The sequence below is a fragment of the Tiliqua scincoides genome, chromosome 2 (genome assembly GCF_035046505.1).
Source record: "Tiliqua scincoides isolate rTilSci1 chromosome 2, rTilSci1.hap2, whole genome shotgun sequence".
NCBI classification, from domain to species: domain Eukaryota; kingdom Metazoa; phylum Chordata; class Lepidosauria; order Squamata; family Scincidae; genus Tiliqua; species Tiliqua scincoides.
The window spans coordinates 119468690-119529637 of NC_089822.1; the positions used below are offsets into that span (position 1 = coordinate 119468690).

Consider the following 60948-nt stretch of genomic DNA (forward strand, 5'->3'; position numbering starts at 1 on the left):
CTGGATCTCTGGTTCCCTGCAACATCCCCTCTGATAGGGGAACTATCACACTACCCTTCTAATTAACCCCTGCTAATTGGGTAAGAGGCACTTTTTCAAGTGGGTGCTCCTTTTTTTAGCAGGGGGAGAGTAACTGGCCCACTTCACCCCAGCACTGTCTTAGTGGCTGTCTGCTGGTATTTATTTGCATCTTTTTAGATTGTGAGCCCTTTTGGGACAGGGAGCCATTTAGTTATTTGATTTTTCTCTGTAAACCGCTTTGTGAACTTTTGGTTGAAAAACGGTATATAAATACTGTTAAAAATACCCTCTGGAAACATTTAGTGGTTGCAGATCAGCGTTTTCAGCCAGCTAGATTTCTGAGCAAGTTGGTTTCCTTGCCAAAAACATCTCACAGGTGGTTGCTGCAGCGGCTGTTGTTGCAGTGGTCAGTGCTTTCTCTTGCACCTCTTGCAATGCGAGCCGAGTTGCGCGTCTGTGTTTGTGCATGCGTATTTTGTGAACAGGCACTTCTGCAGGGCCTGATTGTGCAGGTCACAACCCAGGCAGTTATGGAGCATTTCTCCCAGGTTTTGGAAACTGCAGTGATGTGCCAGGCCCTGAACTTTGGCAGTACAATATACAACAGAACACTCTCAGTTAGTCTCTGGTTACGTTTACAGAAAGAATTACACTGTACTATTTGACAGGGTTAAGGGAAAACAGTCAAAACACCCTCATCATGTGTGTTAGCAAGTTGTGCCACTGCTTAAAGAGCCCTGGCTAAATCCAAAGTACAGTATCTGCTTCACAGACAATGCGTAATGCAGTGCATTTCTTCTGTGGATTTCCTTTGCTCCCAAGTAAAACTACAGCCGGCTACATAGCTTTTTCACTTGAGGAGGAATGCAGGGTTAAATTCTTCAGCACGCCCACAGAAGCTCTTATCCCACACACCGTGTAAACCAACGTGAAGTGATCCATGGAGATTGCCTGGGGTGCTAGCTCAATTCACCCTCAGTCTAATAGAACTATGCTGTCTTTCTAGTCCACAGGGAGGTGCTCTGTGTCTCTCAGAAGGATTGCATCCTCATTGTCAGTATTAAATATCATGGAAGGTGCAAAACCAACTGGCAGATATATTAAAGAGAAGGCTGCAGAGAACCCTCTGCGGGCAGCCTTGAGTTCAACTGAAAACTGAAACTAGATTGCCAATACCTGAACTCAAACACCTCCTGCTATGGAAAGGCAGGAGGGCCAATACACTCCAGTGGCTCTGGCATGCCAGTGATCTTGTTGAAACATTTTCTTACAATGGACTCTAGCAGGGGTGGTGTTAGAGACTGGCCAGGTTGGGCACTGGCTGCAAGCCCATGATCATCAGAGGGTCCCTCTGGCTAGGCTGACTCCCTGAATCTGCAGGACTAGCTACAAGGCCCGACACAGCCTAAAGAGGTGAGGGGGTTCAATGGGACCCACTGCAGGACTGCCCTAGGGCCCCCAGTAACCTGGCTCAGACATTGGCCTCCCAATGTGTGCCTGGGCTTTTATTATACTTCCTGTAACACAGGACAATGCAACCACTGCTTCCACAGGGGTAAGAGATATTGTAATTACTATTTATGCAGTGTTCAGGAAATGGAGCAAGTTATACAACAGCCCAGAGCTATTATCACAGATGACACAGACCATAAGAGCTAGCAGCTTCACGGAGCTAGGCATGTGAGATTGTGACCTGCTCTGGCACGCAGAGAACTGGGCTAGCTCTGGAAACCTGGGTTCACTTTCAGTCTCGGAGTGTGAAATGCAGATGAAGTTGTGAGTGAGCACATTATGCGAGGCTGCAGAATACATTCAACTTCTGTAAGGCATGGAAGTTTAGTCAATAGCCTCAACTTACCATTTCCATGCTTTTTGGTGCACAAATGAATCTGTAAGAACCTTAGGGTTGTCTCAATTAAACCGAAGGTTTTTTGACACTAGAATCATGGCTATAACTCAAGTGAGGATACTCCAGACCAGGGGTGCCCAAACCCCGGCCCGGGGGCCACGTGCGGCCCTCAAGGCCTCTCAATGCGGCCCTCAGGGAGCCCCCAGTCTCCAATGAGCCTCTGGCCCTCTGGAGATTTGTTGAAGCCCACACTGGCCCAACGCAACTTCTCTCAGTGTGAGGGCGACTGTTTGACCTCTCGTGTGAGCTGTGGGATGAGAGCTCTCTCCACTGCTTGCTCTTTCACAACTGTGATGCAGCAGCGGCAGCTAAGGAAAGGTCAGCCTTGCTTTTTGCAAGGCCTCTTATAGGCATTGAGCTATTGCAAGACCTTGATTCATTTATATAAGTTCATCTTCAATATATTCATTTATGTAAACTTATGTAAATTTATTCAAATTTTAAATGTAGATTAATTATTTATTTCCCCGGCCCCCGACACAGTGTCAGAGAGATGATGTGGCCCTCCTGCCAAAAACTTTGGACACCCCTGCTCCAGACTAGAAGGAATCTGGGTTTCATGGCCAAGATTGGACGGTGGAACGAAGGAGCTGAGGGAGTAGGGGTGGAAAGTAAGGAGGTGTGCACGTGCCTGCATGTGTTTTTCTATTCCCCAAATCTATTACAGTTTCTGCTCCTTACGCCTATAAATTAGGAAGTAAAATTTAACAATAAAAGGAAAAGTTTCCCCATTTCTTTTCCTGTTTAAATCTTCAGGCAAGCTACAGCACTTAGGGCCCAATCCTATCCAATTTTCCAGTGCTGGTGTACCCGTGCCAATGGGGCATGCACTGCATCCTATGGTGGGGGGGAGGCAGTCACAGAGGCCTCCTCAAGGTATGGGAACATTTGTTCCCTTACCTCAGGGCTGCATTACAGCTACACTGGTGCTGGAAGGTTGGATAGGATTGGGCCCTTAGTTACCAACTCTTAAAATGACAACTTCTAGTACCTGAAGGTGCTGGTTTTGACCTTTAAAGCCCTATACTGCTCTGGGCCAGGGTATCTTAGAGATCGCCTACTCCCATACAATCCGGCTCGTCCTCTTAGGTAATCAGAGAAGGCCTTTTTACAGGTGCCGCCGCCTAGGGAGGTACGTGGGGCGGCTGCAAGAAATAGGGCCTTCTCAGTAGTGGCACCAACGCTATGGAACTCCCTTCCCCTTGACTTAAGAATGGCTCCCTCTCTTGAGACCTTTCGGCGAGGCCTGAAGACCCTTCTGTTTAAACAAGCCTTCTGAGTTCTCGGCTTTTTTAACATCTTTTAAACATCTTTTAATATTTTTTACAGGCCTGATTCTTTTATGATTTGCTGCTGCTCTATGCTCTTTTTACCTATTTTTTATCTGACTGCTGTTTTTATGATATGTTAATATGTTTTTATTTGTTTTAAATTGTTTTTTAATCTGTTGTAAGCCACCTTGAGTCCCTTCGGGGAGAAAGGCGGGGTAAAAATAAAGTTATTATTATTATTATTATTATTATTATTGAAGGGGGCCTGGAGAAAGGGGGCCTTGGGGTGGAGACTGGAGCAAGGTAAATGGTAGAGCCAAGGGATGGAGCCACACAGTTTGTAGTGGGTCCAAACACATAACCTAGTATGAAGTTTGTCAGTTCACCCAATATATACTGCTTTTTAAAAAATGGTAGGGTGGGGGAAGGGGTCTTATTTCTTGCATTTCTAGCAATGCTGCATGCCATGTTACTTTTTTCTGCAGTTGGAAATGCAATTTTTTCCATTGTGTGACTAGCAAAATGTCTCATTGTGACAAGTCACGAGTGTGTGTACGAGGGGAGGCCAGTTTAACCATGTGGCAGAATCAAGGGGCAAACACTTTCTGCACTGCTCTACTTGTGATTGCAGATGAAGAATCTCATGATTGGTTAATCTCCTGTGGTGGTTGTGGGGGGGGGGTGATCCTTTCAGGGATGAAATAGCAGGTCAGGAGGAAAGGGTTCATACAGAAATGGAGTTGGCACAGTTCTGTGTGTCTTCTACATGTCTACTCAGAAGAAAGTCCCATTGTACTCAATGGGCCTTACTCCCAGGAAAATGTGTATAGGATTGCACTATGAAGCTGGTAGCATGGGGTGGAAGGAGGGCGGGATGAGGGGGCGATTCTGGTGGCAATGGTGTGTACTGGATCCTATTCCCTCTTTTTCAAACCTCCTGCCCCTTTCTTTCGCCTTGGGTTTGCACCAACTAAAGACCTGCCCCATAGTGCAATCCTATGCATATCAATTGAAAAGTAAATCTCACTAACTTAAACAGGGTTTACTGGCAAGCAAATATACATAGGATTGCAGCCTCACTGTCAGGAATTGTAAGGCATGTTTTGGCCTTGCTTTATTTTTCCCCACTGGACTCAATGACAAGTATTGCTTTACACAAGAGAAAAGCGTCCCCTTTACACTTGGTGGCTCTAAAGGTTAAACTCTAATCATTTGTTCTAGTAATATATATTTTCAGGCATTCAAATAATTAATATGAGATTGTTAGTGTTCACATTTGATTGCCATCAACATTCACTGTAACATACACTGCTTCATCGGTGGGATGTTTGTGTGTTGTTTTTTTACTTTTTGCTGTTTTGCAGTCTCTAGTTTAATTTGCTGCTGACATTGTTTTTGGGAGTTCTAACTTTTTTATTTTATGGTATTATCTTAAGTTTGATGTTGAGTTTCATTGCCTTGGGAGCCCTTCTGAATAAAATGGCAACATAAACAAGAGTATAACATTACAAACAAATTGCTGTGACCGAGTGATCATAAAGCACTCATTTTACTCTGACCCAGAATCTTAATGATTGCATCAAGATGCCAAAGCTAATTGTCTCAGAATGTATCTCTGAGGCTTTATGTGTTAGGATGACAGCTCCAAAAATATGTGACCCTGGTCCATGCTTGCAACCTCTGTGAATGATTTCAAACCCACTATGTACCAGCTGGCTGATCAATCAAGCACATTTGCAGGGTTTGCTTAATGACATGGTCACTTAATTACATCTTAATCAGGCCAGTCTTACATCTTAATTACATCTTAATCAGGCCACTTTGCCAGTTGGGGTTCTCTGCCAGCACACCATACCGCCCCAAGGAGATAGTTTCCCCACTCTATACAAGGCAGTATTAGCCTGTCCATAAACTGAATTTATGGCCATAAATCTAGTATACGCACATTGCTGTAGGGTCAGAGTGAAATTGCTGCAACTGGGATGGACTGGAGATTTCCCTGATTCTTGGAATCAGAGATCTTGAGGTGCTCAGAGCTTATTTTGAAAAGCATCTGGAATTAGTAAGACTGATCAACTATTAGGTCATACTGCTCAGAAGGGAGAGCAATCCCTAATCTACTCCCTCATGGTAACTGCAAGGACCAAGCTGGGCATGACAGCAAGCAACCCATGATTCACCTCCCACATTTTGCTGCCCCCCATCCCAACCTCTGATCAAGATTGGACTGCAGCCCTGGAAAAAGGGTATTTGTAACTTTTTTTTGCCTGTGCTGGTTTCCTGAACTGAATTGCCCCTGCAGGGCAAGACGTGTACCGGTAAGTATAGAGTAAGCATTGTTAGGGAAACAGAATGTCCTTCCTCCACTGAGCCTTCCCTCTAGGGTAACTTCATCCAGGATGTGACCAGTTCCAGCACATGATAAGTAGCAACCAATGCAAGGGACTGGATGAGTTGGGTTAGAAGGATTCATCATTTCAACTGTCTGGCAGGGCATGGAAAAGCCATGCTGGCCTAGACAGCTTGGGATCAGCAATCTCAGGAATTGGTGATCACGCAACCAAGGCTGAGTTCTTCAAGGTTATTGATTACATGCATTTTGCTAGCAATTGTGATAGAAAAGCTTGTACATTGCCAGAACCCCTGGATTAGTATGCAAACTCTAATAATGAAGCTATTCCCGGAGATGTATTGTTCTAATATGATGCACATAATGTCATTGAGCAAAGCAGACTCTGTTAAAATCCAGGATTGCTTCAGATCACCTGATGATTGATGCCAATTCCTAAACACCTCAGGTCAATTCTGATCAGTTGGCAACCCTATTCTAGAGCATGAGTGTGTCTGCAATGCATCTCCGGTGCCATGCATCTCTTGGGGCCTGAGGTGGTGTGTAAAATGCTGCTAGTCCTCATGGAGTGTCACACCAGCTACCGCTGCCACTTCCTATATTTGAAAAGGAAGCAGAGAATGGGGTGGAAGAAAACATGTGAAGGAGAGCAATGGCCCAAACTGTCAGAGACATTCTACCCCACCACTCTTGTCTACTCTCCTGCTTCATTATCCTCATCCTCTTGAATCCAGGAAGTATGATGACAGTGTCTTCTGCCAATCTGCTGCCTGAGGCAACTGTCTCACTTGGCCTTAAGGATGGGCCAGCCCCATGCATCTCTGCAGGTCAGGTTTTTGTGGAACAAGGCAGTCCTTTAGGTTAATCTGGCCCCAAACCATTTAGGAATTTTAAAAGGTTCAAATGCTACACTACAAACGTAAGCAAGCCAGGTGCAACCCTTGTTTATGGCTTTGGTTCTGAACCAGAATGCCCTGGAAATTAAGAACATAAGAACAGCCCCACTGGATCAGGCCATAGGCCCATCTAGTCCAGCTTCCTGTATCTCACAAAGGCCCCACCAAATGCCCCAGGGAGCACACCAGATAACAAGAGACCTGCATCCTGGTGCCCTCCCGTGCATTGGCATTCTGACATACCCCATTTCTAAAAGCAGGAGGTTGCACATACACATCATAGCTTGTAACCCATAATGGATTTTTCCTCCGGAAACTTGTCCAATCCCCTTTTAAAGGCATCCAGGCCAGAGGCCATCACCACATCCTGTGGCAAGGAGTTCCACAGACTGACCACATGCTGAGTAAGGAAATATTTTCTTTTGTCTGTCCTAACCCTCCCAACACTCAATTTTAGTGGATGTCCCCTGGTTCTAGTGTTATGTGAGAGTGTAAAGAGCATCTCTCTATCCACTTTATCCTTCCCATTATTGTCCCACAAAAGTCTGCTGAGCATCCTCAATACTCTCACCAGGTATGGTAGTCAAACCAGATTCAATACAGAATGACCACAAAACAAGAAGCTGCATTTAAATGGTGCACTTAGGATGTTCAGAGAACTTTGCTTACATTGCCTCAGTAAAAGCTTACAACAACCCTGTTTAAGTCAATATTATTACCGTATTGCACATTCATATTGTGGAGATAGAAAGAGAGAGGCTTGCTAAAGGCCACCCAGGAAGTTTATGGCAGAAGTAAGATTTGAACCAGTGACTTTGCAGTGTAAAGGTACACTAGGACATGCACCTTTATCAGAGCTGTACAAAATGACAGAGAGAAAATACAACTTCTCTTCTATGCTTGCTGTAATCAGGCCATAGCCAAAAACGGTGTGGTTGGGGAACCTTAGGAGACATCATTGTACAAAAGTAAAAATGTAGATAGCCAAAGGGCACAATCCTAACCAACTTTCCAGCATTGACATAAGGGCAATGCAACTCCAAAGTAAGGGAACAAACATTGCCTTATCTTGAGGAGGCCTGCATGACTGCCCTCCAACTGCAGAATGGAGCACATGCCCTACTGGCACAGCTATACCAGAGCTGGAAAGTTGGTTAGGATTGTGCCCTACATATGTTTAAAAGGTATTTAATTGTGTTACTTTTTAGTGAACAACGGTGTAGAATATTGCTGGCATGCTTTTCCTTGTACCTCCAGAAGTAAATTGACTAGTGACTTGCTTTTTAAAATGAAAGCCAGGAGAAATAGAAGGGAGTTAGAATACCTCCGTAGGCTCTGGAACTACCCATCCTAGACTAGAGTTTAGCCCTGCAGAAATTTCCGTCAGTTTAGCCCACACTAGCCACTTTGTAATATCTAGGAGGTGCATTGTGAACAAGAACATACAAAAACATTGTGATTTATAAGAGATGGATAGCAACCACAATAATCTAACCCCCTTTTTATTTTTGCAGAGTCAAGAGTGCTGACTGAGAAGCAATGGTGGCAGGGCCTGGGGGGAGGGGAAGGGAATCTTCTCCTAGAGTGGGCAAAATAGCAGGAGTGCAGTTGGAAGAAAGTAAGAAAGAGCAGGCCCAGAACAGGGCATCACTCCAGGGAACACCAGTGCCTTGACCAGAGCCTGACACATGGACAAACAGGAGCCTAAGCAGAATTCAAACAGCATTCTTGCTTTGCCAGTTCCACAAAAGCAATTGGCAGGTAAGACTTTTCCCCTGGCTGAGTTCCTGTGCTTTTATTCATCCATGAGAGGCAGATACCGTACTCAACAAGTACAGCTTTTCCTGGAATGGAAATGCATTAATAGGAAAGGTTACACTTCTGCTTTTCTGCCTGTCAAGCAGCTGGTCAAAGCATAGGCTCACTGACAAGACAAAGAAAGTAACTTTGTTGCCCCCTCTGTCACTCTGGACAATTCCACAGTGAGAGGAATTGAGACAGACAGGAAAAGATAAGCAAGGCCTCAAGGAAGAAGACTGAAATCTGCTATTATTAATTTGAGCCATCCTCTCCTCTCCCAGGACTCACCTGGAATTCCTCTGCCAACTGCCCCTTCTCCTGTCCTGCCTTGGACTCCACCTGGGCTAGGAAGCCCTTCAGGTTCTCTGCACACCGGTTCATCCCTCCCTCGCTCAAGGGGGACCTGTGTGAGCTGAAACTGAAGAGTGTGAAATTCTAAGAGGAAGTTCAGGTCCCTGCACCACGCCTCCCCGCTGTGGCTAGTGGGATGGGCCCAGACCTGTCTGGCACTTTGCCCTCTCTTGGGAAAGGGAGTGCGGTGTTTCAGCACTCAGCGATCAAGGTGTGAACTCCAGGCACAGCCCAAGCACCATCAGCAGAAGCCTTCAGTGCTCTCTCTCTCTCTGACTGAAGCTGATTATCCTGCCTGCAGATTTCTGCAGCATTGCCTGGGGCCCTGATTCAGAATATGACTGTGGTGGAGCTCATGCACAAGCATGATCCTGTGCATGTTTCTTGAGAAGGAACTCCTTTTTGGTTCAAAGGGACTTACTCATGAGGAAGCACATAGTGGATTCCAGCAGGGCCAGTTCCAAACACGTTGCTTCCCCAAGAAGCTATGCTTTGTTGAGTCATCTAACAGGCACAAAGCAGGATCCCATGCATGCTGCAGAAGCTGCTAAAATGCACAAAGAGCATCCATTCACTGTTGTCCCCTTCCACCAATCTTTGAAAAGGCCTCTGGAGCAACCTTCTCAAATTTCAAGCTGCTTCACTGGTGTCATTAGAACACTGTTACCCCACCTGGCTACTTAAGACTGCTTGTCAGCCCTAGATGCCAATTATTGAGCAAATCCTGGGGGCACTGCTGAAGCTCTTTCCTCTTATTTTTTTGGAGGCTGTTGTAATTATATTTCTAACAGAAACCTTATTTGCCTTTTTCTGAATGCTGTAGGTCTACTCTGTGGGAAAGATCTTACACTTTGACTGTTACCCTTCATTTTGATCTGCCAAATGATACATGAAGGGAAATATTTTCTCTGATTCAACCACCTGTATGGGGAATTTATGTACCCAGAGAGACTATCTTGGAGTTGGGAAGTATGATCTGTTCTTCTTACTACCAAATCATGGGCCAGTGACTGTATGTGGAAACTCCCTTTAATCGAAAATGTAAATGAAAGAAATAACTGAAATCAAGAAATGAAACAAAGCACTGTAAATGAAAGAATTGCCTTTTAAAAAAAGGCATGAAATGCAGGATTATGGCAGTCCAAACTTCTGGCTATTTCTAAAATGAAAGGTGCTGAGGCTCTGTTCCAAGGCTTACACACTTTTCCCTGGAAGCCTTTATTTCTCCAGACTCAGATATGTGAAAACAACTTCTGATGAATTGAATGAAAGCACTCTGCATATGCTTTGAGGCACCCTCTTCTCTGTTGCTACCTAACATATTCAACTGCCTGGCTCTCCATGTACTTAGAAAATGAATGCATGTGGACACCATAGGAATCCAAGAAGGGGGAAAAAGCAGCCTATGAGAGAGTTTCTGCCAGTGTTAGAGACCTCCTGTCCTTATAGGAAAATACTGGATGGTTGAAAGATTCTTGCCTCCCTCAGCCCCCCTCCCTGAACAGGCTGTGAACTAAGGTTATGCATGTGCAGCTCTCCACATCCCGGTGCAAATAGCATACACAGGGATGACCCCCTCAACTGGTTGGTGCTCAGATCACAAGGCTAAAGAGAAGCAAGGGATCTGTTCCTTGCTTCCCTTCAACCTGAACTAAGAGGAATGAACTGGGCTTGGAGGAAGTGTGGCCTGTGAGGCAGACTGCTATGCCCAGTCCCCCCCCCCCCTAAAGATCTTTACAGGGGCAGGTGGCTGAAAGGCTTTACCTTCATCATTGGAAAGAGAAACATGCCTCCTCCAATTCTGATTTTCCTCTCCAAAGATCTTTTCTGTGTCAAGTGCAATCATTATCTCACACTGAAACAAGACTGAGAATCTATTTTCTGCAGCACTCACAATAATCTCTTGGATGTATATGTGTGGCAGAAAGTTGGGACTGTATATTTATATGCGCAGTGACTATGGATGTGGGATTATCTATCATCTATCTGATAGTTAAGTGTGGTTCAAACAATTTGATGTGGTTAGAATTTTTGTAGTTATATACAATTAATCAATTTTTGCCCGGCCCACAGGTGCACACGTTTGATCCCTGTTACGTTTTTGCAATGTTGGGCAGAAATGGCTTAATGCAACTTTGACTATATTTGTTCATACATACCATTATAAAAAAAAAGTTTGGGAATTGAGGATACAGTCAGTGCAACAGCCTCCACTATCTTGCCTCCTCTGGGGAAAATTCCTTCCCGGTTTAGATAGAACAATATCAGATCTGAGTGTGTGTGGAGCGGGAAATACATTATCATCTTCGATAGAAAATGTGATTGGGCTCAGTTTCATTCTACACCACATATCCTGTTGTTTCTAGTTGTAACCATCACTAGTATTTCTGTGTAAATGAGTGGACTTCAAAAATATATATGAGGAAAACATTTTGACCTCAATGGGTTACAATGCAGGTACCAGAATAGATATCCTTATTTGGTACAGACACCAAAACAGATATCCTGTTTTTGTGCAGCAGTCAGATACAGTATAAGAGGTCAAAGGTCAACCAACTCCGGCCCTGGCTGGGGGCCAGGCTGCCCTTTCTAATTCTTGAAACCCATATACCCACTTGGAGTAGTGGCACAAAGGAGAAGTCTCCTCCTCTCCTGCCCAGTTTCTGGGTAACAGTTTCTGAGTAGAATTCTCCTTAGCACTACTGTTCGTGCTCGCCACTGCCCTTCAATCACCTAGAGTCTCCACAGCATACTGGCAATGCGGGAGTAGGGAATGCAGCAGTGATCTATTCTTTTTCATGGTGAGCATCATTTTAACATGATGTCCAGGTGTCCTACCCCACTGCAACAAAGGACCACTGTGACTGCTGACACTTCTCTTCATTGCCTGATGAGCCATGTGGGGGGAATTTACTGGGCAACAGGAGGGGACAGCAGCAGCTGCAGGGGACTGAGTTTTCCTTCACATTACAGCTACAGTGGTGGCATGAAGGAGTAGTCTATGCCATCTAATGCCTAGTTTCTGAGCAGACAAGAGGATGCTGGCGAGCATGTGTATGTGTGGAAAAAGGGGGCCCAACAGAGCTCATGCCTTAAGGCCCCTCGCCCACTTGACACCAAGACTGACAATAGTGCATAAGAAGAATTATTGGGAAGCTCATACATTTTTTCATCTGAGGACTTTTGGGTCAAAAGTTGGAAGTCAGCCATGCAGACCACACCATCCATGCTGGTCCCACAACCACCAAAACATAGGATCAGACCAACAGTTCATGTAGTTCATTTGCCTGCTTCTGGCAGTGGCCTGCCAGATGTCTCCAGGAGGCCCACAGATAGGCCAAGAAGGTTGTTTGATCCTAAGTGGCAGGAGTTACTAGGACCCTGTGGGTGGTGGCCCCTTGTGGTGAGGGACCAGGACTGCAGATTGAAATATTAGCCTGGCAATAAAGAATTCTCCCAGCGCAGACCAAACATACAAAACCCACACGGAAATAACATTTCCCACAGAGCAGCACATGTTTGGATGCAAAACTCATGTGAGTTTCCTTATCTGTGGGTTTTTTTCCTATAGAATAAACTAAGAATCTTTTTTCATTTCTTAATTTGTGGTTTTGGAATCTTCCACGTGGCTTTTGAACATACGCTTGGAAACTCATATGGTTGTACAGTATATGTCAGTTTTGAGTCCTCAGAAAAGGTGAGATAGCATCCTACCTAGACTGTCTCTTAGGGGCAGTGGTGTTCCTGGAGGGGCCAGGGGGGCAAATGCCCTGGGGCACCATGTCCATGAGGTTTGTGGGGCAGCACCACTGCCCATATCTCCCACCCCCCACTGCTGCCACCCTCTGGAGCCTTTCTGGGGGCCAGGAAGGCCTTGTATGGCATCCTCTGGTCCTCCAAAAGCCTTCTGAGGCCTCTGGAGGGCTATTAAACGTTACTTCAATTTTTTTCTTGGAAAACTGGAAGTAAACCCTCCAGAGGCTTCAGAAGGCTTTCGAGGCTCTGGACTGACTGGTAAGGAGGGGAACAGCAGTCACCTGGGGGTGGGAGCGGGATTCTGAGGTCCTGGCTCCAGGCTGCACATGGGCAAGGATTACAAGTGCTTGGGGGTGCCATTCTTTGCCAGAGCTTATCATCCTTGTTTTCTCAGAAGAGCAAATCTTCAGGAGGGAAACCCTTTTTAATGAGAAGCACTGCAAGGATACGTGCAGACACAGGAAGACAACCAAAGAATAGACCGCGCTGGAGAAGTGACTAGAGCAATTTTTTCCACAGATGATCCCCTTATCTAGACTGAATATATGGTTCCAAATCCTACCTGGGTTGACAGTCATGGGTGTGATCTCCCACAGATGTACAGCATGTTTGGGCTGGGCCTAAGGCTCTGATCTAGTCACACTCACCAAGGCTTGTCATTGGCATCTTCCAAGATGCTATAAGGAACCTCCATGTTTACTAACTTAGGGCCCAATCCTGTCCAACTTTCCAGCTCCAGGGCAAATGCAGCTCCAAGGTAAGGGAACAAATGTTCCCATACCTTGAGGAGGCCTCTGTGACTGTTTCCCCACCACAGGATGCAGTGTATGCCCTATTGGCACGGCTGCACCAGCACTGGAAAATTGGATAGGGTTGGGCCCTTACTGTGCTACTGAATAAAAATGGTTCTCACTGTAACTTGTGGCAGTGAATTCCATGATACTGAAGCTTTGTATGAAAAAGTACTTTCTTTCTGTTTTGCATGCATTGCCAATCAGTTTCATTGGGTGTTCCCCATTTCGAGTGTTGTTAGAAAAAGTAAGCAATAGAACTTGCAGTAATCCAATGAATGTATATTCAAGCTTATCAACATTAAGTGCTGTACGCATAATTAACTTTTTGGAATTCACTGTCAGACATGTGGACAGGGAGAGAGACCATTGCCAGGCACACATTATTAACTATAGGTACTGTCAGTGGATGGTATGAATCCATTTAACTTTTGAAATTAGCTACATGCAAACATACCTACTACATATTTTTGGATCTGCTTTTATAAGATTTATTTTTGTTACCTGTTCCCCTAGTTATAAATATATCTACCCCACATGTCTGTAATGAATGAAGGTTCAATCATACAGTTTTGAAACTGCTGAGACAATGAGCACCATCAAGGGGTACACCTGAAAGCCAATAATATACTATGTATGTCATCTTTATAGGGCTAAGAGTTGCTGATTTAACTTATAATTTGAAATCCAAGGTACCTCTATATGAATGGGAGACCATCTGAGAACCAGGCATAAGCTACTATGAGCTTTTTGGAGGAGGAGTGGGGTACAAAATGAAATAGAGGCTTATTTTATACATTTATTAATTGCTTTTCAGCTGAATAAAGTCTCAATGTGATTTACAAAGGAGGGGGGAATACTGTACATGTATTCCTCAAATTAGCAGTTGTTAAAATTATTCTTCTTCAATAGCCTCAGAGGGAATGGCTAGCAGTTAAATAGTGAGAGAGCCCCCGTTCTTCCGAGTTCCTCTGGAGGAAAAATGCAGTTAGCTATTCATCTTGAATGTGAATCACATATTGAAATTGGCATGCCCAGGTTGAATTTTGCAGAGATAGTATATGAGAAATACTGAACGCAGCTATTTGAATATGTCTGGCCTTCTGTGTTAGGATTTGAGAGTGCTGGATTAAGGGCCGAATCCTATCCAATTTTCCAGTGCTGGTGCATCCATGCCAATGAGGTATGCACTGCAACCTGTGTTGGGGAGGCAGTCACACAGGCCTTCTCATGATATGGGAACATTTCTTTCCTTACCTTGGGGATGCGTTGTGGTTGCACCGGTGCTGGAAAGTTGGATAGGATTGGGCCCTAATATTGCTTTGGGACCAGTACCACTTGCCTGTGTGTTTGCTTGCTTCTGCACCCCTGTAATGCCTGTCCAACTTGTACAACTGTCTGCCTCTAGAAATAACTCTTCCCCAATCTGAGGATTGTTAAAAGTGTGTGAAGGGAAAACTCCCACACTCCTCCATTCATATAGGTGCCTTTGCTTGTCCTGAGCCCAGAACAATGAATTCAGCTTAGGATCATGGTAGGTAATGCATGTGGAGTCCATATCATTCATAAAAGAAACAGCAGTACAGTTGACAGAATTCAGCATCAGAATTCGTGAAGTCTGCAAACTCAGCATAAAGAATAAATTTTAGCAGTACAATCCATAAGTGCATAATGTTGGCATCCTTCAGTCTCAGAAGACTATGGTATCGCGCTCTGAATAGTGGTTCTGGAACAGTGTCCTCTCCAGTGTGCGAAGCCTGGGTAAAGTAGATATGGAGGTTAGACTGCTACCCATGCAGCAAATCCCCCCTCTCCATGTTGCTGAAATGGTCCAATGGAAAAGGGGCCAATATGGTTGGTTCCAGCGGCATCGCAGGAGTTGCCAGAACGTGACTGTGTTCAGCCATGAACTGCCTCAGGGACTCCGGCTCCGGATTTTGCCTCAAGGTTGACTCCTGAAGCCTTTTCTATAACTGGATGTAGCCACAAAGCAATGGAGGTTTGGGATCAGAGTTTTCCTTCTCTCAGATGAGCTGCCTTCCCAGGCTAACGAGTCCAATGTACCCGGTGGGTGTTTAGTCGCCTCTTACGACAAGTACAGCCAAACTGAGGGCCTATTCTTAGCCCCCAGCCCCCAGGGAAGAGACTTGCATGTGAATTGGATTAAAGTGAGAGAGAGTGAGAGAGAGAGTGCACATAGTCAGTGAGAGAGAGTGTGCACATAGTCAGCCTCACTCTCTCTTCCCAGATTCCATCTTGCTCCAATGGCAGGACAAAAGTCAAGACGGTTGGAGATGGGCTGGGCGCAGTGGTTGACCAGGGCGTCTTTCATGTCTTGCCATGCTCTTAGTGTACCACGTCGCTTGCAGAAACCACCTTCACGACCATTGGTCCTATTCTAGTAGGTCTCATCCGCTCAATCCGCTGGAGTCTGTCTTCACATGCTCGGGATAGACAAGTCCCAATCTCGCTGAAAGTCAATGGCTACCCTCAACCTGGTTTGGCCAGCCTGTCAAAGCTGTTGCCCAGGGTGTGGCCACTGCGCATGCTACAGCTACTGGGAGCCACGGGTGAGAGCTGAGTGACAGGTGGGGACCAAAGGTGGACGAGCTGCCCTAAAAGGTCACGACATGCCCCTACACCAGAGGAACTACCCCTCCCTGAACACCCCATACACCCCAATAAGAGGACATAAAGGCATAAAGGTGCATAAAGGCAGGACTATCCCACCTTTCCCAGTTAACACGTTTCGGCTGTCCAATCCAAAATTGCTTTAGTGGCATTAAAGCTGCACATTGACAAGTTCAATAGCACAAGCCCCTAAAGTGCACAAACTTAGCAAAGTTAATAGGATTCAGCAGCTCAGGAGATAACATTCAATAATGCCATTTACTGTATAAGGCTGAGCTGCAGCTGCATTGGCCATGAAAAACTTAACACAGTTAACAGGGATCAGCAGTGCAGTTAATAAGGCTCAACCACTAAAGGGAAAACATCACAGTCGGCAGCACATTGACTGCAAATCAGTAATAGGTCAGCAACACCGACCACAAGATGTATATATAGCACAGCGACATAACAGCTTGTGTAGCATAGTAGCTAATAGACTGAGGGTGCCATCCTAACCAACTTTCCAGCACTGGCATAGCAGTGCCAGTGGAGCGTGTGCTGCATCTTGCAGTTGGGGGGCAGTCATGGAGGCCTCCTCAAGGTAAGGCAATGTTTGTCCCTTTCTTCGGAGTTGCATTGCCCTGATGTCAGTGCTGGAAAGTTGGTTAGGATTGCAGCCTAAGGGCATGTTCCCATTCCTTAAGAAAGCCTCAGTGACTGCCTCTCCACCATAGGATGCAGTAAACATCCCACTGGTACATCTGCACCAGCACTGGAAAAATGGATAAGATTGGGTCCTAAACGGCCAAATGAGATGGCCCAGGTTAAATCTCTCCTCTGCTATGAATTCAGCTGCTCCCTTTCAGCCTCAGCTGCAATATGGAGATGATACTACTTGCTCAACTGAGAGTTTTGTTGCAAGGACCACAACAAGATAATACTTGTGAAGTGCTTCGCACTCTTAGAAAGAGCAACGCAAGTGCTAAGTTCGATTAAGGGTGCAATCCAGAGGTGCCCTTGGGCTGGCACAAGTCTCTTGCGCTCTCCCAGGTGGGTCACAAACGTGCCATAAGGCACATTTGCACCTCCTTCGGAGTTGGCAAGGCCAGCGCGCAGAGGAATGGCAGCCTATGGAGGCTGACACATGCCTCTGTGGCGTTGGAGGCACTGAACCTTGCATCGGCCCAGCTGGGCTGATGCAAGGCTCTGGGGTGGGCAGAAAGGAGGCGGGAGGGAGGCATTCCAGGGCAGGGGGAGGATGGGTGGTGGGCAGGTGGGTAGTGGGAGGTGGGGCTGAGACCCAGGGCTGGAACCCGACCACCCGGCTGCGACCTGGCCACCTCAGGAGGTGGCACAAGTCCAAGGAGACCCATAGGGGCCAGGGTGCATTACCCAGCGGTAATGGGAGAAGTTTCCCCTTACCTCTGGCTGAGCCACTTTGGGCCCCTAGCCCATGCTGGATACAGCGCAAGACTTTTGACTTGCCTGTTCCAGCGCAGGATAGGATTGCACCCTAAGCGATTCAACAGTGACCCAGGGCCCAATTCTATCCAACTTTGGGCACAATCCTAACCCCTTATGTCAGTGCTTTCCAGCACTGTCCAGCACTGACATAAGAGCAATGCAGCTCTGAGGTAAGGGAACAAACATTCTCTTACTTTGAGGAAGCCTCCATGAGTGACACCCAACTTCAGGGTGCAGCACACGTCCCATTGGCACTGCTATGCTAGTGCTGGAAAGTACTGACATAAGGGGTTAGGACTGCACCCTTTCTAGTTCCAATGCAGCCCCAAGGTCAGGGAACAAACATTCCCTAACCTTGAGGAGTTCTCCATAACTGACCCCACCACTACATGATGCAGTGCACACCCCATTGGCATGGCTGCCTTGGCACTGGAAAGTTGGATAGGATTGGGGCCCCAACTACAACACCTAGCTACTGCTAGGTGCAGGAAACAGTCCAGTTTCAGGAGTAGTGGCTATCAAGATTTGACCCACTTGAAAAGGATTGAGCAGCCCAATTGTGAAAGAGAAACAGCAGCCCAAATACTTCGATTCAGCAACATGCTGATAGGGTTCCACAGGACTCCCCAGTAAGAGGCAGAAAGATAGTAGATAGGATTCAGAAGCATGGCTGCGAATATCCTACAGACTGGCTGTGAAAGTGAAACAGTGTAGTCAACAGTTAAAAACAAAAAACAAAAACACCAAAACAAAAAAGAGACAATAAATTCAGCAGTGCCTGCAAGGTTCAAATGCACTCACTGAAATGCTCACAGGGTGTTTTTATATAGTTCATGAATGTCATTATGTAGTTTTGTCACTAGGTGGCACTGAATTTAGTGATAACAATGATGGTGTCAGGAGTATCATAGAATGTTAGAGTTGGGAGTGGCCTTGGAGGCCATCTAGTCCAACTGCCTGCATAGTGCGGGGGAACTGCTGCAGCATCCCTGACAGGTTGCCATTCAGCCTCTGCTTGAAAACCTCCAATAAGGGACAACCCGCAACTGCATGAAGCAGACTGTTCCTGCACCTGACAGCTCTTACAGTTAGAAAATTCTTCCTCATGCCTAGCCTAAATCTACTTGCCTGCAGTTTCAACGCATTTGTTCTGGTCCAGCCCTCAGCAACCACAGAGAAGTTCTCCACCTTCTTCTGCAAGACAGCCCTTCAGATATTGGAGAGAGCGGTCATATCTTCCCTTAGTCTTCTCCAGGCTAAACATACCAAGCTCTTTTAACCATTCCTCATAGGTAGAGATGGTTATTTTTGTTCAAAACACCTAAGAAGACAAAACACCGCATTGTGTTTGAAATATCTTAATAATAACACAAAACACTGCATTTTGGAGTTTTAAGATATTTTCTAGAAATTAAAATACAGTAGATTATTTTTTCAGTTAGAAATAATACTGTGGCTGCATCTGCTGACATTATATCACCTATATCACCCACCGAATACACTTTTAAAGTGTTTAACATTAATAAAAATGAGAACTTGGGATGAGAAATTGGAATAAAAACACATAACACATAACCCCTGCTAATTGGGTAAGAGGCACTTTTTCAAGTGGGTGCTCCTTTTTTTAGCAGGGGGAGAGTAACTGGCCCACCTCACCCCAGCACTGTCTGTTCTAGTGGCTGTCTGCTGGTATTCCTTGGCATCTTTTTAGATTGTGAGCCCTTTTGGGACAGGGAGCCACTTAGTTATTTGATTTTTCTCTGTAAACCGCTTTGTGAATGTTCAGTTGAAAAGTGGTATATAAATACTGTTAATTAAAGTTAATTAAATAACACCGTTTTTTGCCCTTTTCATTTTTTCAAATCACAAAATCTGCAAAAAATAAAACCATTTAACACCCCTGCTCAAGGGACTTGGGGTCCAATCCTATCCAATTTTCCAGTGCTGGTGCAGTTGTGGGCAATTTGGCAATTGTTGTGGGCAATGGGGCAATTTGGCCTGGGGAGGGTGTCAGTGTACATATGTCGGAATTCTACCTTGGGTATGCAGAATCTTTCCTTTTATCACTGGCCCTGTTTTCCTTCCAAGTTGATCAACAAAGGGCTATGAAGTTTGCAAGTTGAGGGAAAGACAGATAATGATTGTACTGTATATATTCATGTTAAAAAGAATCAGATACAAATGTTTTATGAGTGGTATATTCTTATAAACTCTTTGCTGGAAGTTTGGGAGAAATTCAGATTCAAAACAGCATCTGATACATTGCTCATTGCTTCTATAATCAATTTAGCAATCAAAAGTTTTATTTAGATTGACATGGCTATATCACTGTAAAAGAGACTATTTATTTATTTCACTGTCTGGCCCCCAAAACATATAACAACAGATTTGTAAAAACTATTACGTAGTGGATTGATGCAGTACTTCTCAACGTTTGTCCTCTGCCATACCATTTCACATAGTCCATCTATTCAAAGTTCCACTGGAAGTAAGTGGCAATGACATCACTGCTAGTTACTTCTTGGTTGGGAAGCCAGATGTGACACAACAAACATCAGTAAGAGGCTCCGTGTGGATGGGGAGGCTTTGGAGCTTTTGCTGCTGAACATTGCATCATGTTCCTGGTCTCGCTTCTGGGGGCAGGTGTCCCTCAAGAACCCCAGACACCACCTCAAGTACCAGTGGTGGTACCCGTACCACTGGTTAAGAAACACTAATGTAGTGGATTGAAATAATGTCATGGGTAGGATAAACAAAATAAAGTGTTGTGTTTATGTACACTATATTTTCATACACGTTTTTAATGTATTGTTTCTATTATAATAATTTTTTATAAGCATCATTCCAGACTACACATCTATGTGCAGTTGTTTCCCTATTGAGTCCAAGGCTGGTTCAAATGCTTGTTAAGGGAATTCCCCCTCCCCCACAACTTCCCATTCTGCCCCATGTGTGTCTGGGCTTGCAGGGTGCTGCAGGCTACTACAGCAGATTTGGATCATCAGATGTCACAGTACGAACTGCCTTCCGCTTGTAATCAGGAGGGTGGCTTTGATGACTATCAAATTCCAGAGAGTGACGCAAAATCATAACTCGCAGGCACATGCCTAAAAACATCACTTGGCATTGCGAGTCCTGCATTTCGGTAAAGATGAGAGCATTTCTTAGCTGCCATAGAACAAGGACGTATCACTGAATAAAGCAGCCATTGTCGTTCATCCACATAACCAAACTGTATGACGATCCTATTCACACCCAGACTGAGTGGATGACGTCACTGTCAGCTGTTAATAAATGACGTCATGCAGATACCTAGGCATCACGCCTATTGGTTCCCAGAAGTAATTTCTTCTCCCTGATTGGTAGAAACTAGACAGACCCTCTTGAGATTGGCTGAACATTCGGAGCGATCAAGTCTTCCTCCTCCCCCCCGCCATTCTATGATGGAATGATTGATGCAGTCAGATAAAACTGTCTCCGCCCTTTCGCCTTCCTTTTGCGCGTTCTCATTGGCCAAGCCCCCTGTCGCTCTTCCCGGCTTCTCAGGGCTAACTCTCTTTTTTTTTTTCTAATTGACGCTACTATCAGTAGGGAGTCCCTATTGGACTTCGGCTTCATGCTCGAACGGCGCGGGTCGTGATTGGCGTTCGCGGCTGCGAGGCCACACCTCCTCCACGCCGCTCGGTCTGTGATTGGCAGATGGGGCTGCCTATTTTCCTGCTTCACCCACCGGGTCAGGAAGTGTGGCTGGTGGAGTCTTGGAGGGTTTTGTGTTACGACCGTGGGGAGCTGCTGAGCGGATGGTGAGAGGGAAGCCTGTGACCGGGGGATAGGAGACTCCCTCCCGTGAGGGGGTACCCCCTGTGACGTCATTCTGTCTGTCTCTGGGTGGGGTCTCCCTCCCGCCCTCCCTTCCAGGTGGGATGGCCCCAGGTGTTTTGCCTTCCTTGCATTGGCAATACCCGGAGCGAGCAGGCGCTGCCTTGCGGGATCAGGCCACGATCCACCTGGTCCAACACTCTGCTTCTGGCAGCATCAAGTCAGATGCCTCTGGGGAGCTCCCAAGCAGCTGGGTGAGAGGGTGCTGGCCTTTCCCTTGTCTGTCAGTGTCCATGTGCTGTACTGTCTCTGTATGGGGCGGTTCCATTGAGCTGTCACGGCTTGTGGCTGCTGATGCACCTATCTATGGCACATCTGTCCCATGCTTTTAAAAGCTTTCTAAGGCTACAATCCTACCTGCATTTTCCTGGGAATAAGCCCCATTGACTTTAATGGGACTTGCCTCTGCGTAGATATGCCTAGGACTGGGCTCAAAGCCTGTGGCCACTGATGCACTTTTTTGGTATTGAATCCTGTAAATTGGTTAGTTTAGATGTTGAAGTTTCTGCTGGCAGTGAACAAAATTACTGTACCAAGTTGCATGGGAGTGACTACAAAATCATAGTTGTCATATCTTGTATGGGATGCTGGATGGCTGGATTTGGCCACTGATGGATTTGGCCACTGGTTATAGGTCTTTTCAGAGGCACCAACAGCAATGGGAATTATGCACTGTATGAAGGAATGCTTACTTTGTTCTGTCCAGGCTTTCTGCCAGTTAGCCTCATTGGGACATTCCACGTTCTAGTATTGTGAAAGATGGAGCTGATTAATGGGGATAGGTCCCCTCTGGGAATGGGAAGGGAGAGTTGGATCACTGCCAGCACTCTGCAGAGTTTCACCCTCTCTGACAGATCTTACAGCTGATGTGATAAGAGGTGCTTCCAGGTTCTGAAACTGGATGAGCTGCTCTGAGATTTTTGGACTGGGCACCTGGAATTCTCTGTGTGGAGACGCAGCTGCTGTTCTGTGCTTTGTGATGTCTGGGGTGGCTTGGCATTTGTTTAATATTCAGCTCTGGTATGCAGATCTGTGGGTCTTGCTTTATAACAAAGAATTTTTTAATAATTTGGTAACAGATGTATTTTATTTGCTGCATTTGTATCCTGCCTTCCTTAACTCATGGAATTTGAAGTGATGTACACTGGGATTTCCATCCAATAGCTAACCAGACCTACTGTGCTTGTAGGTGGCTGAATCTCTTGTCAGATCATGCTCTGGGACCAATGCCCTGAAATGTAGCATGATCACATGGAAATAAACTCCTTTATCTTTAACTGTTGTATATAAGAGAGAATTTTGATAGATGCAACTTTTCTGCTGTTGCATGACGAGCTACACCTGCCAAAGTTCCATTTTGGACCCAGTTATAAAAAAGGTAAAGGCGTCCTATCCATTGGGCTGTGAATTTGCTCCACACCCAATTCCTTCCCTTCTCGTTCTCATCAAAGAAAATTTAACAAACAACTGAAATGGAAAATGCTGGTGGTGCTACACGTGTGACCCCCACCCCCACTTAAGTCACAGTGCAGTCCACTCGGCATTTCTCCTGAAGTCCAATAATCTAAGTGACAGTCTGTTTCTATAATCCTATTTGGTAGAAGGGTGTGTGTGCTGCTGCTGCTGCTGTCTGTGCTGTGTGTGTGTTTTCTTGCTGTCTTCTTTGTGGTATCCCTGCTTTGGCATGTGACTGAGATTACACCCTGGAGGGCAGGCAAGTCTGACAGACTGACTGTTGCAGATTGTAAAGGCTTTTCCCTGGAGAACTAGGAGCTGGCCGGGCCCCTTTTCCTGGTTTGTATCTTCTAAATGGCAGGATTCCTGCTTATCATTGGGTGTATGTGGGTGGTTGGGTGGTTAGGGTGGAGTCAGTAGTGTAAGTTGTCTAATTTGAGAGCAGGGGTTGGGCCTGGTGAGTAAGCGGCATTGCACCTGCATCCTGTTCTTTTACTTGGGGAGTTTTCTCATGTTTGTCTCTTGGCTGTGCAGATACTATCCGAGATGTAGAGATGGAAACGGAAGACCCTGGCTTACACCCAAAGGATGGGATGGATCCCCCTGAGCAGGAGTCTGGGCTAGATTCTGCAGAGATGGGTGAGTGGCATGAAGCATCTGTCTTCCATTCTTGTTCGCTTCTTCTACATAAGGCATTTTTGGGTGTCTTTCTGTGTCAGCATTTCTTATCAGCTGCATGTAGTTTTGCTTGGTAACAGTCAGTCTTTTTCATTTTGTGGTCCTTGTCTAGATAAAGCAAGAAAGGCGTCTCATGAGATTGTAAGCAAGTACTGTAAATGTAGCATCTCCAATGTATATGGTGCTGTAAAGCATGACATAAACAGAAAAGGGTAGGTTCCTGCTCCAAGTTGCTTAAAATCTAAGCTTACAGAGGGCAAAGCTGGCAAAGGGAGAGGCGAAGTCAGCAAGGGATGGCAATGATGATAGTTCTTAGCACTTGTTTCACACTCACTAAGTGTGCAAAGCACTTCTCAACAATTCTGTAAGCTGAACAATATCTCCATATTGCAGCTGGGGAGTTGAGACAGTTTGGGAGGGGCTTACCTAAGGTCGCCTATAAGCTCTGACTGAGCCACTATGGCCCAAATCCTAACCAACTTTCCAGCACTGGCATAGCTGTGCCAATGGGAAATGTGTTGCATCCTGTAGTTGGGTGGCACTCACGGAGGCTTCCTCAGAGTAAGGGAAAGTTTATTCCCTTACATCAGAGCTGCATTGCCCTTATGTCGGTGCTGGAAAGTGGGTTAGGATTGCGCCCTATGTCACACTGTCACGTACGTGAAGAAGTGCAGTTCAGTGTGCTTAGGTTTTGCTTTTGGTGGAGGTAGAAATTAGGTCCTCATACCATAGTTTCACACTAAGCATGCAGTCCCATATATCCAAACTTGGAAGTAAGCCCTGTTAAGCTTGTTGGAACTGAGTAAACATCTATAGGATGAGGCTACAAAGATGAGTTTTCAGGAGGAATGTGAAGAAATAAGTAAGTGGCACCATGTATTTGTCCTGGGAGTGAGTTCTAGGCATAAGGGGCAGAAAGGGAGAATGGCAACAATTGTGCCTTTTTAAGAGAGCAGGAGACTTTAGGAAGTTGTCAGCAGGGCACACTGAACCTTGCTGCAAAAAAATCTGTGGGGAATTGTTGTAAGGCTTTAGTTGACAAGAACTGATGTAGATTAGCTAGGAATTGTGAATGCTTTTACTCTTGACTTATTGCACGATATCTTTCCAGGTGGAGATGAACCCAGTTCTGCCTTGGATGAGCAGAGGGAGCAACCTGTACTCCCAAATAATGGACCCTTGAGCGTGGTAGAGAGCAGACTGGATGTGCAGGAGGAGTCGAGTGAAACTCGGGAGGAACTGAGTGACAAAGACCTGTCAGATTCAGCCTCCACTGACAATACCTTGGAAGACTCCAGTGAATTTAGCAGGCCTATGGTGATGGGCAGTGGGCCAGCAGGGGAGGAGGAAGCAGCACAGTCTCGCCCTGTTACACACCGGGATGAAGATGTGACAACTGAGAGTTGGCGGGCACACAGAAAACATGTCTTTGTCTTAAGTGAAGCTGGCAAACCCATTTACTCGCGCTATGGCAATGAGGAAGCTCTCAGTTCTACTATGGGGGTCATGATGGCCCTGGTGTCATTCATCCAGAGTGGGGATAACACCATCCGTTCCATCTATTCTGGTATGGCACAAAGTGGGGAAATGGGGGTCAATAGATATGGCTGTACCTATCTCAAAGAAGTATCCTGATAGTTTTTATAGGTCACCTTGCAACTGGGCTGGTCCTCAAGATTATGACTGGTACCTGTCTTATCAAGGAGACAGTTGCGTTTCCACTGATTGGGCACAGTCTAGGGCTAGACTGTAAATGTGTTTGGAGCAGCAGAGGAAGATCAGGTTGTTCATGATGACTCTGTCTTCTGTTCTGTGGGCTATACCCGGGGTTTTGTGTTGCAATTTTATGCAAATACAGAAAAGCACAAATGGGGTGCAGAATTTGAGACACTCAACTTTTTCTTCTTGCTTCTGTTTTAAATAGCACTTTTTCTAGCAATCATAGTTGGGAAGATATGCTTGAAAGCATATTGGCAACATTTGGTGACATTTTAGAAGTCAAACTGCTGCTGAAAAAATTATAGTGGTCACGAATGATGCTGAGGTTCTGTTTTCTAACTCCTCACCTGCCCCCTTGACTTGCAGGAGCAAAATAAAATTATGCATAATTAAAATTCCAGATAAAATATGTAAAATGAGAAGATGCACACTTAACAATCTTAATAAAGTATGCAGTAATAAGAGTGAGTACTATTAAAATATGCAAGTACAGCAAGATAAAACAACATCTGTTCTTTCTTGGGCATCTTAGTGAGGTGGTGTGTGACTGTTCTAGTTTTTAAAAAAGCACACAACACTTAGGTCTAGAAATTCAAATTCTAAATTCTGCCCCAAGAAAAGCCCATTTCTACAGTCTGTAAGAACTTATGCAAAGTGATCCAGTGTTGCATATCTTCTTATGTTTGGCATATTGTCTCTATCAGTCTTGCATAACTACTTCCACTAGCCCTGGGGCAAAACAATATGCAGAGCATTAAAACCCAGCATTAAAACTCAGCTGTGATCATAAGGACTAAACAGTTGCTTGTAAAAATGGAAAACTGAGATTTTCAGGAAACTAAGCTCTCTGCTTGTACAGCACAGATTTTTTTATGCTTCCATGGAACCAGACTACAGTATATACACAGCCTCGCCTTTTAGTAAGAACCAAACTACATTTTACATTAAGGGTGCAAGTTTCATTTAGACAAGGCACATTTGCACCTCCTTGGGAGTCAGCTGGGCCGGCACAGGGATGTGCACCAGCCTGCAGAGGCTGTATCCAGCCTCCATGCCGACTTGGGGAGGGAGGGTTACGTCGGCCGAGTTCGGCCGACGCAGGGGTATGGGGGGGGTGGGGAGAAGGTGGGAGGGAGGTGTTCTGGTGTTGGCAGTGGGTGGTCCCAGGGGCAGGCAGGTGGGGAATGGGAGGTGGGGCTAGGACCCAGCTGTTATGCAGGATCCCAACCCCATTCCCCGAGCAGCGCGGAGTGGCTGCAAGCTGCTGTGGTGGCTTACCTGGGGGTAAGGGAAAGAGTTTCCCCTTGCTTCTGGCTGAGCCACTTCTGGCCCCAATCTTGCTCTGGATACAGTGTAGGTCTCCTGGCCTGCCTGTTCCAGCGCAAGATAGGATTGCACTGTAAATATGTTGTTGTGTTGTTACTTGCTTTAATTTACATGGGTTCAAGAGCCATGCAGGAGTACAGTTTGGATCAGGGTTACAGCTGGGAGCGAGAGTATTTTATCATTTACCTTAGTGTTTTCTCTTCTGTAGTTAAGTTGCTGCTGCTTAGAGGTAATTTGCAGTGGGGGGAAATGGTATTGGGGTAAAAATACTCTAAACCCCCCCCCAGCAGTCCTGATCTTGACTGCAGCCCATGTGGCTCCTATACATAAATAATCTTAAGTTTGTAACTACGCAATGAAACATTTAGTGTAATATGTAGGGTGGCCATTGTAGGGCACAAAATGAGGCCTGGTTTTTCATCCTGGTTCAGTCATATTTGACTGGGGAGCTGAATCTGTCACAGATCCTGATGGCTCTTCTCCCTGTTTTTTCATCGCAGATGATCGCAAACTGGTTTTTGTGCAGCAGGGCCCACTTGTGCTGGTGTCTGTTTCACGCACCCTGCAGTCGGAGCAGCAGCTGAGCCAGGAGCTTTTGTATGTCTACTACCAGATCATCAGCATGCTCACTCAAGCCAGCATCACCCGTATCTTTGAGAAAAAGAAGAACTATGATCTCCGGCGCCTGCTCACTGGCTCAGAGAAGATTCTTGACCGACTGCTGAACCTGGTGGAGTCAGACCCTTGTTTTTTGCTTGGTGCTGTCCGCTGTCTGCCTCTGCCATCTTCCCTGCGCGATTCACTGAGTACTTTGCTCCAGAAGTCAATCACACCTAATCTGGTATTTTCCATTCTAGTGGCTCGTAGTCAGCTGGTCACTACAGTACAAGAGAAAACAGTTATTGATGATTGCCGGCTAGAACCCACTGACTTGCACTTGTTGCTCAACCTCATTGGGGCAACCTCTGCCTTCCAAACTGGGGAGATCTGGACACCTATTTGCTTGCCTCGCTTCAACCCTGACTGTTACTTTTATGCTTACATTTCCTACTTGGATGCAGAATGTACTGTCTGCCTCATCCTTCTCTCTGTTGACAAGGAGTCTTTCTATTCTGTCTCGGACTGCAAGAAGCGCATTGAGGAGGGCATGAGGACTCAAAACTACCTGCAGGCACTCTCAAGCGGCTTGAGGAGCCCATCCTACAGTGTGGGGATGGTGGGGGTGCCAGATCTTCGGCACTTTATGTACAAGCCCCTGGATATACCTGATAACTACCGGCAGCTCCCTCAGTTCACCAGGTAATTGGAGAATCAAGTGCGTTGGAATTTGCTCTGAACAAAGTGGGAATAAGGAGAACTTGGAATAAGAATTTATTGTGATGCTGGGAGTAGGATGGAGGCACTATGGGAGGTGAAGTCCTCTGTGACTAGGTGCTAATGCTGTGGAATCCCCATTGTGTAGCATATTGGCCTGTTGCTATATAGTAGGCTAACATCTGTGAACTTCTAGAAAATGTGGTTGGGCTTGTTCATGCCCTACATTTCTGTATGTGTGGAATGTTTCATGGTGTTTGACCTGGAAAGGAAACTTGAGAATCTTGTATTGGTTGGTGTGAAAAAGATTGCTAGTCTTATTGATATGGGGGATGATTTCTTCCCCAAAGCATTCATGCAATGTTTCTCTTCAGGACAGAGCTTCTTTCCAAGAGCTCAGTGTTGTGTGCAAAGTTTTCCTGTCACACTCATCCTGTGAGGTTGGTTAGGCTGAGAGGCAGAGACTGTTCTCTCAGTGTGCTTCATGAGGGGGTGGTATTTGAGCCTTGGTCTCCCTAGTTCAACACTGCCCTTTCTACACTTCCTGTCAGATGCCGGTACTGTCCTTCATGCACTCATATCTCTCTTGCATTCAACATGATGAACTTTGACAGGAAATCTTGTCTGTCATGTCATGCCGTAGAATGCAGCAGAATGCCTTGTCACATCCGGGTTGCACCCCAGAATATGCCACAAGGTATTCTGGGGGCAGGGCATGATGTGGCCAATGAAGTGGGTCGCACTTCCAACTTCAGGGTCATGCCAGCCTTGTTACCCACCAAAAACCAGGTAGTGGCTCACTTTTAGGTTGTGATCCACAGTTTGAGAACCACTGCTGTAATAGTTGGCTGCACTGAACCAGGTTTAGACTAGATGACCTCATAATTCCCTTCCAACATCCTGCAACTGAACCAATTCATGCAAAATAATCAAATGGTTAATGATTTGCATAACTGTATTTGAATGTGGAGTTGGCTTTTTTTGGAACTGAATCTGTATGAGTTTTTGTTTTATTTAGTGATTATAAATGATCCTGAAACTTGTTTTTTGCTTGGGAAATAACTAAACTGAGTAGCACATTTGCATACCCCCCACTGTCTCGCCCTGAAATTTCACTTGATATAATATGTGCCTGTCGACCATTCTAATATTTCATTGTGTGTTTGTAATGCTTGCATGATGTAGGTGTACTCATCAAAGCCAGGATGGACTACAGCTGTTCAAATGTGCATTTGGTGGCAAATCTGGGTTTTGTGTCACAAAATGCCAGAACAGTGAAGTACGTACCAAAAGACCATTTTTTTAAAACAAAAAAAAATGTGTTGAGGCAGCTAGACCTAGGAACACCCAGACCTCTAGGCAGCTGGCATACCTTTCCCCCCACCTCCCATCCAGAGGTTGTGGGAAGAGCTAAGCTTGCCTTATTGAATTACAGCTTTAAATAGAGCATGTCATGTGTTCTTATAACAAGAATTTGTGTGGAAGCAGGAGCCGTTCATGTGACTATGAGGCCATCGGGGATTGAGCATCATGAGATTTCAGCTAGCTAGCTTGCAATGTCCTGCAGCAGTACAGGGAAATCTGGAAATGAATGTCAAGGAATGGACACTGACCTTGATGCTGATGCACCTTTGAACCAGCCATATGTCCTTAAAGGTGTTTCCTGTGTTAATTTTACCTTTTGCTGCTTGTTAGTGATACATGTCAGTGCAGCTGTGTGGTTGCTTTAGAAATAGCCCAACTTGCAATTCTCTGAAGACTTGCCAAAGGCTGATGGCCTACTTTCTTGGCCATTTTGGTACACTGCGAGAGGGGGTGATGGCAATAGGTCAAAAGCCAGAATTATGTTGGCCTAAGTTAGATGCATTCTTTAATCTACACACAGGATCAGCTTTTTCAACCCTACTGTTTGCTGTAGTGTGTTGATTTGACTGATGATGGGCTAGAAACTGCCTCATAGTGGCATTCCTAGCACCTTTTCCACAAGCATCCCATGTTCAGGCTCAGGATTTATTAACATGAGCATTGGACATCTTCTGAGCTCATTGTAAGATTACCTTGTATAGGCTGACTTGTAATGGCTTCATCTGGGGTTATATTCTTATCCTCTCCCATCCTTTCTAGCGAATTTCTGTGGCAATGGCTGAAATATACAAATTCATTTGATTCTTAGCTCTGCCCTTGATCTGTAGGTTCTGTAGTCTGGTCCATAGTAAAGAGTTGTATAGCTCCCTGTGTAGACTTCCCTGATATGTCATTCTTCACCCCCACAGCCCAGAACTAGAGGGGCCATATTGCAGTGAGAATGAACGTCATCGGCTCTTTGACCTGTATCACTACCTTCACAGTCGGATCCACAGTACCTCACGCCCTCTGCGTCTCATCTACCATGTAGCTGAAAAGGAGACCCTTTTGGCTTGGGTGAGGAATGATTCTGTGGTTGTTTCAAATAACTTGCTTCTTGAATGTTCATAGTGGAGTTTGGATAAAATGAGGGGTTTCTGTTTCCAGGCATTTCAACATAAGGTGAATTGGTGAGGAACACTTGCAGGGGAACAGGGGTATGTGTTGGAGCCCCAGATCTGAAACATTTTGAGATATGGAGACCAGTGCTGGACACAATACTCCAGATGTGGCCTTACTATCAATTTGTACAATGGCATACTAATATTGGTGGTTTTATTCTCAATCCCTTTTTAAAATTATCCCAAGCATGAAATTGGCCTTCTTCACCGCCACTGTACACTGGGTTGACACTTTCATGGAGCTGTCCATCACCAACCCAAGGTTGGTCTCCTGATCCATCACAGATGGTTCAGAACTCATTAGTGTATATGTGATGTATTGATTTCTTGCTCCACAATGCATTACTTTGCACATTACTTTGCATTACACTGAAGCATTTCTGCCATTTTGCTGCCCATATATGAGACAATTTCCTATGAGTGTTCCTGGTTGAAGGTAAACCATAATTTGCTGCTCTGTCTGAGAGCTTGATGTGGCAATTGCCTCACTGTTAATTCAGATAGTGACAAACCATGGTTTTACACTGCATCTGAATTATCCCAGCATGTGACTATGGATGGAATCTTAGAGGCGGCGGCTGCTGCTGCTGCTGCTATTATTATTATTATTTTTTTTTTACCCCGCCTTTCTCCCTGAAGGGTCTCAAGGCGGCTTACAAAACAAGGTTAAAACACATTAAAAACATAGTTTAAAACAGATAAAAAATAACATATTTTAAAAACAGTAGTCAGATAAAAACTAGTCAGATAAGAGCATAGCGCAGCAAATTAAAAAAGGATCAGGCCTGTAAACAGATGTTAAAAAATATTAAGAGATGTTAAAAAGGCCAGGAACTCAGAAGGCTTGTCTAAACAGAAGGGTCTTCAGGCCTCGCCGAAAAGTTTCAAGCGAGGGAGCAGTTCTTAAGTCAAGGGGAAGGGAATTCCATAGCGTTGGTGCCACTACTGAGAAGGCCGTATTTCTTGCTGCTGCCCCACGTACCTCCCTAGGCTGCTGCACTTGTAAAAAGGCCTTCTCTGATGACCTAAGAGGACGGGCCGGATTGTACGGGAGTAGGCGGTCTCTGAGATACCCTGGTCCAGAGCAGTATAAGGGCTTTAATTGAATCTAGTGGCTTATGAAGTTTAGACCCATGGGGCTATAGAATAGTAAAGTTTCATAATACCTGATAGGGAAATCAAAGGTTCCAACTCCTCTCCACTTGGTGTCTCTGGTGGGATCTGCACAGAGTTCCTGACCTACCTACTGAATGGGGTTGTTGACCTTTCTTCTCTCCTCCAGGTTACCAGTAAATTTGAATTATACACCTGCTTCAGTCCCTTGGTGACCAAAGCTGGTGCCATCAATGTCCTGACCAAGCTGCTGCGCTGGATAAAGAAGGAAGAAGACCGGCTCTTCATCCGCTACCCACCTAAGTACTCCACCACACCTAACCCTGGTAGAGGAAGCAAGGGGACCCGAACTGATGGTGCTGAGAATGGCTTCTTTGGAGCCCTATAGGCCTAGAACGTCAGTCATCTTGAATTGTCTCCTGTGTGTTTCTCCTTAAAGAACACTCTCGAAGGAAGAACTTCTCTGCGAGCAAGGAAAGAACTTTCATGTTGTGTTCTGGTTTGGGAAGAATTAGGTTTTCAGACCAAGTTGCCTCTTTGGTAACCGAGCCTGAAAGGTTTGACATGCTGCTTTTTAAAAAGTCCACTTGGCAGTCTTCAGTGCTGTAGAGAGGGACTGAACCTGAGCAGAGGCTCTCTTGTAGACTGTGAAGATGTCTAGGGAGGCTGTGGATTTTAACTGTGGAAGTGGTATGTCATTGGAAGGTTGGGGATTTCATGTGGGCATCACCTGAACATGGCTTACACTGATGATTATTCTAGAGCCCAGGAGGCTAAAATTTGCCATTAATGAGGGCTTGCTCAAGCCTGGGGAATTGCATTGGCTTTTCGTATCCTGTTTCCTCTTTTCTCATTAGCAGCTTTTTAAGTGTGCTGAATACCACTTCTGTCTCTGGGGCAAAAAACAGGAGGTGGGAAATTCAGCTTGTTCTGTTTCTCTAATGCTCAAAATGGCAAAAGAAAAGAAAAGAAAGAATCCCAAGTGGGATACTCAGATCAGCAACCAAGATTATCTTGGTACTGTCACAAAATAAAGATGATTTACATACAACATTGTGATTATCTCTAGTTAGGCACTCTGTTTTGTTTTTTTCCAAAAAGGCTACCCATGGCTAGTCTAGAAGCTGCTGCTTGCTTCTCAAGAGATTGGTGCCTTTAGGCAGCACATAATCAGCCTAGAACTGTTGAATGTTTGTTGCAAACATTGATGATTTGAATCAGCTTAATGCCACCTTGAGAGTGCTCTAAGTGAAGCGGTTTGATTCCAAAGAATCCTGCACCTTGGGGCTATCAGTATTTTTAACTTAAGACTCTTGACCTCACTCTTCTTTTGGACTCTAATTTCCTTTTGGAGAAGTGGCCTCAGACCTTTGTCCTGAAGCCACATGTATATGAAGGGTGTCTTGCAGTCTTCTGGTACAATGTAATGTCTCTCTGATGGCTCAGTTTGTACTATGTAACTATGATGGAATTTTGGCAACTGTCTTTTTAATGTCTTCTGCTGAAACCTAACTGGCTTTGAAAAACCATCTTTCTGTCCAATATGTATTCCTCCCCCCCCTCCCAACAGCCAACCTGATTTTCTCCTGTCCAAAAATGAAGGTCTGTCTTGGACTGAAACTGGAGCTCATAAAAATTCAGAGAGAAGAATTCTTGTTTTTTTTACTGCTTGAATAATATGTTGCTTCTATGAGCACTATTATTTTTTCTTACATTGGAGAGCCACCAGCTTTTCCTTCAGCAGCTGTGTGTATGCTGTAGACTTCTAGGTAGGGAAGAATAAACAGATCCATGGTAAACTTCCTTTTAAAGCTTGATACTGATCAATAACCCTCTTCTCATTCTTGATTCCAGATCTTGACAGCTGCTCTTTTCAAAGGGGGACTTGAAAAAAAATATTATTTACAAGCAAATAACAATTGCATCCTTTCTATTCCTAAGCAGCTGCTTCTTTGCCATGCAAATCTATGCCCTGTCTACATTTGCTACTGCTGCTCTACTGGGTCTTGTTTCCCTGGCCTTCCTGGTAACTATAAAGAAGTCTTGTCTTGGTCCACATGGGAGCATGAGGGAGCCTCCTTCAGTGGGCAGTCCTCCCACCCTTTGCTTTCTCATTATGGGCTTGGGGTGGGAAAGGCTTGATTTAATCTGGGATTTAAAAAAAAATTTTTTGTCAGCGTACTGAGTAATGTTGCCAGTTTGAAGTGGGCTGAGCACCAAATTGGATTCTCTCTTCATTGCCAGCACTGCAGTGATTAGAAGAATGATGCTATTCTGCAGCATACATCTGTTGTTGTTGTTGTTGGATTCCTCCTGGTGCTTGCTTTTTGCTCAGCTTGCTTCTGGCTGGCATTTTTTTCTACCATGGCAGGAGAACAGCAGTGATTCCATGTGAACAGCAGTGATCATGTGGGTTGACTGACAATGAGGGTTTATATTACTGGCTGAACTGTTGTACTAAGAACTGGAAGCATCTTATTAAATACAAACACATCCCATTTTAAAATTATGTCTTGGCATGTGTCTGTTTTCTTTCTCCATCTGGCAGTGTGGTTGGCAAAGGATCTTCCATTTAGTTTGTCAGGATCAATGGCAGTCACTTGTTTCAAGGAATTCTCTACGGCAGCCTTGCAAATAAGTAGGGCTATCACCTGAAGAAAGACAATTTAGGATGCAATCCCAACCCACTTTCCAGCACCGACATAAGGACAATGCAGCTTTGAGATAAGGGGACAAACATCCCCTTACTCTGAGGAGGCCTCAGTGACTGCCACCCAACTGTAAGAAGCCTCATACGTCCCATTGGTTCAGCTATGCCAGTGCTGGAAGGTGGGTTAGGATTCGGGCTTAAGGCTATTAATGGGCTGGGATTTCCCCCTTTTTGGGGGGGACGACAATGCATGTTTTATGGAACCAAGTGAATGGCTAGTAATCAATTTCAATGAGTTGTCGAATTTGCAGGATTGACTTCCTCATATGTATGCCAGAAACAAAGCAAATACCAATCATGCAATTTGCATGCTATAGTTATGTCAGGGTCTTTCCCTGACAGTGGTTTTGCACTGGGGCCTGTGTTAAAAATATACCATGTGGCTGATGACTGCAGGTTTTCAAAAATCCACCACCATTTTAAGCCAGTTTGTGTTTCACTTGTATAAATAGGAAGAACTGTCACAGTTAGTTTAGCTCCCTTGAGGGCCCAGTCCTATCCAACTTTCCAGCACCAAGTGCAACCATAATGCAGCCCTGAGGCAAGGGAACAAATATTCCCATACCTTGGGGAGGCTTCTGTGACTGCCTTCCCACCACACGATGTAGTGCACACCCCATTGGCATGGTTGCGCCGGCGCTAGAAAATTGGATAGGATTGGGCCCTGAGTCTACTTACTCAGAGCTGGCATGTCTAGCCTAGCATTTCATTTTGTGACTTTGTGGAAAATGAGGTGTTTGGTTTGATCTTGGTTGTGTGGCATTTTGAGAATGGGGTGTTTTGGCATAGCAAGTTCAGTACTGCCAGATTCTTCATGCAGATATAGACCAAATACATTAAATACTCCTTGCAGCACCAATGGGGAGCACGTGCTGTACTTCAGTTCTATGAACTATGCTTTTCTTTACAGGAGAAAATGAATTTTTGAATGAACCAAGTCGGGGTCACCATTTCTGCTTCATGTTACCTCCACTTGAGCTTGTGACTGCTAGTGGAGTCAAAACAAGTTGCAAAGGAGCAGTAGCTCTGTGGCCCCCTTTTTAATTTTAGTGTGGGGCCATCATGACAAGAGAGTGTGGAGAAGAGGTTGTAGTGGCAGTTGAGAAAAGGCGGGAAACTGCCACAGAAGCTGGGGGAGGGGTGCAGAGGCAGGAAGCCATGAAGTGAGGTTGGAGGGTGGAGGTGGAGTTCTCAGGTCTAAGGGGCCCAACCTCAGTAGACCATGGAGGAAAATACACAACGTGAGCATGGTTATGGCAGCCTGCAGACATTGAATTGAAACAGAGGGGAGAGGGAGGGAAGAGAGCTCAGATGGTGTCCGGAGAAAGATTCCCAGCAGGAGGAAGAAAAGGAATGGCTGAAACAAAGAAGGAAAAGTGCTGCCCAACGGCACTGTTTAAGTGATCTGAATAGCTTACTCTGTGTCTTCTGTTTCCCTCCAAATCTTGCCAGTCTTATCAAACCATAACACTTTTTCCTCGGCTCAGCCAATGGTTTGTTTTGTTTTGTATGTTCAAGTGAGAGCTCAGGCTTCTTATTAATCAATTTCTCATTCCCCACTGTAGGCAAATGAGCCTACATATATAGTCCCTTCCTCTTTTTATTGAGGAAAGGGGACAAGTGCGTTAGGAAGTGGAAGGTGGTGGGTTGGCCAGTGGTTCTCCTGTTGCATTTTTAGACTTGTGTCTCCTATCTCTTTCCACATTTTAAATCTGAAGGGACACTGAGCTTATCTGAAAAATTTGATGTACTAAGGCTGCAATCCTAACCTCACTTCCCTGGGAGTAAGTCCCATTGAACACAATAGGACTTACTTCTGAGTAGACATGCTTAGGCTTGTGCCCTTCAAAACACAAAACCGGCACAAAAACACTAAGTGCTGTATGACTTTAATCGCAGCTCAGCAGCTCCAGAAGTAAACTACACATTACCCTTATTGGAGTTGATGGAATGAAGATTCAACCTACAGCCTTTTTTTGTGTGAAGGAAAGCAGTTTTGGCCAAGGGTGACTTCGGCAGGGTGGACAGTGGGAGGGAGGGGTGCCCGTTTTTCCATTCCCATTACCTGAGATTCTGGATATACTTTTAGCAAGAGTGAATGTGTCTGGAACACACTGGAGGGAAAAGCAGCATGAGGGAGTGTAAAAACAGTTGAGAGAGAGTTAACTATTAATTCCTTCCCCCCCTTCTACCACTCAAAATTGCTCCCCATTCAAGACTACTTTTAATATAAAAGGGGTTTGTTCTTATGTTGAGAGGGTGGGAGGAAAGCAAAACCATCCTGAAGAGTAGCACTGACTTGAAATACATCTTGCAGCTGTTATCTAAATTTAGAAATGTCTACCTTGAAATCAGGCTGCTAGTGCTAGTTTCCTGTGATGTTTTAAAATATATATTTTTTTAAACTGTAAAGCATAAAATATATATTTTTAGGGGAAAAAACCACTTCCCCCTTCTCACAAAATTTCTCAACAGGGAGGGAAACTTTCTTCCATCAAAAAAACAGGTGCCTGATGGGACTGGCCTGTGTAGAGGAACAATAGGGTACAATGTGCATATCTGACCAAAGTCAGATCCACCCAAGAGTTATCCATCCACTAGATGGATGGAAGCATCCACCCAAGAGTTATTAAGGAATTGAAGAATGAAGTTGCAGACCTCTTGACTAAGGTATGCAACTTGTCCCTCAAAATGGCCACGGTGCCAGAAGATTGGAGGATAGCAAATGTCACGCCTATCTTTAAAAAGGGAAAGAGGGGGGACCCGGGAAACTATAGGCCGGTCAGCCTAACATCCATACCGGGTAAGATGGTGGAATGCCTCATCAAAGATAGGATCTCAAAACACATAGACGAACAGGCCTTGCTGAGGGAGAGTCAGCATGGCTTCTGTAAGGGTAAGTCTTGCCTCACGAACCTTATAGAATTCTTTGAAAAGGTCAACAGGCATGTGGATGCGGGAGAACCCGTGGACATTATATATCTGGACTTTCAGAAGGCGTTTGACACGGTCCCTCACCAAAGACTACTGAAAAAACTCCACAGTCAGGGAATTAGAGGACAGGTCCTCTCGTGGATTGAGAACTGGTTGGAGGCCAGGAAGCAGAGAGTGGGTGTCAATGGGCAATTTTCACAATGGAGAGAGGTGAAAAGCGGTGTGCCCCAAGGATCTGTCCTGGGACCGGTGCTTTTCAACCTCTTCATAAATGACCTGGAGACAGGGTTAAGCAGTGAAGTGGCTAAGTTTGCAGACGACACCAAACTTTTCTGAGTGGTGAAGACCAGAAGTGATTGTGAGGAGCTCCAGAAGGATCTCTCCAGACTGGCAGAATGGGCAGCAAAATGGCAGATGCGCTTCAATGTCAGTAAGTGTAAAGTTATGCACATTGGGGCAAAAAATCAAAACTTTAGATATAGGCTGATGGGTTCTGAGCTGTCTGTGACAGATCAGGAGAGAGATCTTGGGGTGGTGGTGGACAGGTCGATGAAAGTGTCGACCCAATGTGCGGCGGCAGTGAAGAAGGCCAATTCTATGCTTGGGATCATTAGGAAGGGTATTGAGAACAAAACGGCTAGTATTATAATGCCGTTGTACAAATTGATGGTAAGGCCACACCTGGAGTATTGTGTCCAGTTCTGGTCGCCGCATCTCAAAAAAGACATAATGGAAATGGAAAAGGTGCAAAAGAGAGTGACTAAGATGATTACGGGGTTGGGGCACCTTCCTTATGAGGAAAGGCTATGGCGTTTGGGCCTCTTCAGCCTATAAAAGAGACGCCTGAGGGGGGACATGATTGAGACATACAAAATTATGCAGGGGATGGACAGAGTGGATAGGAAGATGCTCTTTACACTCTCACATAATACCAGAACCAGGGGACATCCACTAAAATTGAGTGTTGGGCGGGTTAGGACAGACAAGAAATTATTTCTTTACTCAGCATGTGGTCGGTCTGTGGAACTCCTTGCCACAGGATGTGGTGATGGCGTCTAGCCTGGACGCCTTTAAAAGGGGATTGGACAAGTTTCTGGAGGAAAAATCCATTATGGGATACAAGCCATGATGTGTATGCGCAACCTCCTGATTTTAGAAATGGGTTATGTCAGAATGTCAGATGCAAGGGAGGGCACCAGGATGAGGTCTCTTGTTATCTGGTGTGCTCCCTGGGGCATTTGGTGGGCCGCTGTGAGATACAGGAAGCTGGACTAGATGGGTCTATGGCCTGATCCAGTGGGGCTGTTCTTATGTTCTTATGTAAAGTCCAATAAGTGAATGTAAGGGACTTCATAATTCTTATGGTGACCTCGACACTCAGCAATACACTTGTGCCATTTTTAAGCTGAAGGAATGGCTACGTTATCACAGCTCAAGCCTACCTAAATTCCCCACTGCCAGTGCAGGCATGCTAAGTGAGTGCGTGCTGCATTCTATGGCGGTGGTGGAGGGTAGTTGGAGAGGTCTTTTCATGGTAAGTGAACTTTTCCAATAATCTCTAAGGGACTCCATAATCCTGTACCAGCTATTTTACTGGTACAAGACTGAGACCTGTAAAGGCAGCAGAAAAGGAGAGGGATAGGATTTGACCACACACTTATGCCTCCGAACCTACTCTCCCTTATTCCTCTCCCTCCCCATTCCACCCACCCCCTTTGACACCTTACCTGTAAGCAGCAGATAGTGGCCTGGCCACTGACCTGAACTCACAGTCACTGCAGACTGTGCTGGCAGCCTCGCTGTGCTGACCAGTGCCACTGGAGTGTGTGACACTAGCACAACTTCTGTCAGGATCCAGGCACTTTGGATCCAGCTTTGCTGGTGGAATGTGTGTTCTGCCAATGGGTGATTTAGGTAGGATTGGGCTCTTAGAGTCCTTAGTTGCTAAATGATGTGACGGATGGTTGTTGCAGTGCATTAGCAAGAGGGTAACAACAGTATTTGTAACAAATCAGGAAGTTGATTCTGAATTGAACAAGTACATCCTCTGTCTTAATACTTCAGACACACCTCTTGAAGCCAGGTTGCTGTACAGTTTTCTTTTAGGATTGTGGTCAAGATTGGAGCCAGAGAGCCAAGTTGACAATGACACCTGCCCACATGTAGCAAACTGTTCTTCCTTATAGTCTTTTTCCTATCCAACTCCACTGAAGGTTTCACAATCTGATTATTTTTCTACACAGCTGCTGTTGAGACATATTGTGTAATGAGACCTACCTGTTGGAATTCGTTGCATACAAATTTCTACTTTGCAATTCACACAGCTACCTGAAGAACCTAAGAAAATTGCAATAGTGATGCAACACATAATGGAGAAAATAGGCACTTTTGATTAGGCAAGATCACAAGATAATTAAAGCCTCCATCCTTTTCTGATAGAGCAGAAATGATCAATTTTTATAACCCATAATTAGCCATATATACTTTCCTATACACTTTAGATGTCATAAATGTTATACAGATCTGTGATGAGTTGGCATGTGACCATGAGTGGCTACCTTCTCCAGAGTCAGGCCAGTGGTCCGTCTGAGTTGGGACTGTTACCAGTAATTGACAATAGTTCTCCAGTGTTTCAGATAGGAGTCTTTTTCCCAGCTCTATAATAGATGATAGTTCTTCATGATATGATACGATGAAATGATAGTTCTTCAGAACGAATGGCCTGAAACTATTTGGGCCTTGTGTCACTGGAACATTCATTCCAGCAGCATATGCCTTTTATGGCTGTTGCAAAAGGCAACAAGCCTTCAGCATGGCTAGGTCCACATGCCAGCAGACCAGGGACACTCATCTACACAGGTAAGTTAATTCCCCCATGGGATTCAGCAGGCATCATGTAGGTGTAGCTACATTTGCTGTGTGGGGAGTTAAATAGGATTGGGCTGTCCACTATATACAAAATCTTTATGACATCCACATTTTCATATGCCTGGTTTAAAATATATTTGGGAGAACTGCTTACATGGGGTGGATGCAAAATTATGACAGCATTCAGACAATTCTCTGTTTTGTTCTCTCTCCAGATCCTTGGGATTTTACATCAAAAATGGAGGAGATACTGTCCCTTGTGAAACAAATGCAGAATGGTATTTTGAAGCCATGTTTAATAGAAAGAAATAAGAGTAACTAGATAACCATTTTAGGGGAGTGGCATGCATGCATAGGTTAATAAACAAAGTGTATACTGGTAGCTGAGAAACAAGGTATTGGAGCAGTTAATGCCAGATGGGAAATTGTGGTATGTGGATGCTATGCTGCACCTTAGAGATGAAGTCTCTGGGCTTGTGTTAAATAAGTCCTAGCCAATGTAGACCCCTCAGTGAGTCCAAATGAGGCAGTCACCCACTTGCTTTCACTGCTTCTCCCCCTCGCCATCCCTGGAGTGGAAAAGGAAGAGTGTGTGGAGGGGAGCAGAATGGTGAGTTCTCACCTCTCCTCTGCACTTCTACTCCATCTCGCTTTTCTTTTTCCAACCTAGGGAGTGGTAGTAGAAGCTGGCACATAACCAAGTAAGGGGGATGGCATTTGGCACACTGCCTCAGGTGTTGAGTAGTCTCCCAGGGGCTAGTTTGTTGATATAACCAGATTATTTATTTATTTACTTATTTATATACATACAACTATTCTAGTTCTCAAAGTGGTATGCAACATAAGAATTAAAAAAAATACAGTTGATAAAACATTTGATTAAAAACATTAGAATAAAACAATTTAAAACAATTTAAAATGATACAGGAGAAAATTAAGATGTAGAGCTATAACATAAAAGCAATAAAATAAAAGCAGCAACAGAAATTGAAAGGGTCTCTAGGAGTTTTCTTCCTTCTCGAATGCCATGTGCAATAATTTTTAAACCCCGCTGGAAACCATATAATGAGAGGGCTGTCCAAGGTTTCTAGTAGTTGGTTCCAGGGATGTGGTGCCACAACAGAAAAAGCCCTGCACCTTGCCACCATCCCATTAGCTTAAGATGGCGGCAGTATCCTAAGCAGGCCCTATTGGAGGGTTGTAGGCAACATGGGGAAAGCAGTCCTTGAGGTAACTAGATCCTATGCCATATAGGGCTTTAAAGGTCATGACAACATCTTGAATTGGTCTCAGAATGGAATGGGCAGCCACTGTAGATGTCAGAGCAATGGCATGGCAGGCTCAGCCTGCCGAGCCCCAGTGACCAGCTGGGCTGCCGCATTCTGCACTAACTGTAGCTTCTGAACCATTTCCAAGGGTAGCCCCAGAATGAAGAGTTCCACATTTGTCTCCCATCTTTGTGAGGGTTTAACTTCGTATGTCTATCTGCATGTCCTATACTAGGCCATATATGCAGTGGGAACAGGTATTTCTGTGCTTCCAGGAGGAAAAGCAAACACAATACTGCATAATTTCACCTGTGCTATAGCAATATGGTGTGAGGGAGGAACACCAAGCATGGTTTATACTGAATTAGGTTTGAAAGTATTATGTTTTGTCAACATAATGAGAAAAATTCAGCCCAAATTCAGTTTCTTGTCTTTTCTTTTTGTAGTGGGACATGTGGAGCCGAGAATTGAAGAACTGGTAAGAAGGGTCAACAAACTGCAGCAAGGTAACAGGAACCCAGAATATTTAGTAGCATTTACTCCTCAGTTTGATTCAAGTTGAGCAGAACATATCTTAGCGTGAAAGTTAATTGTCCTAGTTCTAGACCTTTAGAGGGTACTTGAACCTTAGAATTTTCTGAGATGGGACTTCAAAGAGAAGAACTGCACACCAATGCTTGGCTCCAGTTTCTTTTTGAATGAAGGTGCAATCGTCATATATACTATGTGAGAGCACAATATTTATTTCAATTTATTCTCTAGTAAGCAGTGGAAGGAGGGAGGTTGGAGTGACGAGATTAAGACCAACAATTTAACAATTATTTGTTAAAGACAGTATTCAAACTTCTCTCTCATAGATATATCCAGTCTCTGGTTTTTCCTTTCGAATTGCTATCCAACATTTACACTTTCCTTCTGTTGTTTTCTTTTCCAGCTAAGAAGATATTAAGTGAAGAGCTGTCTGAGGCAAACGAGCATCTGAAAGCACTGCAGAGGGAACTGGAAAAATGTAGGTAATCTCAGTACTGTGTGATTGAAATGTGACAAGTGCAACCTGGTGACCTTTTCATTTCTCTTATTTGGATGGGTGACATACAACATGGTTAATTATACATGTGCATGGTGCTGGATGCCTGTCAGGAGAACACAATCCAGACCACTACTGTACTTTTGAACTGGACTGGTGTCAAAAGGCCATCCAACCAACCAGTGGCATAGCTAGTGGGGGGCAAGCCACCCTGGGTGCCATCCAGTGGGGGGGGGGAACACCACTAGTGACCAAAATCGCTAAAATCATGGTTATTAGGAATCATACCATCATGTTATATACCATTCCATGTGTAATTTACAGCAGAATGCAATAAACAGGAGCGAAATATCTGTTCTATCAAAAGTTATGGCCAAGAAACCAGAAAATAAAAATACAGTCTTATGTACAAAAAGTATGTTTTCTTAACTCAGAACAATGAGACTGATTATTTGAAGAACCAATTATATTATGACACTGCATGGAACCAGTAAGGTGTTAGTAAGGTGACACCCTTGGGGGGGCAGGGTGACACCACTAGTGACTGAAATTGTGGTTTTTAGAAATAGTACCATCATGTTATATTCCATTTGATGCATAATTTACAGTGGAATGCAATGAAACAAACCACACTGTAATATTTGTGTTCTATCAAAAGCTATAGCAAATAATCAGAAAAGGAAACAATCTTTGGGGTAGTCCAGACAGATCAATCTACATTATGCATATATGGCTTTTTGGGAATGACTTTTCCAAAAAGAACCTGAGGAGCTTTGCTAAGTAATACATGCTGTATCTAGGATGCCAGTCTCTTTGGGAGGCTGCAGTATCCCAAGGGGTTCTGGGGCTAGAAATATCCAAAAACTAAGCAAAAATAGGGGAAGAGCAGGGTATTCATCACAGGAACACAGAAGTAATAAATTGAACCTCCAAAGAGAGAGTTTTTGATTTAGCATTCAAATAGAACGATCTTGGCTACAGGGAAAGGCACTGTTGGATAATATAGTACTATATCAAAATACAATAGAATCTGTCTTTAATTTTACTTCCATCTAACTGTGGAGAAGCAATGCCATAGCAGTTCCAAAAAGTTCCAGTATATGGAAGCAATCTAAACTGAGCACTTCTTTTTTTCTCTTGTAGTAAATGATGAGAAGTTGAGCCTTGAGGACGTGTGGAACAAAAAGAAAGGTGACACCAAGAGAGCAAGAGCTTATCTGAGGTCTTTCAGTGCACTTTTTACTACTTCACAGGGAGTAGGTGTAAAACCTGTTTGGATGAGGGCTGCACTCCCCTTGAAAGGTTAGGCTTGCCGTTGCTCTTGGATGATCAAGTGGGAACAGTGGCCAGGAGCACATTCACACAGTGTCAACATGTGTGCCAAATTCCTATCTGGAGAAGGCAGATCTAGTGAGAGTTATGCAAGCCTTAGTGACGCTCAAATTAGCATTTACTATTGTAAAGTGCTGTTGTCAAACTACCCTTGAAAAATGTGTGAAAACTTCAAATGGTAGAGAATGTGGCAACTAGGATTACTATTGGGGACCATGCACATGACTCATATTTTGAGTCATATATTGGTGAGTCAAAATATATTTGACTCATATATTAGTACATGTGACCCATATTTTGTTAATCTGCTTGGCTTCTGGTTTGTTTTGGGCACAATCCAAGATACTATTAACACCCTTCTAAAACTCTAATGGTTTGGGATTAGGACTACCACTGTCCACCCATTTCAGTCATCTTCTGAGGCCGTGATCCAAATCTCTCTACCTTCAGAAGTTTGATTAGAGGGGATGCGTTTCAGGGCCTTTTCTGTTGTAGCAACTAGATCAGCAATTCCCCAACTGTGCATAAGAATTTAAGAAAAGCCTAACTGGATCAGGCCATAGGCCCATCTAGTCCAGCTTCCTATATCTTACAGTGGGCCACCAAATGCCCCAGGTAGCACACAAGACAACAAGAGACCTGCATCCTGGTGCCCTCCCTTGCATCCAGCATTCTGACATAGCCCATTTCTGAAATCAGGAGGTTGCACATACACATCATGGCTTGTAACCTGTGAAGAACTTTTCCTCCAGCAATTTGTCCAATCCTCTTTTAAAGGCATCTAGGCCAGATGCCATCACCACATCCTTTGGCAAGGAGTTCCACAGACTAACTACAAGCTGAGTAAAGAAATATTTTCTTTTGTCTTTCCTAACTCTCCCAACACTTAATTTTAGTGGATGTCCCCTGGTTCTGGTGTTGTGTGAGAGGGAAAAGAGCAACTCTCCATCCACTCTATCCTTCCCGTATATAATTTTGTACGTCTCAAACGTTTTCCCCCCTCAGGCGTCTCTTTTCTAGGCTGAAGAGGCCCAAACGCTGTAGCCTTTCCTCATAAAGAAGGTGCCCCAGTCCAGTAATAATTTTAGTTGCTCTCTTTTGCACCTCTTCCATTTCCACTATGTCCTGTTTGAGATGTGGCGACCAGAACTGGACGCAATACTCCAGGTGTGGCCTTACAATTGATTTGTATAACAGCATTATAATATTAGCTGTTTTATTCTCAATACCTTTTCTAATGATCCCAAGCATAGAATTGGCCTTCTTCACTGCCGCCACACATTGGGTCAACACTTTCATTGACCTGTTCACCAGCACCCCAAGATTCCTCTCCTGTTCCGTATCAGACAGCTCAGAACCCATTAGCCTACATATGAAGTTTTGAGTTTTTTGCCTCAATGTGCATTACTTTACACTTACTTACATTGAAATGCATCTGCCATTTTGCTACCCTTTCTCCCAGTTTGGAGAGATCCTTCTGGAGTTTCTCACAATCACTGCTTCTGATCTTCACCTCTTGGAAAAGTTTGGTGTCATCTGCAAACTTAGCCACCTCGCTGCTCAACCCTGTCTCCAGGTCATTTATGAACAGGTTGAAAGGCACCAGTCTCATATCTTTGGGGCACACAGCTTTTCACCTCTCTCCATTGTGAAAATTGTCCATTGACGCCTGCTTTCTGCTTCCTGGTCCTGAACCAGTTCTCAATCCATGAGAGGACCTGCTCTCTTATTCCCTGACTGTGGAGTTTTCTCAGCAGCCTTTCATGAGGACTGTGTCGAACGCCTTCTGAAAGTCCAGATATATAATACCCACGGGTTCCCCTGCATCCACATGCCTGTTGACCTTTTCAAAGAATTCTAAAAGGTTTGTGAGGCAAGACTTACCCTTACAGAAGTCATTCTCCCTCAGCAAGGTTTGTTCATCTATGTGTTTCTTTTGATGAGGCATTCTGCCATCTTACCTGAAACAGATGTTAGGCTGACTGGCCTATAGTTTCCCAGATACCCTCTCCTTCCCTGGAATCCAATAGTGGTCGTGACCCACTATTTTGGGTTGCAAAATTGACATAGCAGATTATGCTATGTGCACCAGGGTTAAACAAGCTGCTACTTGGGGGGGGGGGTAGCATTGCTGCCCAATCATCATCTATAGCCACACTCCTTGGCATTTCTAAATCAGGCAGCAGCCTCTCAAGTCTCTAAAGAGCTTGTGAACCACTGAACTAGATTATGGAACTCCTTCCCCTGGAAAGCCTTCTTGGTCATCTCATTGATGACTTTTGGGTGTCTTGCCAAACTCTTTTTTACTTTACAAAGTATTTAATTTTCTCTGGTACTGTTCTTACTTTTTGCTGTACTTGTCATTTTGCTTATTCTGTTAACTGATGTGTTGAGCTATCTTGGGGGCTTTCTTTAGGGCTGAAAGGCAGGATATAAAGACATAAATGAATGGAGACAGCTAGAACATGTGATCATCTGCCCTTCATTGCTAATTGAGAAGTGTGCGGAGGAGTGATGGATGTGGAAATAGTATCTACTGGTAGTTTTATTTGGAGGAAGTTGTGGTGGGGAAAGTGGCAGGCTTCTACCCATACCTCTCCTGCAAAACATCTTAATGCTGATTAGCTCAGAAGTCCTAACAAAAGTACAAGTTGTTGCTGCTGAGCATGGAATGTTGGTGGAGGCTGCATAAAATATTTGCCAGTTCTTGAAAACTGTAGATATCAGTGTCAGGTGAAAACTAGTAGATATACACGAGACTGTGATAGAAATTCTAGGTGTAAACGGAGTAACTGAAATCTTCAACACCTATATTAATCTTCCATGTAGAGGCCCGGAGGATTATGCAGCTGCACTGTGAAGAGATTGAAACAGAGATGCACAGGTTAGATGTGGCTTGGTTTGTTAAGAATGAGAGGTTGGTCTTTGTACTTAAACCATGTCACAACATCTCTTAATGTTTTGCTTAATGTTTGTCTTGAATGTCTAATAGTGTTGTCAGAAGTGAAAACTATTGGCCAACGATTTGAGGGGACAGTAGGTTTTTTCCCATTAGCCCTCTTTGGATTTGCTACCGTGTATTAACTTGTCTTTAATGGAAATCCAGGCAACAGCACTGCAAAACTGCTGCATTACAATGTATTCAGTAATGTCCTCCCATGTTTTTTGGATCTGATATTACAACTGCATTTTATAGCAAAAAAAAAAAAATTGCTATACACTGTACAATGTGGATGGGCAAAGTGCTATAGAGAGTGTCGGGGAAGGAGCCACCAGAGAGCTGTAGGCTGAGGGAAGGCAGTGGTTAGTGCTCAACCCCTCACTGCTTTCTGCTTCCTGGGTTTACTGAGTCAGTAGCTGAATGGGGGGGGGGCGCACAATAGATCTATCTGCTGCTGCTACTATCCCAGACTAAGGAGATCAGGCAGAGGAGGACCATCTAGGGGGAAAAAAACCATGCCTTCCAGAAGAGCACAGAACCCCATGAGGTTCTTATTTAAAATCACACAGTTGCATCCCAGAAGTTATTAGATGTGACAATCTATCAAACTGTCCATGAATATAGATGAGGCAGAGTCAGGATATAACCAGTTTATTAAAAAACCCAAAAGGAAAAAAGAGAAGTAGAAAAAATACAAGCAGGCTGATGGATAGGAGGGACTGAAAAAACGTCTTGATCAAATTGGATGCAGTAACTAGTAATGCCCAGCAGAGGAAGCCAGGAAGCTACTCAAGAGCAAAGCACCTCAAACCCCATCATTCCTAAACTAGTGAAGTTTGCAGGCTGGCTTGAGGTAAAAGAGCAAGCAAAACCATATTAATTCCCTAAATGTATCTTGCTAGAAATACCATGCCTGTTGCTAGCTTTTTAGACTGCCTCGGGAATCCTGGTTCCTGTGCTCACTGGAGAGTAAGTGGGTGTGGGTGTGCCTTTCACAAACCAGCATTAGATTTTATGGAAGATGTGGCACAAACGCCCCCCAGCATCCCTGTGCTTGAATTCAAGCAACCTACAGTAGATTTTTGATTATGTCATAGGATTACTTGTTTGGATCTTGGGAAACGACCTAGCCACTCCATCCCAGCCCTTTGGCAGATTTGACTGCCTAATTAGTAGACACATGCCAACCTCAGTGGGAGGATTGGCTACTCCACACATAGGGAAGAACCAAATCCACATGGTTAGCTGGGAATGGCATTTTCAAATAAAGAATAAGGGCTACTGCAGAAGGTTGTCCTGGAAGCTTTAAACTCCTGAAACAGTGCAGTAGCTTCTGAAGATTAGGAGTAAAAAAAAAAAAAATAGAAATAGGCTGTTGTTACAGAGGCTTTAAGTGTTATTGAGTCTTTGTGATGAATGCCCTATCCTAGTGTTTTTCAACCAGTGGTATGGGTACCACCAGTGGTACTTGAGGTGCTGTCTGGTGGTACTTGTGGGACCCACAGACATTGCTGCCCGGCAGCAAGATGAGTGAAGTGACATGATGAACATCAGCAGGAGGCTTGGCTCAGTGAGCAGAGCTCAAAAACATCCTTTTCACCCACTCTAAAAAGCCCTCCTGTCCCCCCTGGCCTCTTACTGGTTTGGTGTTTATCACATGGCATCTGGCCTCTCAATCCAGAAGTAACTGTCGATCACCAGTTACTTCTGGTGGTAATGCACCAGTTACTTCTGGTTGATCATGTGAAGTGGTACAGGGATAAACACTGAGAAATGCTGCCCTATCCCCTCTGCTTTTGGACTATTTTTTTCTGATTTTTAATAAACACGTTTAACTCCCAGAAGCCCCAGTATATGTTCAGCAGCCTAAAAAGATGCTGGTGCATCCTTTGCAGGCAGCCTTTGTTTGGAAACTCCATTATTCCCCAAACATGTGTTAGATGTTGATTTAGGGTCTGTCTTCTGTCTGGGACAGCTATTTGGCTAAGATCAATAGAGCTATCTTGCTAACTGGGTAGTGGACCTATCTTGTCTAGATTGAAGAGGTGGGATCTTAGCCAGGTTCCCCCAGTCAAGTAACTTGATGACAAAGTTATAGACTTTTAATAAGACAGTTCCATTTTTACCCTTTGTCTGCCTGGTCCATGTTCATGGGTAATTCAACCCATTGACATTTCACCCTGCAGATGCTACTGTGGGTTTGATTTTTACTGTGGGTTTGAACCCCCGGGATTTAGTGGTCTTCTGGGTGGGAGTTTTCCACAGAAGGTCCTCCTCTGCCTGGACTCTGTAGCCTGAAATGGTGACAGATAAATTACCAAGGGCATTTCGTAGTTCAGCTGCTAGTTCATTCAAGTGAAAGCGAGGAGGAGGAATGGGTACATGTGCAATAACCACTAGACACTACTCCCCTTGCTCATCTGGTCTTCTTCCAGGAGTCCCTTTCTCTGTCTGCCTTAATCAAATCTTCCTGTTTACCAGTTCAGCCTATTTTACTCCTTCTTGCTCAGGGTGGCTGAAAATTAGTGATGATTTGATGTTTTAAATGCCCCACTGATACTGAATATGATCCAAAGGGCTTTTAAATAGTATTCTGTGACATGAGATTTTAAAAAAGGTTGATCCCTGATCTAGAAGCTTGTTACTGTATGGACTGTTTAAACAAGGTTCTACGCACAAACTCTAGATGAAACAAACATTTTTCTCTTAGTTAAATACACAGCAGTTGATGCATGCATCCCATGCATATTCACCCAGAAGTAAGTTTCAGTGGGTGAAATTCAGTGTGTTATTTCCTAGTAAACTTTTAGAGCTGCAGTCATTTATAGAGAACTGGCATTAACCTGCTGTTGTATCTTTAGGTACTGCTTTATCTAGTATCAGAAGCCTGTATTTATTCTAGGACCTTTACAGTGATGGTTTATGATTACACTTTTGCTTGTCAAACTTGCAGCTAGGAATGCAGTGGGCTACTGGGAAATACTGGATGAAATAAATCCAGGCCTACTGTCTTATATTTCATACTACTGTATGATCACAACTGTACCATCACACCCTTAAAAGAAGGTTGAGCTCTGAATTTCAGCTTTGTCTTGTTTATCAGGGAGCAGAAATTGAATCTGAAGAATAAGCAGAGAATTGAGGAACTCACAGGAAAAATCCAGGAGGAGAAACTGAAACAAAGGCAGCAAAGGTAATTCCTAAAATTTAGGAACTTTGTCAGTTGAGATCCTGTATTGCACATCTTCTGTCTTAAAAATAAATATCTGTAATGTATTAATTGTTATACTGTAGAACAAGTGTGGTAACATTCAGCTGGTATCATCTGATGCAACCATCTCTCTCCTCCCTCTCCAACTGCAAGTCATTTTCTGCTGAATAAAGTTGTTGCAAGGTCAAGAGCAAAGTTCAAAAGCAAACTCAGTAGGCAAGAGTGGTGATCATCTGCAAGCTTTATTTCATTGCCAGCAACAGGCTTCTCAGGGACTCCTGTCCAAAATGAAGAGAGCAATGAGAGCTATGTGGGAACTATGAGGCTGGTTAGAAGGAGGTTGAAAGGGAGGGTAAAAAGAGTCCAATCTCTCCAGAGTGCATGGAGGCTGCTTAAAACAACAGTAATAGAGGCCCAGCAGAGGTGTATACTGCAAAGAAAGAAGGGTTCCACTAAATCCAGGAGGGTGCCCGCATGGCTAACCAGCCAAGTTAGAGAGGCTGTGAAGGGCAAGGAAGCTTCCTTCCGTAAATGGAAGTCTTGCCCTAATGAGGAGAATAAAAAGGAACATAAACTGTGGCAAAAGAAATGTAAGAAGGTGATACTGGAGGCCAAGCGAGACTATGAAGAACGCATGGCCAGCAACATTAAGGGGAATAATAAAAGCTTCTTCAAATATGTTAGAAGCAGGAAACCCGCCAGAGAAGCGGTTGGCCCTCTGGATGGTGAGGGAGGGAAAGGGGAGATAAAAGGAGACTTAGAGATGGCAGTGAAATTAAATGAGTTCTTTGCATCTGTCTTCACGGCAGAAGACCTCGGGCAGATACCGCTGCCCGAACGGCCCCTCCTAACCGAGGAGTTAAGTCAGATAGAGGTTAAAAGAGAAGATGTTTCAGACCTCATTGATAAATTAAAGATCAATAAGTCACCGGGCCCTGATGGCATCCACCCAAGGGTTATTAAGGAATTGAAGAATGAAGTTGCAGTTCTCTTGACTAAGGTATGCAACTTGTCCCTCAAAACGACCACGGTGCCAGAAGATTGGAGGATAGCAAATGTCACGCCTATCTTTAAAAAGGGAAAGAGGGGGGACCCGGGAAACTATAGGCCGGTCAGCCTAACATCCATACTGGGTAAGATGGTGGAATGCCTCATCAAAGATAGGATCTCAAAACACATAGACGAACAGGCCTTGCTGAGGGAGAGTCAGCATGGCTTCTGTAAGGGTAAGTCTTGCCTCACGAACCTTATAAAATTCTTTGGAAAGGTCAACAGGCATGTGGATGCGGGAGAACCTGTGGACATTATATATCTGGACTTTCAGAAGGCGTTTGACACGGTCCCTCACCAAAGGCTACTGAAAAAACTCCACAGTCAGGGAATTAGAGGACAGGTCCTCTCGTGGATTGAGAACTGGTTGGAGGCCAGGAAGCAGAGAGTGGGTGTCAATGGGCAATTTTCACAATGGAGAGAGGTGAAAAGTGGTGCGCCCCAAGGATCTGTCCTGGGACCGGTGCTTTTCAACCTCTTCATAAATGACCTGGAGACAGGGTTGAGCAGTGAAGTGGCTAAGTTTGCAGACGACACCAAACTTTTCCAAGCGGTAAAGACCAGAAGTGATTGTGAGGAGCTCCAGAAGGATCTCTCCAGACTGGCAGAATGGGCAGCAAAATGGCAGATGCGCTTCAATGTCAGTAAGTGTAAAGTCATGCACATTGGGGCAAAAAATCAAAACTTTAGATATAGGCTGATGGGTTCTGAGCTGTCTGTGACAGATCAGGAGAGAGATCTTGGGGTGGTGGTGGACAGGTCAATCAAAGTGTCGACCTAATGTGCGGCGGCGGTGAAGAAGGCCAATTTTATACTTGGGATCATTAGGAAGGGTATTGAGAACAAAACGGCTAGTATTATAATGCCGTTGTACAAATCTATGGTAAGGCCACACCTGGAGTATTGTGTCCAGTTCTGGTCGCCGCATCTCAAAAAAGACATAGTGGAAATGGAAAAGGTGCAAAAGAGAGCGACTAAGATGATTACGGGGCTGGGGCACCTTCCTTATGAGGAAAGGCTACGGTGTTTGGGCCTCTTCAGCCTAGAAAAGAGACGCCTGAGGGGGGACATGATTGAGACATACAAAATTATGCAGGGGATGGACAGAGTGGATAGGGAGATGCTCTTTACACTCTCACACAATACCAGAACCAGGGGACATCCACTAAAATTGAGTGCTGGGCGGGTTAGGACAGACAAAAGAAAATATTTCTTTACTCAGCATGTGGTTGGTCTGGAACTCCTTGCCACAGGATGTGGTGCTGGCGTCTAGCCTAGACGCCTTTAAAAGGGGATTGGACAAGTTTCTAGAGGAAAAATCCATTATGGGGTACAAGCCATGATGTGTATGCGCAACCTCCTGATTTTAGAAATGGGTTATGTCAGAATGCCAGATGCAAGGGAGGGCAAAAGGATGAGGTCACTTGTTATCTGGTGTGCTCCCTGGGGCATTTGGTAGGCCGCTGTGAGATACAGGAAGCTGGACTAGATGGGCCTATGGCCTGATCCAGTGGAGCTGTTCTTATGTTCTTATGATTTGCTAGCATTGATGCAGGCTGGTGAAGGCCATGGGCCAAACAAAAACAAGTCATTTAAACAGAGCAAGTGCTTGGCAGTTTGGTGGGGAAAATGTTCAGATGTTTGCTTGTGTTGATGGGCCAGGAGTTAATGCAATGTTATGGGTGTTTATAGCTGAATTAGTTAAGTTTATATGTTTAAGGAATAGGGAAAAATGTTCATATGCTTAGCAGCTTAATAGGGAAAATGTATGCTTAGAACAAATCAAATGTTATGTTTAGCATTTCATAAACAGACTTACAAAGAATCCATTTCTCTGGTCTCTGTCTGCATACAGCAGGCAGGCCATAAATCAGCAAGGAATATTTCTTGCTGGACTGTCAAAAATTAGATAAGAGTTTAGGCTTCAAAGCACTAAGAAGCTGGAATTTCCAGCTGTCAAGTTTAATTAGTATGATAAATGAAGCTAAACTGAACAGATGAAACCCATGGCGAGAATAGGCTAATTGGAAACCTATTATTCTATTAATTCCCTTTAAAACCAAAATACGCACTGGGAGAGCTATTTACACCAAAGCTTCTTGTCAAGAAAGGTATTTAGATGGTACTAACCAGAGTTTCATGTCAAAGGATCACAAAGTTATCATGTAAGCCAAATAATGCTTCAATATTTTAATAATTATGGCTTAAAATGTAATTAACATATATATAAGGGCATAGTGGCATCAGAAGTAAGTTTTAGCTGTTAGAATAATTTGATCAAAGCATGAAATACACAGAAAGGGGAAAAGCTATTAAGTTTTACTTAAAGCCACAAGTCTGAGGCAGATGTAGCAAAGTTAATTAGAAGAGTCTGACAGGAGACACAGGAATGTGGTATAGAGTTACTCCTCAGATAAAACTCTTATCTTAGAGCAGAAGCATTCCTAACTCTGTATCTCCCCTGCCTGATACTTTTAATTGGGACCAAGGAGTCACAACTCAGAGGCAGATTTACAACTCAGAGGCAGATTTAAAGACTTATAACTGGAACAAGAGAGGTACAATTCAAAGAGAGATTAGATTACAACTCAGAGATAGATTTACAACATACAGAGAATTAGGGAGGAGGCAGGATGTGCCTGCACCAATTAATCAGGAAGCTAACAGGTTAGAGACATTTTTACTGAGGAAAAACTAGCAACGTTAGATAAGAAGACCTTGGCAAAGACAGTAAATCTGTTGCTAATTAAAATAGAGTTTGACAAATACAGACATCAGCAGAAACAGACAGGAACAGATAAGCAGAAATGGACAGGAACAAGATAATATGAGAAAGCCCCTAATTAGCAAACATTCCTAAGAGAGTCCCCTGATCAGCAAAACATAATGAGAGCCTCTAAGCTGACACAGAGAGAAATAAGGTTTGTTTTAAATAAGAGTTCTAAAAGAGAATCCTTTTGTACAATAAGAGTTTAGTTTGTCTTGTATTAAATATATGTTTACACATAGAATAGAAGATACTACTATACATCACAGTAACAAGTCACATATAGAGAATTAAAAACAAAGAGGTTTAGTTTAAACAGAGGCTAGCCCACAGTGATTAATGAAACCAGACAGAAGGAATGTTGAATAGATAAGCAGATGGCTGTTTGAAACATGTCAGGGTCAGGCCAGTGAGGAATGGACAGAGATAAGCAAAGACATACCAAAGGCCAGTAATAAATAAGATAAGAGCAAAAGACATAAAGTTATCTGTGGCCAATCCTGAGAAGGCCTCCATCTCTGATGTCACACATCAGCCAATGAAATGTAAGACTCCTCAGACAAAGGAGCCAGAATTGAATAAAAGGGAGAGGCTCACACTGGAAAATTGCGCTCTCTCTGAGGGCTTTGAGAGTTCCCACATGGCTCTCATTGCTCTCCACTTTGGACAGGAGTCCCTGAGAGGCCTGTTGCTGGCAACAAAATAAAGCTCACAGACGATCACCACTCTTGCCTACTGAGTTTGCTTTTGAACTTTGCTGCTGACCTTGCAACAGCATAAGTAAACATTTTCCCATTAACTGCTAAACTAATAATATATTTTAATTGCATAGCATAATCACTTGCTAAGTTTAATTTTAAACATATACATAAATGGCTGGCTTTTATGGCCTTGCCTCAAAGTCACAATGCTTTTGGGCAACCTCATCCTAAATGAGCAGAGAACAAAATTTGGCCTAAGTGTAAAGACATTCAAAATGGTACATTCAAAAATGGTGACCTGTTTGCTTGCCTTCTTCATGTTTGAAGTGGATCCTGTCTTGTGAGCAGGTTGAGGCTCTTCTTCTAAACCAGCTTTCTCAAACAAAAGCATCTTTGCATGGATTCACATTCAAAAGAACCAAGACTGAGCTATTACTATGATACTTTACTACCCACATAGGCTCCAGGGAATCAAGCTCACAATTGCTTTAGTTTTCTTAATGTTAGCATAATTGTCCAGTGTGGAGGTCTGCTGCACAGAAGGCAGAGAGCCACCTTCTTACCATCTTACCTTTCTTCTTTGTACGTACCTTTTAAACAAAACTGGAAGAGTTAGGGTTAAATTTGTGTTAGCTAAATGTATCTTCCATATTCATAGGCCATAAGCCTGCAGTTACCAAGTGTGGAGGACAAATGATAGGATAGGCCTATTTTCATTTTGATCTGCTTGTGGGTTTCCTAGGGACACCTGGAAGGCTACTGCTGGGTGATGAAAGCAATAAAGAGTCTTATAGTCACCATTCCCTGTAAGCTGTGTGGTCGAAATTGGAGCCCTGAACAGCTTCTGTCAGCGTCTTCTGGAGCTTGATGAAGATAAGCACTCTGGAGCTGGCCCCATGCAGCCACTGTACAGATCCTCGTGCTTGTGTAAAAATTTCAGGGAGCACTGCTTGTTGCATCTTTGTTTAGAGGAATGGACCAACACAGTTACCCCTCTGCAAATTGTTGGATATTGCTGCATTAGATGGACTTGGTCTGATCCAGCATAGATTGGTTCTTTCATTCTTTGCCTTGGAAATATGCTGCAGCCTGTTCTAGAAAAATTTTATTCTGTCCCACACTTAATCTGTTTTCATTTGTTGTGCATGTTTGTGTGTGTGTTTCAGGTTGCAGTTTGAGCAGTTACTTGATGAGTTGATGGAGAAGCACAAGACCCTCTGGGAGCTTCATGTAAGGATCAGGTTCTTGTTTTCAACATGAATAATACTGCTATAGAACTCTCTTGGAATGATTTGCCTTTGAAAATGTTCATTTGCATGTGACAATATGTGACTGTAGAAGGGGGAGTTGGAGAGTTTTTGAATTCTGCCCCTAGCTCTGAAACAGTGCTATCACATGAATTAGAAATATTTGAGGACAGCTGGAAAAAGACTAGGAGTGCAATCCTGACCTCCAGGTTAGGCCAGCATGAGTCACTTGTGCCGACCCAGGGGTGTTGCAAACGTGCTATAAGGCAAATTTGCGCTGACTTTAGAGTTGGGGAGGTCAGCACAAGGAGTTACGTTGGCCTCCCAGCACTGGATCCAGGCCTGGCGGGGTAAGTTTGTGTTGGCTGAGCTTGGCGACACAAGGGTCTGGGGGGGCATGGAGAGGGTGGGGAGGAGGCATTTCGGGGTGGGGGAGGGTGGGTGGTGGGCATTCCTGGGGGTGGGTGGGTGGGGAACAGAATGTGGGTCAGGATCCGGTGTTTATGCTGAATCCTGACTTTATTCCTGGGCAGCGTGGAGCAGCCTCTGGCTGCTCCATTCTACTAGGATCTGCACCACCTACTGAGGTGGCTCAGATCCAAGTAGACCCATTGGGGCCAGTGCAGCGCAAAACGGGGTAAGGGGAAAAGTTTCCCCTTTGCCTCAAGTTGCGCCATTTTTGGCCCCAAACTTGCGCTGGATGCAGCACAGGCCCACTGGCCTGCCTGCTCCAGCACAAGTTAGAATTGTGCTGCACGTTCCATGCTTAGATCCAGAGGCTTGGTAGAATTCAGCAGGGGAGAGCTTCTCAGCTTCTGATAAGTACATGAGTGGGAAGATTATCTTTTGGGAGGAGCAGCCAGAACACTGGAAAAGTAAAGGCTGTTTGAAGGAATATTATTTTTGTCCTCATCCACACTGTCCTATGATACTTTAAAAATCCCTCACAGGAAGTCCTACTTGTGAATCTTCTGCATCAGATCTAGTTTGACCTTCAGTGGCTACCCGATTCTCACAACTTATTTTCCACTGAAGTCTGTTTGCCCTTTTTTAGACCAAGGAGAAGCCAGTTGCTGATATGAGAGCAAACAAGGAACTTTTGCTAAATGAAGGTGAGAAACTTGGTGGATTTCTAATAGGACAGCTCAGGTAGGTAAATGGCAAAACTGACCATCCAGGACTTGATCTTGAATCAGAATGCTGATCTGATGTATACAATGTAACCAGGCTTTGAAAATGTTAATCTCTGTCAGCTTTGCCTGCTGAATTTCTTGATAAAGCAGCAGACCTGATGGGTAACCTGATAAGTTGCTCTGTCAGATCTATCATGATTACTTATTCATTTTCAGACCATATATCCAGGAGTCAATCAATTTTGAGCTTTCTTTTGTGGGCTCACCATTAGATATAAAAGACAGGGTTAAGATTCTGTTGGTGCACTATCCATCCTATGGCATAATAATCTTCCTAATTTGTCCTTAGGGCTTCAATATTCATGCAGAAGCTTCTTTGGTGCATGACTGAGGATTTTATGATTGCTCTGACAACTATGGTCCTGTCTCAGATTATTTGTGGCAGGTTATACTCTCACTTTGGTGTCTGCTCTGGGCAGGAAGAGGGTGATCTGTGATTGGAAGAGCCTGAAATTATTCCTCTGTCATAGTCAGATCACCTGCCTGGTTAAGTTGAGGCTAGAGAGGGCCTCCAACTCCTCTCTATCTAGAAATGCACCAGAGGTGTTTTTGTTTGTTTGTTTGTTTTATATAGAGATAAAGAACTTTCCTGAGCAGCAAAGGAAGTGAACTGTATATTGCTTGGGAATTAGATTCTGAATAATTAGAACTGAATAGTGTTGGAGTTGGTGCAACTCTGTCTGCTGTCCAGAGGGGGCAGGATGCTGTCCAGAAGGGGTCAAGCTATGGCCCAGTGAATCTGACCTTTCTACCTGTTCTCTCTGTGATCCTTGTGGGGTGTGGCCCTAACCCTTTATCCTTCCCTTCTCCTCTGCGCACGAGCCTGTTAAGATGGCGCACACCAGGGCTCTGATGCCCAGGCCGTCGTGAGCACAAGGCATGCAGGGCGAGGCAGCTCCAGGGCCTTGCTGTCTCTAAGTGTTAGCTGAACCTCTGATCCTAATCAGATGCTGTAAATATACACTCAATGGAACTGTAAGTAAATAACTTCTTTTTGCAACTTTAACAAACCATTACCTCTTTGTCTTTTTGATTGAATAGCAGTCAGCCGGGTGACGGAGGTTCCCTTGGGTGATACCCAAAAGGGGGGGGGGGGTCCACTGCTTAAGCTACTCTGCTTCCCCCCCAAAGAGGAAACTACTTTTAATTTCCTCCAACAAATAGGACTACTCACTAGTACAGTATTAGAAAAAAGTTAATTTCTATTGCTGTTTGGAAGCACCCTCAATTTCTCATGTGGGAGGAACGTCAGAACAGTATATTTTTTTAAACAGGAAATGAACCTGAAACTGAAACTACTTGGCTGCTTTGAATCTGAACTAAATCCTTAAAAGCAAAAAATGGGAATTGGTTCAGTAATCAAGCATGCACACTGAAACTGTGTAATTGTTTGGCTTTTATCTTGTTTGTGAAAACATTGTAATGAAAAAACAGTTTCAAAATTACTTTTTTTCCAAGTGAAATAGTTATTGTAATCATTTGTAAAGTGTGTTAAAAAGCAAAAGTGTCAAAACAAAACTTAAAACTAATGAACTGGTTCCAAGTTTCTAATAGTTTGATTCCCTGCTTAAAGTTCTCTGTGTTATAATGTTCCTCCAGAAAAACTGATTCAGGGAAAATTAACCCATATTCAAGATGACATTGATTCGCTGAAACAGTCTGCTTTCAGTGAGGAGAGAAAGTTCCTGAAGAGCCAGGAAGCTGCATCTGCCTTGTGAGTGAAGAAGATCAGCCTAATGCTTCTTTGGGGTGTGTTGCTATGCCCCAGCCAAACTATGCAGTAGGGTGCTCAGTTAAATTTATCTGCTTGCAAAGTTTTTTTTTGAGATCAATTTTTCTGATTCAGCAAACATGAAAGGTGCATGAAAGAAACTTGCTCTCTTGATAGCATGAGAAATGGATGGAAAAATGGGCAATATTTTAAATTTAAATATTTTCCAAAGTATTGTTTTGCAATATGCTCTATATAGGGCTGCCCCTGAAAAGCATCTGGAAGCTACAGCTGGTTCAAAATGTGGCATCCAACATGGATGTCAACAGGAGTAACTCCAACAAATTGTAACTCCAATTGTATATGAACTGCACTGTCTTCCCATCTGTTTCTGGGTTCAATTCAGAGTTCTAATGGTGACCTTCAAAGCCCTATCACATTTGGACCCTGGGGATTTCAGGTTCACTACTGTGTTTTACCACATGAACCTACCTGTCTACTGTAATTTTGGGAGGATGCTCTGCTGTATGTGCAGTCACTTGCTGAGGTTGACACGCTTGCAGGATAGGGCCTTCTCTGTGACAGCATTCAGATTCTGGGGGCAGGAGGTCTGGCCTAGAGGGTAGAGTCTCCATTAGCCTGAAGATAACATCAGAAGGTCGCCAGTTTGAGGACACCGGCAGCTCCCTGAGAATGGCGAGACCTTGAAGCAGCTGACAAGCCGAGCTGAGTGATTCCACGTGCTCTTGGTGTGAGCAAGAAGCATCTTGGCTGCCCTCCATGTGAGAGATGGAGCTGCTTGTCAGCCTGCATGGGAGAACCGGAGGCCAGAAGTGAGACCAAACCAGGAAGATCCATTCGGAAATGTTGTTGGTTCTTGAAAGAGAGAACCTCTATGATTGTAAAAATTCCCTTGAGGGGTTTAGAAACACCTGCCTATGTAAACCGCCTTGAATAAAGTCAGAGGAGTAATCCAATGACCAGAAAGGCGGTATATAAATACCTAGTAGTTATTATTATTCTGGAATTCCCTTCCACGGGGGATTCAGAATGCCCCTTCCATCTGCCTCTCAATTTCTCAAGTGCACACTTATCTCATGTGGAGTGCTGGCCCAGGGGTGCAACCAACCCAAAGCTTATCTCTTTTTTTCCCATTCAAGTCTTTACAACTCTCTTTAAAGGTCCAAGCAGACATATCTAGTTTACTGCTGATGGAAAAGACAGAAGAAAATATTTCTTTACTCAGCGTGTGGTCGGTCTGTGGAACTCCTTGCCACAGGATGTGGTGCTGGCGTCTAGCCTAGACGCCTTTAAAAAGGAATTGGACAAGTTTCTGGAGGAAAAATCCATTATGGGGTACAAGCCATGATGTGTATGCGGAACCTCCTGATTTTAGAAATGGGTTGTCAGAATGCCAGATGCAGGGGAGGGCACCAGGATGAGGTCTCTTGTTATCTGGTGTGCTCCCTGGGGCATTTGGTGGGCCGCTGTGAGATACAGGAAGCTGGACTAGATGGGCCTGTGGCCTGATCCAGTGGGGCTGTTCTTATGTTCTTATGAAAAGACATCCAGAGGTAGGGAAACATGGTTCTGTCACTTGTAGGGGTCAATTTTACCTCTGATGGTCATGGAACCCACAAAAAGGTCTGAACACCATGTATCTGGATAGTATACATGGGAAACAATAGTTTTATATAGAATGGATAAATGGAAGAAAAGTGTTCCTTGCCTAACATTTCATGCAGAGGAGGAACAGGTAGATCTGACAGCTCCCTTTCATCCCCAGAGAGCTGTTTCAGGAGGAAAATCAGAAAGCAAAAGACTATCTGGAAACAGCTTCCCAGCGCAATTCTATTTTGCAGCAGAGATGCAGAAGGTGAGCAGAAACATGTGATAATATTCAGTATGAGTGAACGAGTTGGGAGGTTAGGAATTTAAGGGGTTACTGGTTTTAATTCCATACGCTTGGAACATGGTGCAATGCACACAAGAATTATAGAAAAGGGGGGAGAGATCCCATGATCTGTTCAGGGCATTTTCTGCTTCAAGGTTGGGAAATGTTCCACAGGATAGAAGTGTCCTTAAAAACTAATTGAGATATTCAGAATTTTAATATACTCTGGTGTTTACAAATCTCTTCTCCCCCTGCCAAGGTTCCATTAAAAAGAAAAATTCTTGTTCCTGCCAACAAATATGACAATAGCAGCAACTCTTTATTATAACTTTTTCATTTCTCTTTCAGACTGAAAATAGAGCTGGAGGATTTAGGGATGCAGGATAGTAGCCTGAAGGAAGATTAACATGCACTGTTGCTGAATGCCAAGTTTGCAGAGGATGGAGTACAGGTTAATTTTATGCATCAAGTACAGCCTTAATTTTTAAGAGCTACCTACTAGTTAGACATTTCAGTCAGGAAGATGTATGTAAAACAGGGGTAAATGGTGGGAGTGGTAAGCAAACTGGGAGAAGAGGTGATAAATGGAACAGGTGAAAAATTTGGGCAAACCAAGGGCTTGGGAGTGCTCTAGGCTAGGGTGCACCAGAGTAGATAATGTGCATTGCTGGTGCTTGCAATGGCACCAATAAATTAGTAGAACATAGATTAGAATGTTTGTGCTCTCAGAAAGAGAAAAGGAAAGAAAGCATCCAAGTGAAGGATGTGGATTTCTGTGCAAATATGGGGAGTATGGTAGTTTCCAGGCCAGACTTGGTTGGGCACTGCAACCCTTCTTTCCTCTGTCAGTGTGGAGGAAGCAAGTG

The 60948-nt window shown here is 44.3% G+C and overlaps 3 protein-coding genes across 4 annotated transcripts in view; 2 read left to right on the forward strand and 1 right to left on the reverse strand.

Moving 5' to 3' along the window:
- Positions 1-13048, reverse strand: part of PTPN18 (protein tyrosine phosphatase non-receptor type 18) — a 49501-nt gene extending 36453 nt beyond the window's left edge. Inside the window, exons 1-2 of the mRNA XM_066612736.1 lie at positions 13002-13048; positions 8536-8665 (exon numbers count right to left, since the gene is read on the reverse strand). Of these exons, the coding sequence (XP_066468833.1) occupies positions 8536-8665; positions 13002-13048 (177 nt within the window). The remainder of the gene's footprint in view (positions 1-8535; positions 8666-13001) is intronic.
- A 7910-nt stretch (positions 13049-20958) lies between these two features.
- Positions 20959-33734, forward strand: MON1B (MON1 homolog B, secretory trafficking associated). Of its 2 annotated transcripts, none has more exons than XM_066615880.1 (6): positions 20959-21022; positions 23088-23192; positions 24343-24798; positions 26777-27575; positions 29864-30011; positions 31398-33734. In XM_066615880.1, the coding sequence occupies exons 2-6, from the start codon at positions 23108-23110 to the stop codon at positions 31614-31616; spliced, it is 1707 nt and encodes a 568-aa protein (XP_066471977.1). In that variant the 5' UTR covers positions 20959-21022; positions 23088-23107; the 3' UTR covers positions 31617-33734. The 2 variants fall into 2 exon arrangements, with proteins under 2 accessions (XP_066471977.1, XP_066471978.1); XM_066615881.1 differs by lacking the exon at positions 20959-21022 and adding an exon at positions 21241-21292.
- A 5918-nt stretch (positions 33735-39652) lies between these two features.
- LOC136638702 (synaptonemal complex central element protein 1-like) lies at positions 39653-60488 on the forward strand. Its single transcript, XM_066612737.1, has 12 exons — positions 39653-39731; positions 39956-40018; positions 41455-41514; positions 41943-42017; positions 43179-43226; positions 46197-46251; positions 49412-49501; positions 55204-55267; positions 56339-56396; positions 58077-58191; positions 59975-60064; positions 60431-60488. The coding sequence occupies exons 1-12, from the start codon at positions 39653-39655 to the stop codon at positions 60486-60488; spliced, it is 855 nt and encodes a 284-aa protein (XP_066468834.1).
- Positions 60489-60948: the final 460 nt, after the last annotated feature.

Excerpts from the sequence above, each read along its gene's own strand:
- MON1B (XM_066615880.1), top strand. The coding sequence starts at position 23,108 with ATGGAAACGGAAGACCCTGGCTTACACCCAAAGGATGGGATGGATCCC. Across the intron at positions 27,576-29,863 it reads CAGCTCCCTCAGTTCACCAG|CCCAGAACTAGAGGGGCCAT; the intron begins GTAATTGGAGAA and ends TCACCCCCACAG. Across the intron at positions 30,012-31,397 it reads AGGAGACCCTTTTGGCTTGG|GTTACCAGTAAATTTGAATT; the intron begins GTGAGGAATGAT and ends TCTCTCCTCCAG.
- LOC136638702 (XM_066612737.1), top strand. The coding sequence starts at position 39,653 with ATGGCTGTTGCAAAAGGCAACAAGCCTTCAGCATGGCTAGGTCCACAT. Across the intron at positions 39,732-39,955 it reads AGGGACACTCATCTACACAG|ATCCTTGGGATTTTACATCA; the intron begins GTAAGTTAATTC and ends TTCTCTCTCCAG. Across the intron at positions 55,268-56,338 it reads AGACCCTCTGGGAGCTTCAT|ACCAAGGAGAAGCCAGTTGC; the intron begins GTAAGGATCAGG and ends GCCCTTTTTTAG.